At 45.2% G+C, this 72,089-nt stretch overlaps 2 protein-coding genes and 1 pseudogene across 8 annotated transcripts; all 3 read right to left on the bottom strand.

The window, feature by feature from the left end:
* Positions 1–24,456: 24,456 nt before the first annotated feature.
* bpgm (2,3-bisphosphoglycerate mutase) lies at positions 24,457–50,375 on the bottom strand. 7 transcript variants are annotated; one of them, XR_013548794.1, is made up of 4 exons: positions 50,322–50,375; positions 48,391–49,034; positions 36,758–36,980; positions 26,760–26,893 (listed from the first exon to the last, which is right to left on the bottom strand). XR_013548794.1 is itself a non-coding variant. In XM_078419911.1 (3 exons), exons 2-3 carry the CDS (start codon positions 48,986–48,988, stop codon positions 26,706–26,708), a joined length of 786 nt encoding a protein of 261 aa, XP_078276037.1. In that variant the 5' UTR covers positions 48,989–49,034; positions 50,322–50,375; the 3' UTR covers positions 24,457–26,705. The 7 variants fall into 7 exon arrangements, 3 of the variants coding, with proteins under 3 accessions (XP_078276037.1, XP_078276039.1, XP_078276038.1); XR_013548797.1 differs by lacking the exon at positions 36,758–36,980 and adding an exon at positions 26,999–27,140 and having other exon boundaries at positions 26,763–26,893; XR_013548795.1 differs by lacking the exon at positions 26,760–26,893 and adding an exon at positions 27,018–27,140.
* On the bottom strand, positions 40,555–40,959 carry LOC144604971 (large ribosomal subunit protein uL29 pseudogene; annotated as a pseudogene).
* A 2,776-nt stretch (positions 50,376–53,151) lies between the features above and the next one.
* LOC144604969 (troponin I, slow skeletal muscle-like) lies at positions 53,152–65,706 on the bottom strand. The gene is made up of 7 exons (XM_078419909.1): positions 65,693–65,706; positions 65,586–65,595; positions 64,468–64,509; positions 56,334–56,465; positions 54,501–54,590; positions 53,867–54,040; positions 53,152–53,256 (listed from the first exon to the last, which is right to left on the bottom strand). The coding sequence occupies exons 1-7, from the start codon at positions 65,704–65,706 to the stop codon at positions 53,152–53,154; spliced, it is 567 nt and encodes a 188-aa protein (XP_078276035.1).
* Positions 65,707–72,089: the final 6,383 nt, after the last annotated feature.

Below are 72,089 nucleotides of genomic sequence, written 5' to 3'. Positions count from 1 at the left end.
CTTCTCGTCTGGGCTGGAAGGTGCCGTGGTGTTCTCTAAGATCGATTTGGTGCGGGGCTACCACCAGATCCCTGTGCGTCCGGAGGACATACCAAAGACTGCCACGATCACTCTGTTCGGGTTGTCCGAATGGTTGCGCATGCCTTTCGGTTTAAAGAATGCGGCGCAGGCCTTCCAGCGACTCATGGACCGTGTGGGTCGGGGTTTACCTTTTGTGTTCATTTATTTAGATGATATCCTGGTCGCCAGCCCCTCGGAGCAGGAACACCTGGCCCACTTGCGGACTGTATTCCAGCGGCTCCAAGACCACGGGCTCATCATCCAACCCTCCAAGTGTCAATTTGGCCTCCTTTCTCTCGATTTCTTAGGGCACAGAATTACCCCTGCCGGCGCCACCCCTTTGCCCGAGAAAGTGGAGGCTATCAGAGCATTTCCGCCGCCCACTCTGCCGAAAGGTCTGCAAGCGTTCGTGGGCATGGTGAACTTCTACCATAGGTTCGTCCCGGCAGCAGCACGGGTCATGCGCCCGCTCTTCCAGTGCCTCGCGGGTAAACCTGTAGAGTTGGTATGGTCCTCGGCCGCGGAGTCGGCCTTTGCAGCAGCTAAGGCGGCTTTGGCAAACGCCACCATGTTGGTCCACCCGAACGCCTCCGCCCCCACGGCCCTGACGGTTGATGCGTCAGACGTGGCGGTGGGCGGTGTTTTGGAACAGCAGGTCGGTGGCCTTTGGCAGCCCTTGGCGTTTTTCAGCCGGCAACTGAGTTCGGCTGAGCTGAAATATAGCGCCTTTGACCGAGAGCTTCTGGCTCTCTACTTAGCTGTCCGTCACTTTAGGTATTTCCTAGAAGGCCGCCCGTTTGTGGCCTTTACGGACCATAAACCGTTAACTTTTGCTTTTTCCAAATTGTCCGACCCATGGTCGGCCCGTCAGCAGCGGCACCTGCCTGCCATCTCCGAGTTTACCACCGATGTCCACCATGTCGCGGGTAAGCTTAATGCCGTTGCTGACGCCCTGTCTCGGCCTGCTTTTCCCCCATTTCAGCGGTAGACTGCGAGGTGGATCCCCAGGAGCTTGCGGAGGCACAGCTCCTGGCGGACACCTCCTCGGCATACCAGTCCGCCACTTCAGGGTTGAAGTTGGCTCAAGTGGCCTGTGGGCCGGCGGGCACAAAAGTCTGGTGTGATGTTTCCCTTCCCTGTCCCAGGCCAGTGGTGCCGCCCTCCCTTCAGCGCCGGGTGTTTGATGCCATTCACGGGCTGGCGCACCCGTCCATCTGCTCCACCCTGCCTTAGTAGCCGCTCGGTTTGTGTGGCATGGCCTGCGAAAGCAGGTAGCCGCTTAAGTTCAACGCCATGTCCAGCTACGGTACAAGAGTTTGCGGTCCCAGCGGTCCGTTTTTTCCATATTCATGTGGATTTAGTCGGACCTTTACCTTCCTCCCGGGGCTACACCCATCTGCTCACGGTGGTGGATCGGTTCACCTGGTGGCCAGAGGCTTTCCCATTGTCAGATACCTCCGCTGCCTCTTGTGCCAGGGCCCTGGCCCTCCATTGGGTGGCCCGTTTCGGGGTTCCGTCCGTTATTACCACCGACAGGGGGCCACAGTTCACCTCTACCCTCTGGGCCACGCTAGCAGAGCTGTAAGGCTCCTGGTTGCAACACACCACGCCGTACCACCCTCAGGCTAATGGGCTCGTGGAGAGGTTCCACCGACAACTCAAGGCAGCCCTCAGTGCGAGGCTGGAGGGCCGGACTGGGTAGACCAACTTCCCTGGGTCCTTTTGGGCATCCGGACCGCTCCTAAGCAGGATCTCGGTGCTTCGTCCGCGGAGCTAGTATATGGCTCGCCACTTCGAGTACCCGGAGATTTGCAGCCGGAGTCCTCTGGTCAGCTGCCTTCAGTTCCGTCGGTTTTAGCATCACTCCGGGCACGCGTGGGTTCCCTGGCTCCGGTTCCGACTTTGCGTCATGGGTGTCTCATGGTGCATGAACCGCCTGCCTTGAAGGACTGTGAGTTTGTATTACTGCGTAGGGATGCCCATCGTTCCCCGTTGCAGAGGGTCTATGAAGGGCCGTTCCGGGTTTTGCGTAAAGGGACGGTCACCTTCACCTTAGACGTGGGCGGCAGGAGTGAGCTCGTCTCGGTGTCCAGGCTTAAACCTGCGCACTTGGATCCGGACAACCCTGTCCTGATCGGCCAACCGCCTCGGCGAGGCCGTCCTCCTGCAGTTCCACCCGGTCCAGGACCCCCGCTCCTGTGGTTCCGGCTGCCCCTCTCCCTACTCGTTCTTGTCGCGAAATCCGGCTTCCTGCTAGGTTCCGCACCTCGGGTTCTGGGGGGGGTCATGTAGCGACCATAGAGAGTGGTCCTGGGTGTCGAACCCTCAGATTGGCCAGCAGGGTCACGTGTGGGTGCGACCGTAGGGATTGGTCCAGGGAGTGAGACTGCTGATTGGACAGCGTTGTCCACAACACGTGCGGTTTCTTCGAAGTGAACAGTTAGTATTAATGGTTGTCTGTAATCTCGTTAAGTAAACTTTGTGATCGAATATTGCTGTCGCAATAAACTTCTTCAACAAAGAACGAGCCTCCAGACTCGCCATAGTATAAATACCTGAGATAATCAGCAATTGGGTGCTGACTAATTAGTTCTGCACTTTGTCAGTTCGATAGCAGTTCTGAGTGCTGTCGGTTCCAGGTCTATATCTTTCAGTTCCAGGTCTATATCTTTCTGTTCCATTTGCATCTGGATTTTGGGTTTTCTTTGGTACTTCTTGGTGAGCCTGCATTTGAGTCCTTTCCTTTTTGGGGCCTTCAGGCAGAAACGACACCTATTTTTCTCCAGAGATGTTGCTTGACCCTGCAGAATTAATCCAGGATTTTGTGTCTGACTTCTTCCCAACAATTGTCAGGCTCTTGAACACTACACTACGCTAGCCTCTGAACAAAAAAAAAAGACACAAAGTGCTGGAGTAACTCAGTGGGTCAGGCAGCATCCCCAGAAAACATTGATATATGAGGTTTTGGTTTGGTTTGGGACTCTTCTGAAAGATTCTGATCTGAAGTGTCACTTATCCATGTTCTCTAGAGATGCTGCCTGACTCATTGAGTTACTCCAGCACTTTGTATCTTTTTTTGTGAACCAACATCTGCAGTTCCTTGTGTCCTTATACTAAGGACTGTAATACTAAGGACTTTGTGCTTTTTTGTTGGTATTGGAGTTATTAATTTATAGAATATTGACTATTATCTATGTCATGCCTTTTAAGCTGCTGCATGTAAGAATTTCATAATTTTATTGCTGATACATATGATAATTAAGCACTCTTGACACCTGGGGATTTAGCAGTGAAAGTCCATGTGCTTGATTCAAGGACGTTAAGACCTGGGACCTCCACTTGTATCTCCTCATGAATGTCATTATGTACAATATGCTACAAACTGGAGAATCAAGTCTCCACGTTTACCTGTAAACTGAGCCAGGTTAATTATAAACAAAATTCTTCCAGGCCTATACTTAGATCATCCTTGTTTTGTGTGTGGGATAAATTCTACGAGTTTGTTTAACAATCCAACACACCTACCCAGAAGCCACACTTTGTCAGAAGATAGGCTATCGTCGGTATAAACCAACATATGCGGTTCCTACCTACACTTACAATTACCTACACTGCCTACCTATGCATTTGTCTGCCTGCATTCCTGTCATAAGCGATGGGAGTAGAATTAGGCCATTCGGCCCATTAAGTCTACTCTGCCATACAATCGTGACTAATCTATCTCACCTGGACTGTGAAGTGCATTGGGATGTTTTTCTGCTATCTAGATTCAAGTTGATCTTGGTAAATGTGGGTCAGGGCACAAAACTTTGAGTCATCGTCTTTAGACTTTAGACTTTAACATAGAAACATAGAAAATTGGTGCAGGAGGATGCCATTCGAGCCAGCACCGCCATTCATTGTGATCATGGCTGATCACCCACAATCAGTAACCCGTGCCAGCCTTCTCTCCACACCCCTTGATTCTGCTAGCCCCAAGAGCTCTATCCAACCCTTTTAAATTCATCCAATGAATTAGCCTCCATTGCCTTCTGTGGGAGAGAATTCCATGAATTCACAACCCTCTGGGTGAATTTTTCTATTCTCATCTCAGTTTTAAATGGCCTCCCCTTCATTCTTAGACTGTAGCCCCTGGTTCTGGACTCTCCCAACATTGCGAACATTTTTCCTGCATCTAGCTTGCCCAGTCCTTTTATAATTTTATATGTTTATATAAGATCCCCTCTCATCCTTCTAAATTCCAGTAAATACAAGCCCAATCTTTCCAATCTTTCCTCATATGACAGTCACGCCATCCTGGGGATTAACTTCGTGAACCTACACTGCACTCCCTCAATAGCAAGGATGTCCTTCCTCAAATTAGGAGACCAAAACTGCACACAATACTCCAGATGTGGTCTCACCAGGGCCCTAAACAACTGCAGAAGGACCTCTTTACTCCTATACTCAAATCCTCTCATTATGAAAGCCAACATGCCATTAGCTTTCTTCACTGCCTGCTGTACCTGCATGTTTACTTTCAGTGACTGGTGTACAAGGACACCCAGGTCTTGTTGCACTTCCCTACTTCCTAATCTGACACCATTGAGATAATAATATGCCTCCTTGTCCTTGCTGCCAAAGTGGATAACCTCACATTTATCTACATTATACTGCATCTGCCATGCATCTGCCCACTCACTCAATCTGTCCAAGTCATCCTGCAACCTCCTAGCATCCTCTTCGCAGTTCACACTGCCACCCAGCTTTATCTCAAACTGCAAATGTACTAGTGTTACTTTTAATTCTATCATGTAAACATATATTAAATATTAATGATTTATTAAAAGTAATCCGAGGCCGCAGCACCGAGCCTTGTGGCACTCCACTCGCCACTGCCTGCCATTCTGACAGGGACCCGTTTATTCCTACTCTTTGTTTCCTGCCTGCCAACCAATTATCTATCCATGTCAATATCCTACCCCCCAATACCATGTGCTCTAATTTTGCCCACTAATCTCCTGTGTGGGACCTTATCAAAGCTTTCTGAAAGTCTAGATACACTACATCCACTGGCTCTTCATCCATTTTACTTGTCACATCCTCAGAAAATTCCAGAAGATTAATCAAGCAGTATTTCCCCTTCCTCTTCATAAATCCATGCTGACTTGGACCAATCCTTTTACTGCTATCCAAATGCGCCATTATTACTTCTGTAATAATTGACTCCAGCATCTTCACCACCACTGATGTTAGGCTAACTAGTCTATAATTCCCCATTTTCTCTCTCGTTGCTTTCTTGAAAAGTGGGATAACATTAGCTACCCTCCAATCCACAGGAAGTGATCCCGAATCTATAGAACATTGGAAAATTATCACCAATGCTTCCATGATTTCTAGAGCCAACTCCTTGAGTACCCTGGGATGCAGACCATCAGGTCCTGGGGATTTATCAGCCTTCAGTCCCAGCAGTCCACCCAATACTAATTCTCGCCTAATGCAAATTTCTTTCAGTTCCTCTGTCTCCCTAGATCCTCTGTCCTTTAGTACACCTGGAAGATTGTTTGTGTCTTCCTTAGTGAAGACAGAACCAAAGTACCTGTTCAACTCTTCTGCCATTTCCTTGTTCCCCATAATAATTTCACCTGTTTCTGCCTTCAAGGGACCCACATTTGCCTTTACTAATCTTTTTCTCTTAACATACCTAAAGACGCTTTCACTATCCTTTATATTCTTGGTGAGCGTACCTTCGCACTTCATCTTTTCATTCAGTATTGCCCTTTTTGTTACCTTCTGATGTCCTTTGAAAGTTTCCCAATCCTCTGACTTCCCGCTACTCTTTGCTATGTTATACACCTTCTCTTTTAGTTTTATACCGTCCCTAATTTCCCTTGTCAGCCACGTTGCCTCTTGCTCCCCTTAGAATGTAGAGATATAGGGTGGCGATGGGCCCTTCAGCACACCAAACCCGCGCCAAACAGCAATCACCCCGTACACTCACACTATCCTAGACACTGGGGACAACTTACAATTTACAGCAGCCGGTTAAGCTACAAACCTGTACATCTTTGGAGTACGGGAGGAAACCGGGGCACCTGGAAAAACCCACACAGGTCACAGGGAGAACGTACAAACTCCGTACAGACAGCGCCCATGGTCAGGATCGAACCCAGGTTGATGGCACTGTAAGGCAGCAGCTCTACCACTGCGCCACCTTGCTGCAGCAGAATATCCTTGATTGGACTTTGCTGGCTTTACCATGCACTAAATGCTATATGCTGTAAATGGCTCGATTGCAATCATGTACTGTCTTTCCGCTGACTGGATAGCACGCAACAAAAGCTTTTCATTGTACCTCGGTACACGCTGCAATAAACTAAATAGGGTTGGGAAGCGAGTGAGGCAGGATCGCTGGAGAACATGGAACATGGATGGGGGGTGTTTTGGGAGGAGACCTTTCTTCAGACCGATCGCAGGAACGTTCATGCGTTGATAAGTTCAGAAGTGATCGGAGCAGCATTCGGCCCATCAAGTCTATTCCGCCATTCAATCATGGCTGATCTAACACCGGCGACTGCAGGGTTGGCAAAGTGGAGAGTTACTCCACTGGTTTCTTGCTGAAGTCCCACTGAGACTAATGCCAAAAGCCTGGGCTATTCCTACGGCCGCCCAGCCAGCTGCAGAGAAATAGACTGGCGTGGCCCAACGCACATCCTGCTGGGTGACATCCACCGAGCAAGCCTGTCCAATGTTTTCATTCAAACCATGGAAACGTTTCCACTGGTGATCGGAGTGCACACATTGTTGGCAGTCAGTTCACTGGCTGACTTCCTGGATCACCGTGTTATCCTGGAACAATTCATACATCTCCCAACTATTTCCCTGTAAATCAAAAATAAAACAGACGTCGCTGAAAATCTGAAATAAAAAGAAATTGTCAGAAACACTCAGCAGGTCAGGCTGCTACTGAAAACCAATTTCCTTTCTCCCTTTCCCAGTTTTGATGTCGGGTCTCGGACATTAAAACCGTTAACTGTTGATGCAAGTGACTGCAGATGCTGGAATCTTGAGCAAAACACAATGACCCTTGGACTATTTTTGATCGGGCTTTGCTGGCTTCACCATGCATTAAAGGTTTTGCACCGTAAGTGGCTTGATTGTAATCATGTATTGTCTTTCCGCTGACAAAAGCTTTTCACTGTACCTCGGTACACGCCACAATAAACTAAACTAACTTAACTAAAGTGCAGGAGGAACTCAGCGGGTCAGGGAGCCTCTGTGGAGGAAATGGACAGACGATGCTCCAGGTCGGGAACCTCCTTCGTTAACTTTCTCTTTCCATAGATGCTGCCTGACCCGTTGGGTTTTTCCAGCATTTTTCCGTTCCCCTTAAGTTGTCTGGTTGCTCTTTGTGGGATCATGCTTTGCTTAAATTGGCTGCCAGGCCTCTCAGAATTCCACAGCAACTGCAAAGAACTGCTTCCAGTCCAATGGTATGAATGTCGAATTCTCCAATTTTGTAGCCTTTCACTAGGGCGGCACGGTGGCGCAGCGGTAGAGTTGCTGCCTTACAGCGAATGCAACGCCGGAGACTCAGGTTCGATCCTGACTACGGGCGCCGTCTGTACGGAGTTTGTACGTTCTCCCCGTGACTTGCGTGGGTTTTCTCCGAGATCTTCGGTTTCCTCCCACACTCCAAAGACGTACAGGTATGTAGGTTAATTGACTGGGTAAATGTAAAAATTGTCGCTAGGATAGTGTTAATGTGCGGGGATCGCTGGGTGGCATGGACTCGGTGGGCCGAAGGGCCTGTTTCTGTGCTGTATCTCTAAATCTAAAAAATCTAAATCTAAATCCTCCCGCCCCTTTTCTCCCGTATAACCCTCCTCCCTTCCTCACCCCTTCCCAGCCTTGTGCCTCACCTATTTCTCCATTCCACTCACTCCCTTCTCCCCCCCCCCCCCCCCCCCCCGTCCCACTCTCCTCCCACTGGCCCCACTTCCCTCCCTCTAGATTTACAATCAGCAACTCTTTAAACCCTGTTTTGCGCGCTCTTTACTTTCTTATCACTGGCCTTTGATCCAACATAACAACACCCTCCCCCACCCCTGCCCCCCCCCCCCCACATCCCTCATTGCCCACGTCCACCTATAACCTGCTATGCTTTGTCCTGCCTCTCTCCTTTGCAAGCATTCTTCTCCCCCTAACAATCAGTCCATAGCAGGGTCTCGACCCAAAACGTCACCAATTCCTTCTATCCAGACAGGCTGCCTGTCCCGCTGAGTTACTCCAGCACTTTGTGGCCGGTCCTCAATAGTTTATCGCTTGTTTCCTGGCCGGGCCCAAGAGCAGTGGATCATTCCTGGCGTATTCCTCCTTAATTAGGAAATGAAAGATAGTCTCCACTTTTCAAAAATTGCAATCATAAACAAGACATTGTGGAAATGCCATACAACCCTCTTATCAGGTTGTCATGATCCAACTGGCCTTTGCCTTGCAGATAATGTTCCTGACTTGTGCATTCTTTGATAGTGATTGAAGCAGACTGTGCATTGTTGAGCTATTAATGTTGTCTTTACTGCTGTGGACGTCCGTGTTCGTAGCACTGCTGAGGGCATAGTGGAACCATACATGTCACTTCAGGGATAGATGCAAAATGCTGGAATAGCAGCATCTCTGGAAAGAAGAAATGGGTGATGATTCGGGTCGAGACTGAAGGTCTGAAGAAGGGTCTCGACCTGAAATGTCACCCATTCCTCTCCAGAGATGCTGCCAGTCCCGCTGAGTTACTCCAGCATTTTGTGTCTATTCTCTGCCTCAGAAGGCAATGGAGCCCAATTCTCTGGTTGCTTTCAAGAGAGAGCTAGATAGAGCTCTTAAAGATAGCGGAGTCAGGGGGTATGGGGAGAAGGCAGGAACGGGGTACTGATTGTGAATGATCAGTCATGATCACATTGAATGGCGGTGCTGGCTCGAAGGGCCGAATGGCCTCCTCCTGCACCTATTGTCTATTGTCTATTGTCTATTTTCGGTTTAATCCAGCATCTGCAGTTTCTTCCTATATATGTCTCTTCAGGGTATATGTGGAAATATTTCCTCTTTTAGGAGATTCGGTGAGTTGCTGCCTTACAGCACCAGAGGCCCAGGATCGATCCTGACTACAGGTGCTGTCTGTACAGAGTTTGCACATTCTCCCTGTCACTGCGTGGGTTTTCTCCAGGTGCTCCGGTTTCCTCCCACACTCCAAAGACGTACGGGTTTGTAGTTTAATTGGCTTTGTTAAAGATTGCAATGGTCCCTGGCGTGTAGGATAGTGCTAGTGAACAGGGATCGTTGGTCGCCGTGGACATGGTTGTCCGAAGGGCCTGTGATCACCCGTGCACTAGTTCTATCCTCCACACTCGGGACAATTTGCAGGAGACAATTAACCTACAAACCTGCACGTCTTTGGGGAGTGGGAGGAAACCGGATCACCCGGAGAAAATCCACGCAGCCACTGGGAGGACATACAAACCTCACGTAAAAAACCTGTCGTCAGGATCATACGAGGGTGTCTGGAACTGTAGGGCAGCAACTCTACCGCTGCGCCACCGTGCCATCCCTAATGGCAATGCAGAGTTAAGGTTACAGTCAGACGAACAACAATCTTATGGAATCGTGGAGCAGTTTATTGGGGCAAGGTGCCCAATATCTGCACCTACCTTGTATGTAGGTCTGTTGATATGTCTGTATGTCACGTTTCCAGTGAAGAAGAGACAAATGAACCAGCGCTATCAGCATGTTTTGCTGCTGAATTCTTGTATTAAACTAATTACAAAAATACCTTCAATAATTAGATGCCCTTGTTGTTTAAAGTTTTAAGAGGAAAGATGTGGGGAAAAAAGTGATCGGAGAAGCTCTTCACGCGTGATAATATTCTTCGAGCTTTTGTTGTGGAGGTCATGTTGTTTGCTCCAGGGCATAGCTTCAGTGGTGAGAGGGGCAAAGTTTTAAGGAGATGTGCGGCTTTTGTTTAGAGAAGGTGGCGGGTGCTGGAACACTCTGCCGGGGGTGGTGGTGGAAGCAGATGATAGCGACATTTATGAGGCTCTTAGATAGGCACAAGGATATGGGTCACATGCAATTAAAATAAATGAGTTTAACCTAGCATCATGTTTTCTGCAGGTATTGTGGGCTGAAGGGCCTGTTGCTGTGCTGTACTATTCTATGTTTTATGCATGTTTCTTCAGGTAGATTTGCTAAAATTGCCAAAGATACTCAGGCCTGCACAGGTCATGCGCATTTCAAGTCCAAATTACAATTCATGCTTCTGAGGTTTTGCCCTAGTTTAAAATGTCATGCTATAAACCAACCATTAATGTGACCGCACCTCAAGACTGTGTTCATTATGAAGGCATGTGTGGCTAATTGTGCCTGTTTTGCCAGCCTTGGTGGTGATGATGGGGTGGGATGGTTGGTGGGGAAGGTGTCTTATAATTAAGTGTGTAAGAAGGAACTGCAGATGCTGGTTTAAACTGAAGATAGGCACAAAAAGCCGGAGTAACTCAGCGGGACAGGCAGCATCTCTGGAGAGAAGGAATGGGTGACATTGGGAAGGGTCTCGACCCGAAACGTCACCCATTCCTTCTCTCCGGAGATGCTGCCTGTCCCGCTGAGTTACTCCAGCTTTTTGTGTCTTACAATTAAGTTTATTTTAAGGCGTACAGAAAGTCATGAGCTTGCAAGCCTCAAATTTAAAATGAAATCAAGAACCAGTTTAGTTTAGTTTGGTTTAGTATAGTTTAGTTTACTTTAATTTACTTTGGTTTAGTTTAGCATGGAAACATGCCCTTTGGCTCACTGAGTCCATGCCAACCATCGATCACCCGTTCACACTAATTCTATGTTCTCCCACTTTCTCATCCACTCCCTACACACTATTGGTAATTTACAGAGGCTGCATGTCTTTGGGATGTGGGAGGAGTCCTGAGCACCCAGAGGAAATGCACACAGTGACAGGGAGACCGTGCCAACTTCACACAAACCGGGTCCCGATCCAAAACGTTGCCTATCCATGTTCTCCAGAGATGTTGCCTGACCTGCTGTGTTACTCCAGCGCTTTGTGTCATTTTGAAGGCAAGATGAGTTCCTGTTGCCACAACATATAAAATGGGTGACCAGGCGAAAATCAGCCATTTTACACAACTGCTTATTTAAATTAAACCCCACAAGGAAAACTTCTGACCGTTTTACAAGGGCCCTTTACAGACGTGCAATTAAATTGTGCCTTGTGGCTTTGTGAGGTGTGTCTGCTGGTTCCAGGCATTTGACAGTGACAAGGCTCTGGCCAGTCAGAGTTTGTTACAGCCTGCACAGTAATCATCCTGTTCCCTCCTCCTGGCCCTGTGAACGGCTCCTGGCAGCCACACAGCTAACAATACAAACGATAATGCAGCATTTCCAGTGAACATTTATATGATTATTATGTACAATGTACAGCACTTACTGCTCCCGTGCCGTTTGCTTCCCTCATGCTATCTGCCAAGTTTCTCTGCAATGCTTCTAGGCTCCAATAAACCCCCAGAGCAGCTTAATTACTGTTACGAGGATTCAAAACATCATTCTAATGTTACCGCGAGTTCTTCATTAAAATTTAATACTGTGGCAGTGAGCTTATTTGAATGGTTGTCTTTAACCAGAAGAGGTCCAACATTCTGGTGCATTGCCTCTCCTCTCCCGGCTTTGCTAAATGATCAGAATTTCTAAGAGAAATTCATCATTGGTTGAAAATACATTCTGTTGTGTTTTTCTTTAGAAAAGAGAGCACTGGGAGAAATGTAGAGGAAGGAACTGCAGATGCTGGTTTACACCGAAGATAGTCACAAAATGCTGGAGTAACACAAAATACTGGAGCGGGACAGGCAGCATCTCTGGAGAGGTATGGGGTGTCGTTTCGGGTCGAGACTCTTTTTCAGAACTGAGAGTCGGGGGAGAGGGAGTCTCGAAAAATGGTGTAACAGTAAAGTGTGAAAACGACAGGTCAAAGCAGACGATGGTCAGGGAATGTAGAATGGTACATTGTTAGCTGAGGGGAAGGTGACAAGGGGGCATACAATCAGTAAAATAAATCAGAAGGACAATGAAACTACTCAGAGAACTAGGGTGGGGGAGGGATGGAGAGAGGGGGAAGGCAAGGATTACGAAGTTAGAGAACTCCATATACATACCACTATGGCGAGTCGTAGGCGATGTGCGTTGAGGTAGACGTTTATTGTAAGACAACCAACGCACTAAACGACAGACAACCATAAATCTTACTGTCTCTCTCGGAGTTCTAAACCAGACTGCCCGGTACCTTTACCTGCGCACCACCTCACCTCTTCTACCAATCAGAGGGTTCGATAGTCTGGACCAATCCCTGTGCCCCTACACCACCTCAAGCAAAATATACAAGCTTCCTCAAGCAAAATATGAGGTGCTGTTCCAATTTGCATTGGGCATTACAGATAGTGGAGGAGGCCCAGGACAGAAAGGTCAGTATGGGAATGGGAGGGGGAAGGGGAGTTAAAGTGTTTAGCAACCTGGAGATCGCGTGGGCCTAGGCAGACTGAGCGTAGGTGTTCAGCGAAATGATCGCTGAGCCAGCGCCGCTTGACCTCGCCAATATATAGGAGTCCACACCTGGAACAGCGGATACAGTAGATGAGAATGGAGGAGGTGCAAGTGAACCTATCCATATATCTGCCCAAATGTCCTTTAAAAGGCATAAGTGTATCCACAAGTTGTATCATATTTGAGTCCGTACTGATCCTTCAGCACAGATACACACCAGTGGTGAAACTGGAAGTGCAGCTACCTTACAGCGCCAGAGACCCGGGTTCAAAACTGACTACGGGTGCTGTCTGTATGGAGTTTGGACCGTCCTCCCTTAGACTGTGTTATTTTCCTCTGGGTGCTCCGGTTTCCTCCCACATCCCAAAGACATGCAAACTTGTAGGTTAATTGGCCCTCAGTAAATTGTCCCTTGTGTGTAGGGAGTGGATGTGGGGAATAACATCAAAGTAGCGTGAATGGCATGGATTCTTTGGGCCGGAGAGCCCTTTTCCGCTGTATGAATGTTGCACAATGAATGATGCCTGTCTTGCCCTTCTGGTGACCTTCCTGCAGCCGACACGGATCTATGTACCAAAGATACTAGAGGAGCAAGATGAACCACTCTGTCGAAATCGCCTATACTGAAGCGTAGTATGCAAAGGAGCGTAACGTCCACCATTTTAGTAAGCAAAACCCGCCGTTCGCTCTGCCTCTCGCAGTGTAATCAGTGTTGTGGGGGAACAGTATGTGTGATGACACCATAAAAATGCAGAATATATCTCATCTATCAATTCACAGATTTTTGTTGTTTTTCTTTTTAAATGTTTCTGCAAGTTTCTGCCTACTAAAATGGTGCCGTGACATACTACGGTTTTTAGGGTCGAGTGGTCTATCTTGCTCTGCTCTATTATCATTGCTATGTACCATGTCCTGTGTGCTACAAAATACTGTTTTCCTGTTAGGTTTTCAAATAAATCCAGGGCTGCACAAAAAAATACCTGCATTGCCTGAGTGGATTTCTACATGTGCTCCTTTCTTTTCGTAATACATATGGATGTTAAGGTCACATTCTCTTGAGTACTAACTCCAAATGTCCACTGGGCACAGTGGGGGTGCTGCAGTTTATGCTAACCATAAATATACATGTCCGGTTGAGTATAGAAGTTGGGAGGTCATGTTGCAGTTGTATAAGACGTTGGTGAGACTGCATTTAGAGTATTGTGTTCAGTTCTGGGCACCCTGTTATAGGAAAGATATTGTCAAGCTTGAAAGGGTTCAGAAAAGATTTACGAGGATGTTGCCAGGACTAGAGGGTGTGAGCTTTTGGGAGAGGTTAAGTAGGCTGGGTCTCTATTCCATGGAGCGCAGGCGGATGAGGGGTGAACTTATTAGAGGTGTACAAAATCATGAGAGGAATAGAGCGGGTAGATGCACAGTCTCTTGCCCAGAGTAGGGGAATCGAGGACCAGAGGACATAGGTTCAAGGTGAAGGGAAAAAGATTTCATAGGAATCCGAAGGGGTAACTTTTTCACACAAAGGGTGGTGAGTGTATGGAACAAGATGTCAGAGGAGTTAGGTGAGGCTGGGACTATCCCATTGTTTAAGAAATAGTTAGACATGAGTAGGACAGGTTTGGAGGAATATGGACCAAGTGCAGGCAAGTGGGACTAATGTAGCTGGGACATTGTTGTCCGGTGTGGGCAAGTTGGGCCAAAGAGCCTGTTTCCACACTGTATCACTCTTTGACTCTATACATCTGAATCAATTGACCATGCACAAGCCAATGGTTACATGAAGGATACGTGTGCCTAAATGTGTTTGAAAGGCAGATACTTGGCACAGAATTGGCCCTTTAAATTGCGACTTGAAACTACTTCAAGTTTCCCTGCTCCAAAGAACATGGCTTCAATCACTTCACAAAATATTGCAGCCAAAAATAGTTTGAAAGAGTAGATTTGTGCTTAGAAATTGGACCCAGTTGAGCACATACAGTAGTTTAACTGTGAATTATGCGCGAAGGGACTGTTTCTGTGCTTAATGTCTCCACAATTCTAGCTTGGATGGGGTATCTTGGTCGGCATGGGTGAGTTAAGCTGAAGGGCCTGCTCCCATGCGGTATGACTCTATGACAATATTTCTATGGGCAGTCACTAGGAAACCAGCCCAAATTATTTCCAGATACCACTCGCTCCAATGCAGCTGATGGATGCAGCTTTATGGGACTTTGGTTCAGTCGCATTTGTATATTTCATGCGGTTCTGGTTGCCCTGTTACAGAGAGCACATGGAGGCATTAGAAAGGGTGCAGAGGAGGTTTACCCGAAAGTTGCCAGGATTAGAGGGTATTAGCTACAGAGAGAGGTTGGATAAACTTGGATTGTTTTCTCTGGAACATTGGAGATTACGGGGAGACCTGATAGAAATATATAAAATTATGAGAGGCATTGATAGACAGTCAGAACCTATTTTTACAGAATGGAAAATTTAAATATTAGGAGGCATAGCTTAGAGGTTAAAGGGTCTAAGTTTAAAGGAGATGTGTGAGGCAAGGAATGAGTTGCCAGAGGAGGTGGGCGAATGGAATGAGTTGCCAGAGGAGGTGGGCGAATGGAATGAGTTGCCAGAGGAGGTAGTTAAGTTCTGTAACAGCATTTAAAAGTCACTTGGACAGGGACATGGATAGAAAAGGTTCAGAGGGATATGGACCAAACGTGGCCAGGTGGGACTAGTGAAGATGTTGGTTGGCATGGACGATGGCATGGACGATGGCATGGACGATGGCATGGACGATGGCACTGAAAGGCCTGTTTCCGTGCTGTATGACTATAACCCTCTGTTTTACACAAGATTTTTTATTATCTTGTAAAACGATATTTTAACAACACATTGAGCTGATAAAGTCAAATGAGATCATTCTCACAATCAAATATTGGGCCTATTGTTGGTACTGAGAAACCCAGCAGCCCATGATGAAGTTATTGCTGCCTCACTATTCATTGTACCCCCATGATGTACCTCATGTTGTTTGGTGGCAACAAACTGAGAGGCTTGTTATACTTTACAACTGCTTCAAGGTCTCCAGGTTGCAGCCTTTTCCTGTTCGTGCTTTCCTATTTGATTTGTGCTCTCTTCCTTTCTCTGTAAAATGATACTGTTCAGTAAAACTCTTGCACCTGGCGGTATTTTTTAAACTTTTCATTCATTTGCAAGTCGGCCAAAGTATGGTCATCAGATTGATACTTGCTTTCCCTGCACTCTGGGTTCTTATACTTCAGCAGCGGATGAAACGATCCAGTACCAGGAGGTTGCTAGGTGTGGTCACAGATGATGCTGTTTATCACTATACTCTACCATCACTCCAGCCTGCTCTAGCCACAGTGTGAGACTGTGCTGCCTATCCTGGCACCTCAAGGCTTTACATCATACCATCCTGCACCACACAAACTGGTCCTTTTAACCCATCTTTTCTATACCAATTACAATGCCTATCTATGCTAATCCAATTTGCCTGGAGTAGACCTTTGCACCTTTCCTGTCCAACAACCTCTCCAAGTGTTGGAATTGTACCCACCTCCTTCCAGATAATCACCACCCTCTATATGGGGGAAAAACTTACCCCTGAGATCACCCTCTGAGAATCCCCGGCAGGTAGAGTGGGAAAAGCGGCAAGAGCGGCACAGTGGCGCAGCGGTAGAGTTGCTGCCTTACAGCGAATGCAGCGCCGGAGACTCAGGTTCGATCCTGACTACGGGCGCCGTCTGTATGGAGTTTGTACGTTCGCCCCGTGACCTACGTGGGTTTTCTCCGAGATCTTCGGTTTCCTCCCACACTCCAAAGACGTACAGGTATGTAGGTTAATTGACTGGGTAAATGTAAAAATTGTCCCTAGTGTGTGTAGGATAGTGTTAATGTACGGGGACCGCTGGGCGGCACGGACCGAAGGGCCTGTTTCCGCGCTGCATCTCTAAATCTAAAAATCTAAATCTAAAAATCTAAAAGCATGTTAATAGATCAGGATGGAATTGCAAGGAACTGCAGATGGTGGAATCTTGAGTGAAACACAAAGTGTTGCAACTGTGGAAAGAATGGATGGGTGACATTTTGGGTCAGAAACCATAAGTTTGGAAGTCAAGAGGGCCATATTAGACACCCAAGCTACCAGACACAGATCACACAAGACCTTCCGCACCTTCATGAGCACTGACCCAGCCTCTGATCGTAAAGAAGTGACATCAATGATTTGCTGTATCTCGTTAACAGCGAATCATTGATACCACTTTTTTGGCTTATTATTTTGGGTGTGGAGAATGTTTCATCTTTCCAGTCCCAAAACTATTACATTCCACCTATTGCCTTCTCTCACCGTCTGGGCAATAGAAGCAACCAGGAGTGGGAACCAAGGAAATTCTCCCTACCACCAATACCTCCAACGCCCAACACCTCTTCACCACTTGGGCTCTGAATCCAAGTGCAGCAAGGTGCATTCTTTATCAAACTTCAACTAATTTAGCATAGACCGGGAATAAAACCACATTTTCCAGTATGCACAGTTCAAAAAAGCGGTGTCTTCCCCATCTTTTGCTTGCATGATATTTTTAAGTACAAATTCTGACTATATTCCATCATTATATGTGGAATTTAGACTTCAGAGATACTGTGTGGAAACAGGCCCTTGTCGCCAGCAATCACCTGGATAAAAACCTACTCACGCCAGGGACAATTTTATATAACTTACCAAAGCCAATTAACCTACAAACCTCTACGTCTTTGGAGTGTGGGAGGAAACCAGAGTACCTGGACAAAACACACGCGATCACGGGGAGAACGTGCAAACTCTATAAAGACAGATGATCATTTATATGTTTAAAGCTTTCTGAGTTTTTCCAGGTTTGGCCTAATGGACGTGGAATGTCAATGATACAATAATAAAATTTCACTGAGGATGCGCTGGGCACTGCTGATGCTTGCCATGGTGTAGTATCACGCGATTTTCCTTCACATTTTGTTAGTACGAGTCCAAATATATTACAATACAATACAATAGAATATATCTTTATTGTCATTGTACAGGGGTACAACGAGATTGGGAATGCGCCTCCCATACGATGCTACTTCAAAAGAATAGCGCAACTGAATATTTCAGAGTTTGGGCATCTGCAGATTCTTTTGCAAGTGTATCCAGAGGATAGAAAATAATAGGAAAAAAACTGCAGATGCTGGTTTAAATCGAAGGTAGACACAAAATGCTGGAGTAACTCAGCGGGTCAAGAAGCATCTCAGGAGAGAAGGAATGGGTGACGTTTCGGGGGTTGAGACCTTTTTTCAGAAAGATAATAATGCTATTGAGGGCGTGCAGCGTAGGTTCACCAGGTTAATTCCCGGAATGGCGGGACTGTCATATGTTGAAAGACTGGAGCGACTAGGCTTGTATACACTGGAATTTAGAAGGATGAGAGGAGATCTTATCGAAACGTATAAGATTATTAAGGGGATGGACACGTTAGAGGCAGGAAACATGTTCCCAATGTTTGGGGAGTCCAGAACAAGGGGCCACAGTTTAAGAATAAGGGGTAGGCCATTTAGAACTGAGATGACGAAAAACTTTTTCAGTCAGAGAGTTGTGAATCTGTGGAATTCTCTGCCTCAGAAGGCAGTGGAGGCCAATTCTCTGAATGCATTCAAGAGAGAGCTAGATACTCTTAAGGATAGCGGAATCAGGGGGTATGGGGAGAAGGCAGGAACGGGGTACTGATTGAGAATGATCAGCCATGATCACATTGAATGGCTCGAAGGGCCGAATGGCCTCCTCCTGCACCTATTGTTTATTGTCTAATGCTGATTTTAAAAAAAATCTTATTGGAATAACTCAGTGCTACACAGTAGTTATCATTACTCAAGTCACGATTGTATTTATGCAGCGTCTCAGGACACTCTCCAAGACATCTCACATTTACTGAATCGTTATTAAGATATATTCAATGTTTAGTCAGGACATATATCGGGCAATTTCTGTACTGAAAGATCCTAGACTGCAAATAAACAGTTGGCTCTTCCAGGGTTTTGGAATAATGACAAAGAATGCATGACAAAGTCTGCACTCTTCATTACTTCTTTAATTAATACAAGTGATCTATTGGAAACTTGGAACTTAGGCAACTGATCTGTCCTCGGAGACCAGTAATCAGGCTTGCTCATCTGACTGCAAGGCCAACGATCACATACAAATAAGGAACTCTCACAGACTGATCCTGTAGAGAAGATTTTAACATGCCAAATCTTCCCTTCATTCAATCAGATAGTGACACACCAGCTGTGCATTTCTGGAATTTTCTCTTGTTTTTATTTTGCTTTGCACAGAATGTGCATCTTGTGTGAAGTTAATAGAGTGGTACTGGCATTGGCCTGTGCAATGACAAAGCCATGTCAAGACCTGCTCAATAGTTTTCATGCCTATCCTATCTCTTTTCATCAGCGTCTAAAGAATGCTCTTGAGTAATACTGCTGATTTTTATCCAGCTATGCAATCTTCAGCCGGAATAGCCAAATAGGGAGGAACTGCAGATGCTGGTTTAAACCGAAGATAGATACAAAAAGCTGGAGTAACTCAGCGGGTCAGACTGCATCTCTGGAGAAAAGGAATAGGTGACGTTTCGGGTCAAAACCCTTCTTCGGTCCGAAGAAGCGTCTCGTCCCGAAACGTCACCTATTCGTTTTCTCCAGAGATGATGCCTGTCTGACTGGCTGAGTTACTCAAGCTTTTTGTGCCTATCTCTAGTCAAATACAGATTGGTTGATTAGCTGTACCTTAAAGTTATAGTGTTTTCTAGAATACTGCAAGGCACATACATGCATTGTATCACTAAGAATGTCCTTTAGAGTGTCATCTTTAGACACAATCAACATATAATATTCTTGGCAGGAAAAATTCAGAGGTTAAAAGTTGATGGTTGGCCCAAATATTGTGGTCCATTCCCATTCTGCACGTCCAGAAAAACAGCAACCTCTTAAAGCTGTAAATGGTAGTACAGGGCGTGCAGCGTAGGTTTACTAGGTTATTTCCCGGAATGGCGGGACTGTCGTATGTTGAAAGATTGGATCGACTAAGCTTGTATACACTGGAATTTAGAAGGATGAGAGGAGATCTTATCGAAACGTATAAGATTATTAAGGAGTTGGACACGTTAGAGGCAGGAAACATGTTCCCAATGTTGGGGGAGTCCAGAACAAGGGGCCACAGTTTAAGAATAAGGGGTAGGTCCTTAAGAATAAGGATGAGGAAAAACATTTTCAGTCAGAGAGTTGTAAACCTGTGGAATTCTTTGCCTCAGAAGGCAGTGGAGGCCAATTCTCTGAATGCATTCAAGAGAGAGCTAGATAGAGCTCTTAAGGATAGCGGAGTCAGGGGGTATGGGGAGAAGGCAGGAACGGGGTACTGATTGAGAATGATCAGCCATAATCACATTGAATGGCGGAGCTGGCTCGAAGGGCCGAATGGCCTCTTCCTGCACCTATTGTCTATTGTCTATTGTAACCCCACCCAAAATATTGCCTGTCCATTCCCTCCGGAGATGCTGCCTGACCTACTGAGTTCATCCAGCATTTTGTGTTTTGCACTGGAGTCCAATTCTAGAAAAGATCAGAAATAACTTATGTAGCAACTGGATTAGACCATGGAGACACTAGGAACTGCAGGTACTGGAATCATGAGCAAAGAAAAAAAACCCAGAATGCTGGAGGGAATGGACAGGTGAGATTTCTTCAATGTGAAAAAGGGTTCCATCAGGGCGGCACGGTGGCGCAGCGGTAGAGTTGCTGCCTTAGTGTTTGCAGCGCCGGAGACCCGGGTTCAATCCCGACTACAGGTGCTGTCTGTCCGCAGTTTGTACGTTCTCCCCGTGACCGCGTGGGTTTTCTCCGAAATCTTCAGTTTCCACCCACACTCCAATGATGTACAGGTATGTAGGTAAATTGGCTTGGTATAGTTGTAAATTGTCCCAAGTGTGTGCAGGATAGTGTTCATGTGTGGAGATCGCTGGTCGGTACCAAAGGGCCTGCTTCCATGCTGTATCTCGAAACTAAACTAAAAGACTGAAATGTCACCTCAGCAGGTGGGCCAAAGGGCCTGTTTCCCTGCTGCATCTCTAAACTAAACTGAAAGACTGAAATGTCACCTCTCCACTCTCTCCACGGATGCAGCTTGACTCGCTGAGATCCTTGAGCACATTGGTTTCGACCATACTTGGGAGCACTGAGTACAGCTCTTGTTTCCATATTAGGGAAAGAATGTCGAGACGTGAGAGATGCACAAGAAAATACTGACAATTGTAACAGGACTGAACAGTGGCCTGAACTAATCTGTGAACTAATCTGGAAAGATCAAACAGGTTGGAAAAGTTAAAAGGTGTGTCTGAAGATGCGCCCTGTCCAGAAGCTTTGGTTATCCATGTTCTCCAGAGGTGCTGCCTGACCCATTGAGTTACTCCAGCACTTTGTGTCATTTTTGTGAAAGTTAAACTCTCATCTATACCCAGAATTATAACGTTAAAGAAACAATCTCAAACCACATGGCCAGATAATTATTTAAATTTACCACCAATGAACTGAAAGGACTTGAGATACCGTTTTTGGTATAGACAACCTCAAAGCATTTGGAGAACTGGACTTGTTAATCAGCTGAATTATAGGCATTCAGGATGAGCGGTGTGAATGAGACTTCGACTGAGTTGATGCATGGTATTCGATGATGACATTCCCAAGATATCAGTGCTCAGGAATTCACTGCTATCAAGAAACATATCTGAGAACTGCTATCTGGAATAGAAACAAACTGACCCCTGGCTTCTGCTTGACTTTTTCCAAAAAGTTAAAATACTATATCAGCTTTGATGCTATTCGCTTTGAAGATTCCAAAGGGAGCCTGGGGAAAGTGTACAGGGCTGCTAATAACCAGATATGAGACTATCAGACTACATTCCAGTCGCACTGATCAGAATCGGTGTTCTGTTATTGGGCATCCTTTTCCCTCTGATCTACAGAACCGTGTTTTCCTTATTCTTACATTCTTTTCTATATATTGAATTTTCTAACAGGGATTCTTCATAGAGAGACACAAAGTGCTGAAGTAACTCAGCGGGTCAGGCAGCATCTCTGGGGAAAATGGATAGGTGACGTTTTGGGTCCTTTCTCAAACCATTCTCCACCTTGCAACTTCCTCACTGAAATAATTAGATCCAGATCCATTATTTTAATATTATACAAGACTTGGTTGAGGTATTCACTGACCATAATCACAACTTTTATTGTGTTTTGTGGGCACCAATTTTACCATAATCCAATTTTCAATTGACCCACGTCAGAAATGGAGAGGGAGGCACTGATTCAAGAGGCCACCTGCCCATTCTGCCAATATCACCCGTCTGAAAGAACTACCCAACAAGTTCCACTCATTTGGCACAGTCTTGCAAATGTTTACATATCACGTTTGTACCCATTCCCTTTCAAATCCAATTTGTGATTCAAAAATCTCAAATGGATTAGGGAACATTTTCAACCAAAGTAATTTTGATAGCTCCTATCCTAATGTCATTAGAAACAAATCTGCTTTATCAAAACCTTTCAAGTCTTTAGATTTTTCAGCACCGAGGAGAATATTTCCAGTTACTACACAAACCTTAAATCCTCCATTTCTGATACCAGTATATTTAGTAACATATTCACATCAAAGCAAATCTCCCCTTTACATTCCAACGTCCTTGTGCTTTCCATTTCGAGTGTTCTTTTATACTCACACATTACTTCAACTGAGACCGAACAAGTCTTTTTTTTCCACAGCAAATTTTAGCATAATTTAACATGTTTTGTGCTAGATCATACAGTAGATGACCAGTTTAAAAAAAAATGAAAAACAAGTAAAAAATTATGTTAAAAATTGAGATGTCTTCCAACAAAGACTTAGCAAAAAATTAAAGATGAACAAAATGTATTCCTATTTTTTCCGCAATAATTTAAATTAAGTTTCATTGAAAAACATTGACTAGTCATCTCAGCGATCGAGCCTAGTACCAATTATAGACATTTCCAATATTCAATTCAAGAGTTTAATTATGATATAATTTTTTGGGAAAAATACCGAGTAAATTTTCTGAGTCGGAAGAAGGGTCCCAACCCGAAATGTTGCCCATCCATGTTCTCCTGAGATGCTGCCTGACCTGAGTTACGTTTTGTCTTATTTTGAAAGCCAGCATCTTTAATTCCTCCTTTTGGTTTAGATTAGGTTTGCTTATTGTCACGTGTACTGAGGTACGGTGAAAAGCGTTCTTTTGTTGCATGCTATGCAGCCAGTGGAAAGACTACTCGTGTTTCTACTCTGAGTCTTCCCTCTTCAAGACAGTGACAATTCAGATTATTTTACTTTTAATTAGACTGATGTTAACATCTAATAAAGACCTTTTTTTTAAACTGCAATTGTTGCACAGCCCCATTGCTTTCATTCTGATGTTACTGTAGTGAACTTGAGAGGTAACGTTCTCAAATCTAAAATAGTGCACATCAATCCTGGTGTACTGGGAGCATTAAAGGTCTCAGTATTAAAATTCTACTTCAATTACTGGTTTTAATTACGACATTCATTAATGCAATGAGATGATTTAGAAGCAGGCAGGCATTCAATAAAATCACTTGTGATGTCAGCGTGCCGGGATTTTTAAATTGGAGCTAAATATCTTGAGGGTTGAGGGGCGAACTGATGGAAGTATATGAAATTCTAAGAGGCATATATAAAGTAAACAGTAAGAACATTCTTGCCCGGGTGGAAATGTTAAAGACCAGAGGGCACAGCTTTAAGGTAAGAGGGACAAAGTTTAAAGGAGAAGTGCGGGCGAAATGTTGTTTACACAGAGAGTGATAGGTGATTTCCATGCTGCATGACATTATTGGAACGAGCAAACTCCACATAGAGACAACACCCGAGCTTAGGATTGAACCTGGGTCTCTGGTGCTGTGAGGCAGCAGCTCTACCAGCTGCCAGAGTTGGTGGTGGAGGCAGATACAAGAGTGGTGTTTCAGAGGCTTTTGGATAGGCACATGGATATGCAGGGAATGGAGGGATATGAATGATATGCAGGCAAAGATTAGTTTAACATGGCATCATGTTCAGCACAGACATTGTGGACTGAAGGGTCTGTTCCTGTGCTGTGCTATTCTATTTCTATCACACTAACACAACATACTGCAAACACAAATAAAGGAGAGTTGAACAACTGAATAATTTTGCTTTGAATGCTCACCAAATGGGAAGGAGGAATCTAAATATTTGAATTTAAATATCTGAAGAAGGGTCTCGACCTGAAATGTCACCCATTCCTTCTCTCCTGAGATGCTGCCTGACCCGCTGAGTTACTCCAGCATTTTGTGACACCAAATGGGAAGGCTCAATTACTGCCAAGAATTGCCACTTTTACTCTTTTAGTAAAGTGACATTTCTATGCATTGGCAGATTATGGACAAGTGGGGAAGGTTGACATTTGTCTCTCTCCAGTCAACAAACAATAGTTGTGCCAGGCCTTCAGTGGTGGAGGTGCCTGTTCGTGTTACCAGTAGGGTAATACAACAGTGGCCTTTTGGACACTTCAGAAGTCAAGGACAGGTGGGTCAGACCAAAAGGCATTCCTATCTGCCCAGTAAACAATAGGACAAGCAGTTGAAGCTTTAGCAGCAACCCATCAACTCTTCAATGGTCACTGCTGATACCAGCATATATTTCCTTAAACCACGTTCCAAATTCAGAAAAATGGCATGGTTATTCATGGCTTTTAGTTCAGTCACATCACACAAGTCAATTGTTCAAAGATTTTATTTTATTTAACAGACATGACATGGATACTTCATGCAGAAGAACATGTTAAATAGCAATGTTTAGAGATTGCACATCGAGTCCACGCCGACCATCGATCACACGTTCACACTATGTTAGCCCATTTTTTCATCCACTCCCTACACATTAGGGGCAATTTACGGAGGCCATTTAACCTACAAACCCGCACGTCTTTGGGATGTGGGAGGAAACCAGAGCACCCGGAGGAAACCCATGCGGTTACAGGGAGGTGACACTAAAGTGAGTGGTACTGTAGACAGCGAAAATGGTTATCACTAATTACAGCAGAATCTTATTCAGTTGGGCAACTGGGCTGAGAAATGGTTAATGGATTTTAATGCAAATAATTGCATGTTGCATCCAGGGCAGGACCTTCACAGTGAATGACAGGGCCCTGGGATGTGTTGTAAAGCAGAGGAATCTAGGAGTGAACCTGCATGGTTCATTGAAAGTGGTATCACAGGTAGATAGGATGGTCAAGAAGGCTTCCGGAACATTGACCATCAGATTTTGTGTTATATTTGTACAAGATATTGGTGAGGCCATATTGTTTAGTTTTTTTTTTCAGTTTTGGTCACCCTGCTTATTGGAAAGATTTTTAGCTGGAAAGAGCGCAGAGAAGGTTTATGAGGATGTTGCCAGGACTTGAGGGCCTTGGCGAGATGAAGAGGTTGGGCAGGCTAAGACTTTGGAGTACAGGAGGAAGAAGGGTGATCATATAGAGGTGTATAAGATCATGAGGGGAATAGATGGGATAGATGCACAGAGTAGAGGAATCAAGAACTAGAGAACATACCTTTAAGATAGGGGAAAGATGTAATGGGAACCTGAGGGGCAACTTTCTCACACAGAGGGTGGTGGGCATATGTAACAAGCTGCCAGAGGGGGTAGTGGAGGCAGTTCCTATAACAACATTTAAAGGACAGATTTGTGGATAGGAAAGGTTTAGAGGGATATGGGGCAAACACTGGCAGGTTGGACCAGTGTATAATGGGGCCTCTTGGTCTGCATAGGCAAGTTGAGTCGAAGGGCCTTTATCCATGTTGTATGACTATGAGAATGTGCAAACTCCACATTGACAACACCTAAGGTCTGGATCGAACCCGGGTCTCTAGTGCTATGAGGCAGCAGCTCTACCAGCTGTGCCACTCTGCTACCAATGAATAGGGCAGAACCTTCACAGTGAATGGCAGGACTCTGGGATGCATTGTAAAGCAGAGGAATCTAGGAGACTCATTGAAGCAATGAACCTACTGTCAAATGCAGGATTCCAGCTACCAAGAAACCGTAAAGTACAATAAATCAACAATCACGCCTCCTTCACGTTAGCCATGGAACCCTCTCCATCGTCGAAGACATAGACTCTGTATTTATCCCAACAAGCCAAAAAGCATCAACCATGGACTACATACAGCTCAACACGCAAGTCATCCTGCATTACCTCAACCAAGAGCTCGCTGACCTTGCATCATCTCACAGGAGTGTCCACACCACTGCAATTATACGCAGTCAACATCATCTGGACCAGCGAGCAGATGAAAGGAAGGGGAAGGAAATGTCCAGTGAAATTTCCTCTGTTTGGGCAGGTTTCTGCCAAGGGGGCACCTGGGTCTAATAACACATTACACTAATTTGTCACCAATTGTCCATCTCATTCAAAGAAGTGCCAAATAAAACCCATACTAATACTGGTTATCGACATTTGGGATGCACTGTTGAAACAAGCTGGAGGGATCTACCTTGCAAACTAGCTGTATTATTTGAGTGCCAGAAAACAACAGATGCCTGCATTGTACCATTTCCTCAACACTAACAACCTTCAGCTCAATAATATATATTTATATATATATATATAGCTCGCCAGACATTCACTATAACTTCAGTCATTGGCACTTCCTTACTTTTGCCCTGTAATTAGAAAGCTTTCAACACAATACTACAACTGTAAGAGATTACTTTTAGCTAAATAAATAAGAGGACAAATAAAACCAACTTAATTCATCAGTGCTAGGATATTCTCACAGTGCAGCAAAAAAGCACCAACATAACGTTGTTACCACAAGCAATGCTCTAGTGTTGTGAGAAACACTGACACCTGTCAAGTGAAGCTAGTTCCGATCTTGAGAGAAAGGATAATACCCATGGTGTATCCAAAATCACAATCTAAGGGGGCGCTGTATTGAGGTTGCATTGGGTTTAAATTCCATCTCTCCTCCAAGGGTTAATTGGCAGCGGCAGGTGTACCCTTAGCTTTGCCCTGATCCTCCACCTTTTTGATAGCTGCCTGAATGGTTTGTGGATCACCCAGGAGTTCGTGGTGTTTCACTGGACGTAGGCATTCATCCAGCTCCAAGAGGACTGGGACTCCAGTGGGAAGAGTCAAGTTAATTATTTCATCATCTGGGATCCCTGAAAGAAAGTACAGGAAAAAAATATGATTAGCGCATGGAAACTTGAAGACAGATGAACTTGAAGGATTCCCTCAGACAAGAGGCGAGGTTGAGAATACTGTACCAGTAAATCTGTACAAAGGTCCACTGAATGTCAAGCCAGTGTAGCACCAAAAAAGGCTGTCAAGTGGAATCTGACTGCCATTATTTTTAGCTGAATCTCAAACTTGGCATTGAAAATCCGTTGGTCTTTGCGTGATTCACATCTGCAATTAAGGTCAATTGCTTGTATAAAAATTAGCTGTTTTCATAAACCAAGTCCAACATAAAAAGAAAAGTCTTAAATGCAGAAATGTTAGTATTGGCGAGGGGAGGGGGGGAAGAGTTCCTGGAATACAGTGGGGGGGGGGGGGGGGGGAAGAGTTCCTGGAATACAGTCCGTCTCACGGTTTTGCAGTTATGCAAAGCCGCGTCATCTGAGCATGCAACACGCAGTGCCAGTTAATAAAATGAAAGTGTTTAGTTTAGAGATACAGCATGGAAACAGGGCTTTCGGCCAGCCGAGTCCGTGCCCATCATCGACCACCCATGCACATTAGTTCTATGTTATCCCACTTTCACATCCACTCCCTAGGGACAATTTACGGAGGCCAATTAACCTACAAAGCTGCACATCTTTGGGATGTGGGACATAACCGAAGCACCGGAGGAAGCCCACACAGTCACAAGGAGAACATGCAAACTCCACACACAGACAGCACCCAAGGTCAAGATCGAACCCGGGTCTTTGGTGCTGTGAGGCAGCAGCTCCACCAGCTATGCCACTCCGCCACCCTGTTTACAACAGTTCATGTTTCCGATTTGCAGCAACTGCAGCTTTTTTGCTTTTGATCTGACATCCGTAGACTCTAAAGACTGTGCATTCACCCCATCTATTTCCCCCCATATAAATACACTTCCATAATTTTATAATACACCTCCATAGTTTAGTTTAGAGATTCGGTGTAGAAGCAGGCCCTTCAGCTCACAGGGTCCGCACTGACCAATAATCACCAGTACACTAGTTCTATCTTACACACTATGGACAATTCATAGAAGCCAATGAACCTACAAACCTGCATGTCTTTCGAGCATTGGAGGTAACCAAAGCTCGAGGAGAAAACTCACACAGTCACAGAGAGAATGTACAAACTCTGTACAAGCAGCACCTGTAGTCAGGATCAAACCCAGGTCTCTGGCGCTGTAAGGCAGCAACCCCACCACTTCACCACTGTGCCACACCTCTTTACACCTCTATATATGCTTGAAACATTAAGGTCTTTCACTCTCTCGCCATATAAAAATTATTCCTCAACATTATTACACAAGAAGTATTTTTTTACTCAACGAGGTCATTACTAGAGAAATGTAGAGCTATCTGCAGTTAGTGCAGCTGGAGGCAGACAGAGGAGAGGTGTTGGTGCAAGTGAGTGGGCTGTGGGCTCACCTCCTGCACCATCGGAAAGGCTCTGGGGTTTCGTGGTCGGCTGCAGGAGGTGCCCTGGGGCAGGGAGGCTGAGGGGTGGTAGTGGGTCGACGTGCCCGATCGAGGCGTTGGTGGAGTGGGCCGCTGGAGGTCCTGAAGCAGCCTGGGTTCGATTGAAATGAGCACCGCTCCAAGGGGCCGAGCATTGGATGTGACCTGCAGCGGTACGGGACTGCGGTCGAGGACATTGACAGTATCACCTGGCCAGACCGAACCCTGCAGCTCCGACCCTGTGTCACCGTCAGAACAACGGGCCTTTATGGAAGGATACAAGATGGTGCCAGAAACATGGTTACTGTTGTGTACTGCCTCAGTGTAACCTACTATTCTTGCACTCCTGTACTCTAAGTGTGATTGTGCCTATGTGCAGTATAATTTTTACTCAATTGTATGCAAAAAAGGAATTTCACTGTATCTCGGTACATGTGAGATTAAAGTACCATTGACCATTGAAGGAGGACAATGGCAGGGCAAGATTTAAAAACGGGGATAAGAATCTTAAAATGCAAGGATTTCCAGGATTTTCAATGTAGGCCGGGAAGTATAGAGGCAGAAGGCAAATCAAATGATGCAGGTTCGGATAGAGCGTTTTGTGAGACCTCAAGTTGATGAAGTGTAGGTCAAGGAACAAAGGCCAAGATAATGTATGAAGGAACTGCAGATGCTGATTTAAACCAAAGATAGACACTAAAAAATGCTGGAGTAACTCAGCAGGAGAGGCAGCATCTCTGGAGAGAAGGAATGGGTGACGTTTCGGGTCGAGACCCTTCTCAACTTCATCTCAAAGGCCAAGATAGCATTGCCACAGCCAAGACTAAATATAACTGTGACCAAATCGCAAAGTGCTGGAGGAACTCAGCAAGTCAGGCAATGTCTCAGTTGACATTTCAGATTTGTCCCTTCCCTCAGCAGGTGCTGCCTGACCCGCTGAGTTCCTCCAGCACTTTGTCTTTTGCTCAAGATTCCAGCATCAGCAGTGCCTAGCACTTCTACAATGTAACTATTCTATGGAACAAGGTTTTAGCACCAGAGCAGATTCAGGCTAAGTTACAAAACTGTAAGTAGGCAATCTTCGCAATGCTACAGATGTGTAACTCAAATATGTCACAAAAGCTCCATCGAATCCGACTCAATCTTGTAGCTGTCAGGTGGAGACAAAGAATGTGTGTTGGTGGAAAGGCATTGGCTTCAATTTAAAAACTGCATTTTGTTCCAAATTTGGAAAAGTCTTTTTAAAAAGTAGTGAACTTCCAAAAAGTGCAATCTGAAAGTAGAAACTTTAGCCGATACCTGGTATTTTTAAATATTGTGTTTCTCGAAGCTCTTAAGTTGTAGACTATGCAATGTGAAAGGAAAATATTCTAAATGCATTTGGGAATATATTCGTGAGTTGACATAGAATTTATCCCGGATTGAGATCACTTTTTTAAACAGAACAAGCCAGCAAAATAAAAAAGCTTGGTTGCACTTTCTCTGAGGTGATTGCCTGCTCAATAATTTGCACTGCTGACTAAAGTAGGAACTCTCTTTGCAGACTAGGCTGGGCATAAACCATCTCATGTCCCCATTTCAAAAAATATAGCCAGGGAATTATCCCTTAACGTTTTGTCTTTTGCTCAAGTTTCCAGCATCTGCCTCGTGCCTCTATACGTAACAATGTTGTGGATAAAGGCAGAGTCAGGCAAAGTTACAAAACTGTAAGTAGCCAATCTTCGCAATGGTACAGATGTATAACTCAAATCGGTCACAAAAGTTCTATTGATCTGACTCAATCTTGTAGCTGCTAATTTGACGTTTCAAATTATTTGCCAATCTGAACTACTACACCATTAGCACGTTCTCCCAGTAACTTTGAGTGCTGTCCGTGTGGAGTTTGCACGTTCTCCTAGAGACCGAATGGGTTTCCTCCCCCATCTCAAAAATGTGTGGATCTGTAGACTAATTATCTTCTGTAAATTGTCCCTAGAGTGTAGAACTAGTGTAGGGGGGTGATCGTTGGTCAGCACGGACGGACTGACGGGGGGGGGGGTGGGGGGGGGGGAGGGCGAAGGGCCTGTATCCACGCTGTATCTCAAACTGAACAAAACGCACTGCAATTATTTGTGGTCTTGGGCAGAGCTGTTCCCCAAACCGAGTTCTGATACAACCCGACAGTATGCTTTCTATGGTACATCTACATTGGAACGTTTCTTCAATGCCTCCACATGGGAATGGACGTCTTCACTATCGAGGAGTTGCCAATGTAATTGAACATTTGACAAGCAGCTGAAAACATCTCCGCTTGTGATGTTATGTTGGAAGATTGGTGGGAGATAAAGCAGCTGAAGATGACCGAGTCTTAGACAATGCCCTATGGAACTCATGCAGCAGGGCGGAGAAACCCCCGACACCAAGCATCTTTCTCTGTGTGATGTACCTTGATGCCCTTAACTCCATGTATTATCAGTTCTCCACCCTTAATTAAATGCTGACTGGATATCAGATACCTTTACCATTTGAACGCAGCTCTTTGGGCATGTAGTTTAGAATTACAGCTTGGAAACAGGCCCTTCGGCACACCAAGTCCACGCCGATCATTAGTCACCATTCAGACTAGTTCTATGTTATCCCAATTTCTCATCTACATCTTAAACATATTGGAGGTAAAAAAAAGAATTGCACTGGCTAATTAATTTACAAACCTGCACATCTTTGGGATGTGGGAGGAAACTAGAACACCCGGAGGAAATCCACGTGGATATAGGGAGAATGTACAAATCCCACACAGTAGGACCCTATGTTGGGATCAAACCCGGGTCTCTAGCGTTGTGAGGCAGAAGCTGTACCAGCTGCACTACTGAGCCGCCCTAATCTTGTGACCGCCATGAAGTTGAACAAATTCAGGTGACTAAAACTTCTTACTATTGCTGCAAAGATTTAAGAGATAACCATCCCATTAAAATGTTGTTGGCTTGGCAAGTTTTAGAATATGAGATAAACCTGCTTTTCCTCAAAAAAATTAAATACCAGATAATTTTGTTCTCATATCTGAAGAAAACACTGAAATTTAAAGAAGAAATGTTTTGGTCTCTTTATTATTGAAGAACTATATCTGTATTACCTGCGAATTATATTCTCTAGTCTATATTGTGCACTCTGCATCTTCCTATGTGCTCTCTCATTTGTACTCAGGTTTGAGTTGATTGTATTTATGTATAGTGTTATCTGATCTGTTTGGATAGCATGCAAATCAAAGCTTTTCACTGTACCTCAGTGCACTTGACAATAAACCTAAACCAAAAATTAAACCTATTAATTTCTAAATTTTAATGTTATGTTAACCTTAATTTTAAATGTTAAAATGTTAAGTGACTGATTCAAAGAAACAAAAAACTATTTAGCCTTCTTATTTACATGAACTAGAAAAATTATATTGGGAATTTCAGAGGAGCAGATCCCTGCCAGGGGTACAGTGTTGCCGGAACTCACCGGAGCGCCGCTCCGACACCTCTGTAAAACAACGCCAAAATAAACAGCGGGCAATTTTAACTAGCGGGGAATTTAACAGCGGACCTTTCGCCGTCCGGCGCGGCCTGGACCGTGGCAACTCCAACAGCCTGACCGCGGGAGAAGACGGCAGGGGAAGAGAAAAGACATTCTGGCCTTCCATCACAGTGAGGAGGTGACTGGAGGAGACTCACTGTGATGGGTGTTTCTTTTTGTTTGATTGTGTGTGTCATTGCTTATTTTTATTGCTCTTGTTGTTGGACTGTGGGTAATCTTTCATTTCACTGCACATTTATGTGTATGTGACAAATAAACTTGACTTGACTTGACTTGGCTCTGGCACCAGTGACAGCACTGGCACCTAAAACATTAGAACTGCAACACTGGTCCCTGCCGTTCTTAATACTGACGTTGCCAAAACTTAAACTGTCTTTCGTGGCCAAGCTTAGCGGGGCAGGCCAACTGCAGCAAAACCACATACTGAAGGTCAAACAAAGAAACATAATCTAAACAAAGCAGCTAACTACAAAACGCAGTTCTACATAAGGCCTATCTAAACTCCAGAACTTGATGTCGCATCACACCATATACTGTATGGTGCAGCCTTACATTTTCCAAGATTATTGAAACCTCCAATGTTCAAGTCAATTTTATTTGTATAGCACATTTAAAAACAACCCACGTTGACCAAAGTGCTGTACATCTGATTAGGTACTAAGGAAAAAATGAAACATACAGTAGCACACAAACATAACAGCACATACAAAACAGTTCACAGCGCCTCCTCAATGGGCCTCAAACGCTAGGGAGTAGAAATAGGTTTTGAGCTTGGACTTAAAGGAGTCGATGGAGGGGGCAGTTCTGATGGGGAGAGGGATGCTGTTCCACAGTCTAGGAGCTGCAACCGCAAAAGCGCGGTCACCCCTGAGCTTAAGCCTAGACCGCGGGATAGTGAGTAGCCCCAAGTCGGCCGACCTGAGGGACCTGGAGTTAGAGAGGTGGGTTAGAAGATTTTTGATGTAGGGGGGGAATGTCCATTTAGGGCTTTATATGTGAATAGGAGCTTGAAGTTGATTCTGTGCCGTACAGGGAGCCAGTGGAGAGAGGCCAGAATCGGCGTTAGGATGAATGCCAACATTAAGTTTAAACTGCAAACAATAATCAACATTGCCTGTTCCGATTACTTTCTTCAGACACTTTCACTGATGGAAAACAGAAAATAAAAAGGAGTTTGCACTTTCTCCCTGGAACCGTGTGGGTTTCAACCGGGTGCTCCGGTTTCCTCCCACATCCCAAAGATGTACAGGTTTATAAGTTAATTGGCCCTCTGTAAATTGTCCCTAGTGTGTAGGATTGAACTAGTGTACACAGTTGATCATTGGTCGGCGTGGACTCGGTGGGCCGAAGGGCCTGTTTCCACGCTGTGACTCTGAAAACCAAAACTAAAATAAAACAATTTGTATGCATGTTAAAAGATCACCAGCATTGTTGATAAAGGTGAAAGCGGACTGGAAAGCAAGAACTAGAGGGCATACGTTTGAGGTGAGAGGGGAAAGATTTAATAGGAACCCGGGGGACAACGTTTTTCCCACACAGTGGGTGCTGGGTAAATGGAACGAACAGCCGTAGGACGTAGATGAGGCAGATACAATAACATTTAAGAGGCATTTGGGAAAGTACATAGATAGGAAAGGTTGAGAGGGAAATGGGCCAACAATGGCCAAATGGGATGAGTTTACATGGGGCATCTTGGTTGGCATGGACGACTTGGGTTGAAGGGACTGTTTCCATGTTGCATGATTCTATAACGCTTACAGCAAATAGGAGGCAGAAGAATATAACTAAAACAATTAGAAAGCCGCGTTCGTCGCAAAAAAGAGTAAATTCTCAATTTGAAATCCTCTTGACCTACAATGGAAACTAATGAGGAGGTGACAATATAAATGAATGATTTTGGCCTGGATTTGCTGGAAGTTTGCTTTAAGTCCTGGCAAATTCAAGACATCCTCATGCATGTGGAATCCCAAAATTTAAATTTAGATGAGACCTGGCACAGAACCCACAAGCCCATTCATTTGAGTGGAGATTTTATGGGCATGAGGAAGTATGGACATCAATAAGCAAGATGGGTTTCAATAAACAACGAACAACAGGTTCACTCAAAATAACCTTCCAATTTAATATTTCAAATGTAATTATTGGACCTGTCTGAAGAAGGGTCTCGACCCGAAACGTCACCCATTCCTTTTCTCCAGAGATGCTGCCTACCCCGCTGAGTTACTCCAGGTTTTTGCGTCTACCTTGTATTTAAATAGTTGGTTGAAGGGGAGAGTGGCAACAGTTCGATTGACAGGAGGGGAGGGGTTAAAGAAAGTGGAAGTGCTCAAATAAGGGCGGCGCGGTGGCACAGCGGTAGAGCAGCTGCCTCACAGTGCCAGATACCCGGGTTCCATCCCAAATATGGGCGTTGCCTGTGTGGAGTTTGTACGTTCTCCCTGTGACCGCGTGAGTTTTCTCTGGGAGCTCCGGTTTCCTCACAGATCCCAAAGACATGCAGGTTTGGAAGTTAATTGGCCCTTGTATATTGCTCCTAGTGTGTAGGGACTGGATGGGAAAGTGGAATAACATAGAATTAGTGTGCAGAGGCAGGGGTGCAGTGCTGTTGGAGCTCACCGGAGCACTGCTCCGGCACCTGTGTAAAAAACAAAACAAAATAAACAGCGGGGACTTTTAACTAGCGGGGAATTTAACAGCAGCCGCTCCGGCACCAGTGACAGCTCCGGCACCGAAACAATTAGCACTGCAACACTGTACAGAGGTGATCAATGATCGGCGTGGACTTATCCACACAGCATTTCTAAACTAAACCAGAAAGCACAAAATTCTGGAGTAACTCAGCGATTCAGGCAGCATCTCTGGAGAAAATCAATAGGCGACATTTCGGGTCGGGACCTTTCTTCAGTTTGAAGAAGGATCCCGCCCTGAAAAGTTACCTATCCATTTTCTCCAGAGATGCTGCCAGGCCCGCTGAGTTACTCCAGCATTTTGTGCCGATCTTTAGTATAAACCAGCGCCTTAAATTCCTCTTTTTGTTAAATAAGAAAGACATTCAGTATCCAGCAAATGCAAGTTCAAAGATGTGATATTAGTCCAAAATATTACTTAGCCTCCTCTCCCATCATCTGCTTGAACCTGCTCCAAAACAGAATAAGGCTGGGATTACAATTGCAGAAAAGATACCAATTCAGATCACCGATGTTTAGGTACAATCCGCTGTAATCCACTCACATGTCTTAGGCGACTGGGGTAAGGATTCACAGAAGCATTTTGTTTTCAATGAAAGTTTTCAATGAAAGCGCTTACAACAGGCGCAAAAAAATTCTTTCATCTAATGGCTGTGTTCAATTGAAATAGCCAGTCTTACACACTATCTGTAACTAACACTTAATAAACTTGCATTCACAAGTGTAGAATTAGTCACAGGAAGAATTATTCCAGTTTTGCTGCAACTGAGCACTAAATATACTTAAAGACTTCCTGTGGAACACACTGTACAATATTTCTAGAACACTCGATCTATCCTAAACATCAGATGAAGGACATATTACTTCCATAAAAGGCCACAATCACTTTCTCGCCTTGAAAGCCAGTTGGCTGGTACACCAAACCTCGCAATCAAGGTTAACCCTTGGACTGACGACGTGATTCGTCCCAACCAATTTCATTTCCTGTCACACTGCAGTTTTCCCTACTAGATCACAGGGAAAAGTTGCTTGAAGTTTAAGAGCTTTACTTGCGTCACCCTAATTCAAAGTCCAAAACGCTGGCTATCAGAAAGAAGTACAGGAGTCCGAAAACTATAATGTCCAGGATCAGGAGCAGCATCTTCCCTCCAACCACCAAACTATTAAACACTACAACTTCCAAATATATTATATATAAATGTTGTTTATTATTGTGTTTGCAGAGTACTATGTTTACATATCTGTTGTGCTGCTGCAAGTAAGAATTTCATTATTCCATCATTTTGGGACATCTATATACTAAAACTCTCGTTTGTTTGTTTGTTTGTTTGTTCCTGAACTACAGCCAAAACGGTACACGATAGCATGACAATTTTAGGCCCACCTTACTCACTGTCGTCTCTTAGATGCTAATGGAAGACGTTTCATTGAAATCGGTGTTATATTTTTAGTTATTCGCATTTTAAAGTTTAAATCTATCTCCTAGGGAGGGAGGGGGGAGGGAGGGAGGATAAGTGGGGTTGAGGGGGTTGGAGTGGGGGGAAGGGGAAGGGGGAGGGAGAGGGGAAGGGGGATGGGGGGAGGAGGGGAGGGAGGAGGGCAAGGGGGGAGGAGAGGGTGCTGCACCAATGCAGGAGAGGTTTGGGTCCACTTGGTCTAGTATGATAATAAAAAGCTCTTAACTCTTGAACTGCGAGCTGCTTGCTCAAGAAACAAGTGAGCAATCATTTTATAGCAGGAACAAATGGTTCATTCAGCCAGCCTACCAGCGTTCACCAAGGTCATTCTTCTTGTGACTAATTCTCCATTTATGAATGGAAGTTTATGAAGTGTTGGTTTCAGATAGTGTGGAAGACTGGGGATTTCAACTGCACACGGTACCTTCAGAGCTTTCTGCATCTGTGGAGAGAAGGAAGTGGACTGAAGTTCAGTCTGAAGAAGGGTCTCGACCCAAAACGTCACCCATTCCTTCTCTCCCGAGATGCTGCCTGACCTGCTGAGTTACTCCAGTATTTTGTGAATAAATACCTTCGATTTGTACCAGCATCTGCTGTTATCTTCTTATACTTTCTGCATCTGTTGTAAGCATTTCCACTGGGGAAAAATAAGTGCTTCTGTGAATACTCACCCCGGTCATCTGAGCCATGTTGGTGGATTTCATTCTGCAGGTAGGGAGGTGCTTTGACTGGCAGAGTTGTTCACTCATTGCACCGGCACATTCACCTGTCCATGTTCTTCCGCAAGGCTGCCTGACCCGCTGAGTTACTCCAGCACTTTGTGTCCTTTTGTGTATTAAGCAGCATCTGTAGTTCTTAGCTGTCTCACTGGCTCTCCACTCTGCTCAGAACCATCTGGATAACAGGAACATGTATGTCAGGCTGCTTGCTGTTCACTGATTGCAGCTCAATGCTCAAAACATTTACTCCCTCCAATCTCATCACCAAGCTTCAGGACCTAGGTCTCTGTACCCACCTTTGCGACTGGATCCACAACCTGTTCAGTGCCATCTCCGAGTAGTCCCGGGTCATGGCCAATAGTGAAAAGAACCTGGCAGTGAAAAGGTGAACATCCTCATCAGCACACTTCAGTGGATTCACTTCAGCCAGTGTGGATCGGTAACATCTCCTCCTCACTGGCCATCAACACGGGCACCTCAAGGCTGCATACTTAGCCCCCTGCTCTACTCTCCTTACACCCATGACCATATGGCCAAGCACAGCTCCGATGCCATCTCTAAATTCGCCAACAACACCACGCTTGTTGGCTGAATCATGGGTGGTGATGAATCAGCAAACAGGAGAGAGATAGAACTGGGGGAGTGGTGCCACAACAACAATCTCAATAATTCCAGGATACTTTATTGTCACATGTGGCTCGGTATAGTAAAATGCTTTGTTTTGCATACAACCAGTAAAATCTGGTTGTATACAGATCTCACCTAGGCAGTACACGAGAGTCACCACGTTTCTGGCACTGACAAAGTCACAAAGAGTTCACTGAACAGTTTCATCTTCTGCTCGCAGAGCGAAACAGGCCGGCCTTGCCCCCACTTAATTTCCCGCGGCCCCCGGTCAGGTAGCTCTTGGCGGAGCGGGTCCCCTATGCTCTCGACGGTCCACCTCCCGAGTATCTCCCTCGTTCTCAACGGCACGGGTACTTTTGACGCCGGTGGGACGGGGCCGAATCCGGAGTCCGCAGTGGGCGAGCCGGGCCTACTGGCGTATCCTCCATTGTCGGTTCATGGCGAGCGAGCCCTCGATCCACTCAAACCAGAAAATGACTAATTGCAGAAAGGGGAAGTCAGGAGCCAATACGCCAGTTTTCTTTAGTGGGTGGATGGTGGAGAGAGTTAGCAGTTTCAACTTCCAGGGCATTCATGTCTTGGATGACCTGTCCTGGGCCCAGCAAATAGATATAATCAAGAAGAAGACAAACAAGTGCTTCTATTTTCTTAGGATTTAAAGAGATTCAACATTATTCCAACACATTTCTACAGATGCACTGTAGAATATATCCTGACTGGTTGTATGGTAATTCTAATGCACAGGAACGCAAGAGGTTGCAGAGAGTTGCGGACCCAGCCTGGTCCATCACGGGCACAGCCCTCCCCACCATCAAACGGATCTACACCAGGCGCTGCCTCAAGGTGGCGGCATCCACCATCATGGATCCCCACCATCCGGGCCGGGCCCTCATCTCGCTGCTACCATCGGGCAGGAGGTACAGCAGCCTGAAGTCCCACACTTCGGGAGTCCCAAGTTTCAGGTCCCGAAACGTCACCCATTCCTTCTCTCCCGAGATGTTGCCTGACCTGCTGAGTTACTCCAGCATTTTGTGAATAAATACCTTCGATTTGTACCAGCATCTGCAGTTATCTTCTTATACTACCATGGACTTCTTGTTTTATGTATAATTCATGCATAAATAATGCTTTCTCGTGCTGTCTGAATCTATGTGACTATAGTGCTGCATCAAGCAGTATTTTCATTGTATCTGTACCTCACCGACCTTATGCAGATGACAATAAACTCTACCTAGCGACTGGGATTCTGCTCCTACCGACGCCAGTACACTCTCACCCTCTGCTGGCAGTCTCCAGATAGTGCTTTATTAACAACACCGAAGCCTGGAGCCTCAATTCACCTGCATTCGCATCGAGCTTCCCAGTTTGAGTCGATTAGATTCTCATCCCCTGGATTTATACTCAATTCAAATACTCATTAACAGAAAGCAAACATTTAATACATTAAACAGGCAAATAAAAGACAAGTATAATGCAGCAATCCTTTCAAACAGCTGACACACCCACGCTTCCTTCCTTCAACTGTACAAAAGACGAATTTGGGAAATGTGCGTGTTAGACTAAATAATTTTCATGGTGGACTCTATTATAAACCAAGCTGATATTTTTTTCCGTTTAATTTAGAAATAAAGCATGGAAACAGGACTTTTGTCCCACGGAGTCCTCGTCAACCATCGGTCACCCGTTCACACTAATTCTGTATTATCCAACTTTTGCATCCACTCCCTACACATTAGGGGCAATTTACAGACGGCTAATTAACCTACAAATCTGCACCTCTTCGGAATATGGGAGGAAACCGGAGGATCTAGAGAAAACCCATGCGGTCACAGGTTGAACGTAAAAATTCCACACAGACAAAAACTCCTCCCATGGCAGGATCGAACCCGAGTGTCTGGCGCTAAGAGGCAGCAGCTCTGCCGCTGCGCCACTGTGCCACCTCTCTCAGTTGGTCTCCACTGTTAATAACATACCAACACTGATACAATACAATACAATACAATACATCTTTATTGTCATTGTACAGGGGTACAACGAGATTGGGAATGCGCCTCCCATACGATGCAATAATTTAATTAGCTAGTCAGTATTCATTTAAACAACCCAATGAAACAAATTGTAACAGTTTTAAAACAGAATAAAGTGCAAGTAGATCTGTGCCGGATCACTGTGCGATGTGACCATCCGGCTCAGCAGGACCGGTTCATAGCAGCTATGGCCCTGGGGATGAAGCTGTTCCTGAGTCTGGAGGTGCGGGCGTAGAAGGCCTTGTATCGTCTGCCCGATGGTAGAAGTTCGAACAGACTGTTGCAGGGGTGTGAAGAGTCTTTGTGGATGCTGGTGGCTTTTCTGAGGCATCGTGTGTTGTAGATGCCTTCCAAGGCTGGTAGCTGTGTTCCGATGGTCCTCTGAGCTCTATGGACTACCCGCTGAAGAGCTTTCCTCTCTGCCTCCGTGCAGCTGAGGTACCACACAGGGATGCCATGTGTTAGGATGCTCTCTATGATGCAGCGGTAGAAGGTCGTCAGCAGCTGTTGGTGTAGCCCAGACTTCTTCAGTGTTCTTAGGTAGAACAGTTGTTGCTGTGCCTTCTTGACCAGCGCAGCGGTGTTATTGGACCATGTTAGGCCCTCCGAAATGTGAGTGCCCAGAAACTTGAAGCTGGACACTCTCTCCATACTGTATTCCCCATTGTATGACCTACGGAAGTTGATGATCAGCTCCTTGGTCTTGGTGGTATTTAGGGACAGGGTGTTATCAGAGCACCAGTCCCCCAGGTTCTGCACCTCCGCTCTGTATTTTGTTTCATCACCGTTGGTGATCAGCCCGATCACCGTTGTGTCGTCTGCAAACTTGACAATGGTGTTGATGTCGAATGCAGGAACACAGTCGTGTGTGAAGAGGGAGTAGAGCATGGGGCTCAGAACACAGCCCTGTGGTGTGTCGGTACTCAGGGTGATAGTGGAGGACAGGTACGGGCCCATTCTCACTGCCTGCGGTCGCTCCAGCAGGAAGTCCAGGATCCAGTCGCATAATGACGAGCTGAGGCCTAGCTGGTGGAGTTTGGTGATGAGCTTTTTTTTTTCATTTTTTTTTTTTTCATTTTCTTAAATTTAATGAGATCTGTGGGTGAACATTTAAGCTTTCACAGCATATTTGCGCATGGAGTACAGACGCTCTTTCCTCTGCAGTTTCTTCGTCTTCAAACTCTCCTCGTGCTTGTTTAGTCGCCGGTGCATGGCTCGGGTCTTCTTTGGTCGCAGATCCAAAGGATTGTACTTCTTGCCTTTGTTGAATTTTCTCAAGTTCTCCTTCTGTGTCTGATTGATGACGGTAAGGACTCTGGCGATGGACTTGCGCACGACACGGATCTTGGAAAGCTTTGATGCAGCTCCTCCTGTTACCTTGGCAACGCGGAGCTGGGACAGTTCCACCTTGAGATCATCCAGCTGCTTGAGGAGTTCCTCCTTCTTTTTGCCGCGCAGATCTCGTGCCTTGATCTTTGCCATGGTCCCAGGCCGAGCGGTGAAGAGCTTGGTAGGGATGACCGTGTTGAAGGCGGAGCTATATTCAACCCATTCTGCTGTTTATAATATAATTATCCTCTTCTTTGAAATTAATAATAGCAATTGCCCTTTACTCCCTCCCTTTCTTTCTCACACCGATATTCTAACCATCAAAAAAACACAGAGAAGTTTGAGATTAGAATTCACTCCAAAGAAGTTTGTAGTATGCTCAAAAATAGAGGATTGGCTACAGTCCATGGATAAAGAGACAAACATAACTTGTATAGCACATTCATCGCATTAAAAGTCACAATAAACTGTGACTGTAGGCAAGTGTGGCACTCTCAAGGAGGAGTTCATTAGATATCATTTGTTTTACGATAGTAAAACAAATTCGATTTTTTTCAAGGAAAATATATGATTAGTTACATAGCATAAAACAAATGACATAGGCATTTAATTCTACCTTTCATGCAGTAATGTGTCATTTATATACTGTTCATATTTGAGATCTGTACCTTAAGATGGTAATTAAGGAAAAACGAACAAAGCTTTGGGTGATCTCAACCTCTCAGGTTGTGATACACAGTCTGAAGGAGGGTCCCGGCCCAAAACTTCACATATCCAAGTTCTCCAGACATGCTGCCTGACCTGCTGAGTAATGCCAGCACTTTGTCATATTTTAGCCCACAATATGTAACAAACAGTCAGCTTAGGGCTTCTAAAGTCACAGTGGATTATTTCTTGCAGCAGTCTGGAGCTGAAGTCTTGCTTTCCCAACAGAGCACATGCAGTTCCCAGCCTGATCTAATCTTAGATTTATTGGTATTTTCTCACACCACCACTTCACTGCACTCAGCCTCTGCTCCCACAGTGATCTATTAATAACGATTCAGTAAGAGTGGTTTCGGATGCACTGCCCACTCTAAACGTCAAAGGTCACTTCACTCTAATGTCAACTGGACCGCATATCCAAATGTCAACATATACACTTTCAACGATCCGAGATTTACACGCCAGGTTAAAATGCAGAGTTAGAGGAAATTACTCAGATTTTATGAACCATAAAAGGAATTGGATAATGCAAGCGTCTGCACCAGAAATATTTTATTTAATTCTGGTCTCCATTAATTTAGCTGACTTGCATTTTAGTACAAATGGCATTCGTGTGTCTGATGCAATAGGGAGAAAACTTCTAACTGATCACTAACTTTGGTTGAAAAGTGTGAATGTTGGGGTTAACTGCAAATTAAGACTTCAAATTGCTAACCGCAAAAGGTTGTAGTCATTAGGAACTACAGATACTCGAATCATGCATGGAACTCATAGTGCTGGAGTAACTCAGCGGGTCAAGCAGCATCTTATGGTATGTTGGCATTCATAGCGAGGGGATTTGAGTATAAGAGCAGGGAGGTTCTGCTGCAGTTGTACAGGGCATTGGTGAGACCACACCTGGAGTATTGCATACAGTTTTGGTCTCCTAATCTGAGGAAAGACATTCTTGCCATAGAGGGAGTACAGAGAAGGTTCACCAGATTGAGTCCTGGGATGGCAGGACGTTCATATGAAGAAAGACTGGATAGACTCGGCTTGTACTCGCTGGAATTTAGAAGATTGAGGGGGGGATCTTATAGAAACTTACAAAATTCTTAAGGGGTTGGACAGGCTAGATGCAGGAAGATTGTTCCCGATGTTGGGGAAGTCCAGAACAAGGGGTCACAGTTTAAGGATAAGGGAGTCTTTTAGGACCGAGATGAGAAAGGTTTTTTTTCACACAGAGAGTGGTGAATCTGTTTAAGGATAAGGAAGTCTTTTAGGACCGAGATGAGAAAGGTTTTTTTTCACACAGAGAGTGGTGAATCTGTGGAATTCTCTGCCACAGAAGGTAGTTGAGGCCAGTTCATTGGCTATATTTAAGAGGGAGTTAGATGTGGCCCTTGTGGCTAAAGGGATCAGGGGGTATGGAGAGAAGGCAGGTACGGGATACTGAGTTGGATGATCAGCCATGATCATATTGAATGGCGGTGCAAGCTCGAAGGGCCGAATGGCCTACTCCTGCACCTATTTTGTATATTTCTATGTTTCTATCTCAGGAGAACATGGTCTGAAGAAAGGCCCTGACCCGAAGCTGCCCTTATCCATGTCTTTCAGAGATGCTGTCTGACCCTTGACATTACTCCAGCATTTTGTGTTAAACTGCAGAAGATTTAACTATTTAAACTCAAATCCACAATTGCCTGTATTTTGTAAAGCAATAGCCATCAACAAACTAGTCCAAGCAATGACATAAAATAGCAATCTTACTATCCATTACTGCACCACAGCCATCTCCTTTGCACGGTGCTTTTAACATAATCATCAATCCTATTTATATTTACATTATTATTTACATTATTTAGCATTGTCCATATAACAAATAACAAGAACGGACTTTTCAGAGACTTGGAATTTGCAAGATGGCGCCAGAATATGGAGACACTGATTGCTTTTCCACAAGTGTGATTTAATGGAAGGCATACAGAATAAGCTACGGACGGAATCTCTGTAAATATGACAATAAATAAACCAAACACATACAGTGCCCTCCATAATGTTTGGGCCAAAGACGCATTATTTATTTATTTGCCTCTGTACTCCACAATTTGAGATTTGTAATAGAAAAAAAATCACTTGTGGTTAAAGTGCACATCGTCAGATTTTATTAAAGGGTATTTTTATACATTTTGGTTTCACCATGTAGAAATTACAGCTGTGATTATACATAGTCCCCCCATTTCAGGGCACCATAATGTTTGGGACACATGGCTTCACAGGTGTTTGCAATTGTTCAGGTGTGTTTAAATGCTGCCTTAACGCAGGTATAAGAGAGCTCTCAGTACATACTCTTTCCTCCAGTCTTTCCATCACCTTTGGAGACTTTTATTGCTGTTTATCAACATGAGGACCAAAGTTGTGCCAATGAAAGTCAAAGAAGCCATTATGAGACTGAGAAACAAGAATAAAACTGTTAGAGACATCAGCCAAACCTTAGGCTTACCAAAATCAACTGTTTGGAACATCATTAAGAAGAAAGAGAGCACTGGTGAGCTTACTAATCACAAAGGGACTGGCTGGCCAAGGAAGACCTCCACAGCTGATGACAGAAGAATTCTCTCTACAATAAAGAAATATCCCCAAACACCTATCTGATAGATCAGAAACACTCTTCAGGAGTCGGGTGTGGATTTGTCAATGACCACTGTCCGCAGAAGACTTCATGAAGAGCAATACAGAGGCTACACTGCAAGATGCAAACTACTGGTTAGCCGCAAAAATAGGATTGGCAGGTTACAGTTTGCCAAGAAGTACTTTAAAAAGCAACCACAGTTCTGGAAAAGGTCTTGTGGGCAGATGAGACAGAAAAATAACTTATATCAGAGTGATGACAAGAGCAAAGTATGGAGAGAAGGAACTGCCCAAGATCCAAAGCATACCACCTCATCTGTGAAACACAATGGTGGGGAGAGTGATGGCCTAGGCATGTATGGCTGCTGAAGGTACTGGCTCACTTATCTTCATTGATGATACAACTGCTGATGGTAGTAGCATAATGAATTCTGAAGTGTATAGACACATCCTATCTGCTCAAGTTCAAACAAATACCTCAAAACTCATTGGCCGGCTGTTCATTCTACAGCAAGACAATGGTCCTGCTAAAGCATACTGCTAAAGCAACAAAGGAGTTTTTCAAAGCTAAAAAATGGTCAATTCTTGAGTGACCAAGTCAATCACCCGATCTGAACCCAATTGAGCATGCCTTTTATATGCTGAAGAGAAAACTGAAGGGGACTAGCCCCCAAAATAAGCATAAGCTAAAGATAGCTGCAATACAGGCCTGGCAGAGCATCACCAGAGAAGACACCTAGCAACTGGTGATGTCCATGAATCGTAGATTTCAAGTAGTCATTGCATGCAAATGATAGGCATACTAAACATAACTACTTTCATTTACATGACATTGCTGTGTCCCAAACATTATGGTGCCTTGAAATGGGGGGGGACTATGTATAAACCCTGCTGTAATTTCTACATGGTGAAACCAAAATGTTTAAAAATACCCTTTATTAAAATCTGACAATGTGCACTTTAACCACATGTGATTTTTTTCTATTACAAATCCTCTAGATGGACACAAAATGCAGGAGTAACTCAGCAGGACAGGCAGCATCTCTGCATGTCCTATAGATGTTGATTCCTCTTCCCAAGGAAAAAGACTGTGAATTCACCCTATCTATTCCCTCCATGATTTTATGATACATCAGCCATATCAAAGCAAGGCCCAGATGCCAATGTAAACATCCCTGGTTAGTTGGAGATACAAGGAACTGCAGATGCTGGTTTATTAAAACAAACACAAAGTACTTGAGTAACTCGGCGGGTCAAGCAGCATCTCTCGAGATCGTACATAGGTGATGTTTCGTGTCTGGACCCTTTGATAGATGACGTTTCTGGTCTTAAGAAAGGTGGCGATCGGAAACATCCCTTATCCATGTTCTCCAGAGTTGCTACCTGGCCCGCTGAGATACTCTAGCACTCTGTGTCTATCCATGGATAATTTATGAACATGTAACAAAATCTTTTTGAATCATGCATTCGGTATTTTAGGCTTGATGGCACTCTTTGTTTGAGAATATTACATATGTCACAGGTCACAATTTCATTCCTGTCATTAGTAAAGCTGAGTCATTTGCCTTCATGACATTACCACACGCAGGAAACAGACAAGTAAAATGTGTGCTAGAATTAACTGCGACAGGAAGCAGCTAATCTGAACGCTCTGTGGGTTGATCTTCCACTGGAAACGGTTGTACAAGCTGCAAAATGGGAAAATTTTGTCTTGGTTTTAATGCCTGGTCCATGCATCTTCCAGGATCAATGCTGCTGGACTGCAACTTCCATAATTCATTGGTCTGAGTAACCATCCTTGAACCCGACACAGGTCTGAATATGTCGGATGGATCTGCAGATGCTGGTTTACTCCGAAGGAAGACACAATAATTTGGAGTAACTCAGCGGGTCAGGCAGCATCTCTGGAAAAAAGGAATAGGTGGCATTGCGGGTCGAGACCCTTCTTCAGACTGAGAGTCATGGGAGAGGGAAACAAGAGATATAGAAGGTACATAGAACAAATGAATGAAAGATATATAGAAGGTGCATATTGGAGCTATCTTTCCATGTTCAAGAACAGAGAGCGGCACTGTGGCACATCTGCTGCCTCACAGCGCCAAAGACCCAGGTCGATCCTGACCTCGGCTGCTATCTGTGTGGAGTTTGCATGTTTTCTGTGGAACCATGTGGGTTACCTCCAGGTGCTTCAGTTCCCTCCCACATCCCAATGACGTGCAAGTTTGTAGGTTAATTGGCCTTCTGCAAATTGCCCCTAGTGAGTGGATGTGACAGTGGGACAATGTACAACTAGTGTGAATGGGCAATCAATGGTCAGTGTGCACCCAGCGAGCTGAAGGGCCTGTTTCTCAACTGAAGAGCTCCTTCCCAACAACCATCAGGCTCTATGAACGACAAACGTCTTGGTTGCATTGAGGACTTTGGGCTTTTTTTGCACTTATATTGGGGTTTTTACTATATTGATTTTGTTGTTGTTTATTATGTTATCTAGGAGTACTGTGCTTACAGACGTGTTTTGCTGCTGCAAGCAATAATTTTTTATTCCATTTTTGGTACATATGGCAATTGAACACTCTTGACTTGACTCTTGCCCAGACTCACCATAATTTGAGCCAGGTCATGAGTGCATTTTGATGGACATTATTGAAAGGCCAGTTGAACATCCAAGACAATAATCTCCTGCATTATTCTCATCTAAATCTTAAAAAATTCAGTATGGTTGTTTTCCAGATGTTGAATTGAATTGAAAGATACAGCATGGAAACAGGCCCTTCATCTCATTGGTCGTCAGCATGGTCTCAATCTCCTGTTCACACTAGTTCTATGTTATCCCACTTTCACATCCACTCCCAATACATTCAGGGCAATTTATAGAGATCAATCTACTGACAAACCTGCATGATTTGGGGATGTGAGAAGAAGCCAGAGTACCCGGAGTCACAGTCACCACGCGGTGACAGGGAGAACATGCAAACTCCACACAGACAGCACCTGAGGTTAGGAACGAACCCAGGATTGAGGTTGCAGCTCCACTAGCTGCACCACTGTGCCGCCCATGTTGTTTCTATGATATCTGTGAAATATTCAATTTGTAACACTACTACTTGTTGTGATATTGCTGGGACTACTTTGTGTATCCCAAGGACTACTTTGTTTGCATGTGCAGGAATGCGTATATAAGAGGTTGGTGTGATTGGGTGGTCACTCTGGATCCAGATGACCACGGAATAAACAGCCTGGAGTTGAGCTCCAGCATTGTAACCTTTTATACACGTGTACTTGTGGTCCGTCCAGAGTCACTAAAGGTACAACAGGTACCGGACCACGAAGTACAACACTACTAGCTAAGATACAGTACAGTTAGGAAATATACTTTCCTGCCATTTCATACATCTGAAATGTTTCACCTGACATTTCCATCCTCCTGGTTTGAACAGTGAGTTCATAAAATGAGCATTAATAAATGAATCGGCTAACACTAATGCCAAGTAGATAAAGTTCAAATATAACCATTCCTCAATAGTTGATGCAAAGACAACCAATAACAGAAAATAGACACAAAATGCTGGAGTAACTCAGCAGGTCAGGCAGCATCTCTGGAGAGAAGGCATGGGTGACGTTTCGGGTCAAGACCCTTCTTCAGACTGATGTCAGGGGAGAGGGAGATACATAGATAAGGAAGTGTAAGGTGTGAAAATAGGACAAAGGGAATGCTGATCAAGGAGAATGTAGAATAACTCTGAGAACTTCTTCAAAGTAGGCATTCCTTGAGGAGATTTTTGCAGTGGAGCAGACAAAATGTGCAGGAAAATGTTAGGCCTATCCAATAATCATGCCAAGATGTGGTTTTAGTAATTTGTTTTTGTTTAAGTACTTAGCCAAAACTATCTTCATGATAACTCGGGGTTCTTTTGAGCAACCACAATGTCCCCACTAAGGACTCACACCACATTAACATGCTTAATAATACGATATTACCTCCAACTACATTTCACTACCGCTCATTGTTTTGAAACCAAATTACTGTATAATCTATTGATGAGATAGAGGTTAAACACCGCCAAATCACCCAATCTTGCTAATTTCTGTCTTGGATGCCTGTGGTCCTCTTGAAGGTGGGAACTAATGGAGAGAGTGCCACGGCCTATTCTTCTCAAAGTAGGTAGGGTGCTGCTCTCCTTGCCAGCCACAGGTGCAAGGATGCCATCAATCAGCCGGCATCACCTCAACATAGCATGCCAATGTACAAACACTATCCGTCAATCGCCATGCAAGAACTGGTATTACCTTCCAGGTGCTTGAGCAGAGCCCGGGCGCTGTTTCCGTGAGCAGATATCAGAATGGTTTTCCCCTTCTTCACCTCTGGAGCAACAACCTCGTTCCAATAAGGCAGCAGTCTATCAAGAACCTCCTTCAGACTCTCGGTTTTGGGTAGCTTGTCCATCGGAACATCGCAGGAGTTGTACCTGCGGTCGGTGTAAATCTCCTGGTAGTTTGCGTGCGACTCGTCTATGGGAGGAGGGGTGACGTCGTAGCTTCTCCTCCAAACTTTGACTTTTTCTTCTCCGTGAAGCACGGCTAACTCTGCCCGGTTGAGACCGATCAACGCGCCATAATGGCGCTCGTTAAGTCGCCACGAACTTTCGATCGGCACCCATTCTTGCCCCATCTCATGCAACACCAACCACGCGGTTTGGATCGATCGACTCAAAATGGACGTGAGCACAAGGTCGAATTCAAACCCAGCCGCTTTCAGAACGTTTCCGCAGGTCTGGGCTTCTTTTATACCGTTCTCCGTCAGCTTCTGGTCGACCCAACTGCAGAACCGGTTTTCCTTATTCCAAGCGCTCTCCCCATGCCTCAGCAACACAAGCTTGAACGTCATGTTGATGCAAATGTCATTCAGTTCAACCCACAGCTTGAAAGGACCTCTGCAAAACAGACAAAATTAACAGGTTATTGGGGATCCCATCGAACTGTGATTGCTACAGAATGAATGCACAAACACTTGATGTATTAAAAGCCCAGCGATCTCAAGACACGTGGAGGAACTTCCTTATGGGGAGTACGAGACAGCTAGTCTTGCATCAGCAAATACCGTGCTCACTGCACTCGATTTAAATAGTTTGCTATTTTAGATCTGGTTAAAGAACACGATCGAAGCTCACCTTCTTCATTCCCCTAACTCACTCACCCCCCCCCCCACCCCAGCCCCTATATCCCTCATCAACCCCCTCTTCTGTACCCCTCCCCTATTCTCCATTACAATCACCTATACCCCCTCCCCTGTCCTCCACCCTTCCCCTATACTCCCCTCCCCTGTAGCCCATTCCCATCACCTATGCCCCCCTCCCCTATACCCCACCCTTCCCCTACACCCCCCTTCCCTGTAGCTCATTCCCATCACCTATGCCCCCATCCCTTGCAACCCATTCCCATCACAAACCCCCCTCCCCTATACCCCACCCTTCCCCGATATACCCCTCCCCTATACCCCATCCTTCCCCTATATACCCCTCCCCTATACCCCCTCCCCTGTACCTCATTCCCATCACCTATGCCCCCCTCCCCTGTACACCATTACAATCACCTATAGCCCCCTCCCCTGTACCCCATTACAATCATCTGTACCCCTCTCCCCTATACCACATTACAATCACCTATACCACATCCCCTTTACTCCACCCTTCCCCTGTACCCCATTATAATCACCTCCACCCACATCCCGTTCCCCTGTACCCCACTCCTATTGCCTGTCTCCCCTCCACTGCATCCCCATCATTAATGACCCATTCCTATCCCCGTACTAATTGTCCCCTGCCCCATCCCACTCTCCCTCCCTCCCCATCCCTTTCACCTCCTCCCCCATCCCTCTCTCCTTCCCCATCCCTCTCTCCCCATCCCTCTCTCCTTCCCCATCACTCTCTCCCCTCTCCCTGTCCATCTCTCTCTCTTCTCTCCCCATCCCACAATTTCATCTCCCCTCCCTTTCCTCTCACCATCCCCTCCCTAGCCATCTCTGTCCCCTACCCCTCACCACCCATCTCTTCCTCCCTCCCTCTCCATTCCTCTCGTCCACTCTTCCTCTGCATCCCCATCCCTCTCCCCCTCCCTATCCCTCTTTCCCTTTCCCATCTGTCCCCATTCCTCCCTCCCCCTCCCTATCCTTCCTCCCCCCACTCTCTCCCTCTCCCCCCACCATCTCCTCTCTCCCTCACAATTTTCTCTCTCTCTCCCGTTGACAGTCGCACTGCGCGCGCGCGGCGCCGGCAGTCCCGTCTCCCAGCAACCAGCGCCGCCAATCAGCGGCCGCCGCTCAGCGTGGTCGGGCGCGGCCAATCACAGCGCGCGTAACGCCGGGCGCGGCGGCGGCGGCGGTGACGGTGACGGTGACGGCAGATGGTGCAAAACCCAAGGTATAAGCCGGGGAGGGAACCTCCGCACCAACCCCCCCCCCCCACCCACCCCCACCCCCCCCCACCCCCCCCCACCCCCCCCACCCCCCCCACCCCCCCCCCCCCACCCCCCCCCCCCACCCCCCCCAACCCCAACCCCAACCACCCCCAACCCCCCAAACCCCCCCAACCACCCCAACCCCCCAACCCCCACCCCCCAACCCCCTCCCCCAACCCCCAACCCCAGCCACCAACCACCCCCCCCCAACCCAACGCCCCCCCAACCCCCTCTCCCCAACGTCCCCCCAACCCCCACCCCAAGTAGTAGTCTTAATGGGCTGAATGGCCTAATTCTGCTCCTATCACTTATGAACATGAGAGAGAGATCCTTCATCTGTGGAGAGGGGAACACATCACCTGGTGGAGAGAGAGATCCTTCACCCGTGGAGAATCCTAACCTTGGGCCCTGTCTCTGTGGAGTGCTCCGGCTTCTTCCCACATCCCAAAGACGTGTGGGTTTGTAGGTTAATTGACTCTATGTAAGTTGTCCCCAGTGTGTAAGGAGTGGATGAGAAAGTGGTATAACATAGAACTAGTATGATCAGGTGATCGATGACCAGTGGGCTGAAGGGCCTGTTGCCATGCCTTATCTTAAAATCAATACACGGATGGTCTCAGACTGTTTAAGCACTTCCTTTTGCCTCCCTTATATCCTCACTAACACTGTAGCCTGTGGCACATGGTAATTGTGCACTGGTGTCCTTAACAACGATTAACAAATACTTGCATTCTACAAAAAGAACGAGGACAGAATACGTTTAGATAAACATTTTCTTTTTAAAAAAACTATAAAGATATCTAATGTTCATACACCTTTATTGAAAGCGAACAATTGTACACTTTTAAAATAAATAGTAGAATCTTGTTTTTGCTGAAACAATCTAACTACAACAATCACTGTTTACACATTTTTCTGAATCATTCTGCTGAAAAAGTGTGGATTGTAAACTAAAAGCAAACTGCTTCCATTGCAATATTTCACAAAGCCTTAACTTTCTTTCAAGAGACCGAAGCAAATGTTGATTTCACCACAACCTTTGCATTCTGTAACATAGTCCATCATGAACAATCCAAATAATACCAACCATTCTTCAACCATTTTTAAAGGCTGTAAGATAAATAATACTCTTTAATTCGGGATATTTCTCTATTAGGACATTTCCCGATGCAAAACCTCTTGAGTTAACTTCTAAAAGGCAATGTGTTCTTATGTTTGAAGTTGGAAAGGTCTTTGTGCTGTGAGAGTTAATACTGCTATTTGTAGTCTTTCATTGTCATTATTTTCAGAAATTCAAATATGAAGTATCATTCAGTGACTCTTCTTGTTGAACATGTCACCAGCCTTGTGTACATCGTTCCTTCTCAATTGGACTATTGCCTCATCAGATTTGCTTCTTAAAATGTCCACCTTCCAAACGTATCTTGAATGAAAGAGAACACCACATTTTAGATTGTTTGGAATACATTTTTAGCGAATGATTTTCAAGCTATTGTTTCCTGATCAGTGGAATAATATTTGGGTTTATTATTTTACCATTGGTGCAGTGAAAAGCTTTGAATAAATGATGTCAATCCAATTTGCAACAAAAGTTGGCACAATTACAGGTCCAAGACCCAGCCCATTTTTCATTCTGCAATTGACGTCGACACAGTCGCACTGAATATCAACTTGTATCTCTCTCTTGCCCAGTTCTGATGAGGGCCCACAGATCTAAAACATTGACTGGTTCTCTTTCCACAGATGCTCCCAGATCTGTATAATTTTACCAACATTTACTGTTAAGTTTAGATATTGTTAAAAGTGTGTGCTGGACCTAATGAAAATTCAGTTATTTTTATTGTTAGTCTGGTGTGATATGAATTGTTGTGCATGAGGACGTTTCTGGTAGAATTTACCCATTTTGTCTTCTACCCATTTATTTTAGACTTTAGAGATATAGTGTGGAAACAGGCCCATCAGCCTACCGAGTCAGCGCCAACCAGCAATCATGCCATACACTAGCACTAACCCACACACTAGGACAATTTACAATTTGCAGAAGCCAATTAGCCTACAACCCTGTACGTCTTTGGAGTGTGGGAGGAAACCGGAGAAAACCCACACAGTCACTGCAGGAATGCCATTGTGAAGTGTTTCCGACATTGTATAGACTCATCGTCATCATTTCCCTTTCATATTAAAAGAAGATAATTTCTCTCTTTCCCTCACTCATTTCCCACATCAACTGTATTTTCCTTTCCTTCCTGGTTTACATTTTCCTCGCCATCATTGCCCTGCTCTGTTGTGTTTGATCTGTGGGAACGGCATAGCCAACCCAAGAATGCGAAAGGTGTGAAGGCCACCAGCTATTTTGCAGCTGCAGATGCGGTTCAGCATCTGCCATGTGTGCAACCTCACCAACTATCACCTCAACTCCCCTGAGTCTCAGTGGTCTGTTCTTTATGCTACAACACAGCGTTGTAAACCCCTGCTGTGTATTCCCATGTTCTCTCGGCCCAAACTGAGAGCATGTATTTTCACCCAGTGGAGAAAATCTACTTTGCTCTCTCTTGTACATACATGTACATACTTGTACATACATGTCCATACCTGTTACTGAGGTGGAGCACCAGTGTCAAATTTCTTCTTCCTTCCTTCCATGCCAGACATAGCTTCTACGTTCTTCCGCCAATCATGGACTTCAACCTGTTTGTGTTCCTTCAGATAATATAGAGTAAAATGGAGCATTACATAAGCAATATAGCCACAGAGTCATGCAGAATAGAAACAAGTTCTTCGGCCCAACTTGCCCATACCGACCAAGATGACCCAACTACGCTAGACACACCTGCCTACGTTTGCCCCCTATCCCTCTAAACCGATCCTAATCATGTACCTGTCCAAGTGTTTTTTAAATGCTGTTATAGTATCTTCCTCAATTAGCTCCTCTGGCAGTACATTCCACATACCCATCACCCTGAGTGAAAATGGTGCCCCTCAGGTTCCTATCAAATCTTTCCCCTTAAACCTATGTTCTCTGGTTCCCGATTCCCTTACCATGAGTAAAATTACCTGCTGAGTTGCTTCAGCACTTTGTGTCTTTTCCTGGGTAAAAGACTGTGCGTTCACTCTGTCTATTTCGTTACCATCAACTACACTTATTCATTAATGGGATATGTGCGTTCACCCTATCTATTCCCCTCATGATTTACTTTCCTAGAAGGGCAATTATGGAGATGGCAATTTAGCAGCAGAAAATTAAACAAAATGAAATAAGATTAATGAACCAGAAAGATTGATCGTTAACGTGCTTGCAACAGTATCGTACCTTCTCGTCCTCTTTTTTCACTGATTTTAGATTTGACCTCAAATCCAACGAGGTTTTGTAGGTGGTCTCTGCCAGAGCGCCCAGCATTTCATCCGCAGATACCCTGACCCGACGCAGGGTGGGACGTTTGAACTTGCCTTTCAGATCTAAAACTTTCTGAGTTAAACTCTCGATCTGAATAAAACAGAGCATTTCATGAACCAATCCCTCGATAATTTACTGGTCCGGTTTTCTGCCGTTTTTTTTTTACAAATACTTTATTCCAAAACAAAAACAAACTTACAAAGTAGTAACGCGATCAAATCAAAAGCTGCCTGTATTGGCAGTTTACAAACAAAACGATTATCAAATTAAAATTCCGCCAACTTTGTCAATAATACATTTGACCCGCCGCGGTGACCAGCGTTCACGTAAGGCCTCCAGCGTTCCCTTGGACACCGTGTGTTCCCTCTCCAGGGACACTCGAGCAAGGACGTAAGCCAGGGGTAGGCAGCCAACCCCTGTGCGGCCATCCAATACCCGCTGCCTGGACCCGCAAATGGCCATCTCGGCCAGGAGCAGACCGACAGAGAGACCCCATCCTCCCTCCCGACCCTCCCCCTCTGTGCAGTGGGGTGGGAACTGGCTGATTTACCTCTTTGCTGTTTTTGAACACTTTAACTTCAATGTCATAGCGCTCTGCGTCAACACCGTCGATCGTCTGGTGGAATTGTTTGCACATGTTCTGCAGTGTCCCAAAACAAGATGAACAGGAAGGTCAGAAGCCTCATTCAAAATCCACACTTATCTTCTCTTTTTATTGTTTTGGAAGAATAATTTTCCTGTTTCCTATGCAATTTCAACTGCAACTTCATGTTCATAAGTTCTAGGAACAGAATTAGACCATTCGGCTCATCAAGTCTACTACGCAATTCAATCATGGCTGATCTATCCTTCCCTCTCAACCCCATTCTCCTGTCTTCTCCCCATAAGCCCTAATAATCTGTTCTACAAAACCAATGTTAGAATGGCTCCTACATGACCCCACCACAAGTCGCGTCTTCCCATCTCCCCCCCTCTTTCCACCTTCAGTTTGTCATGAAGAGTCATTGCCTCAGCAGGGGTCAGAAATGCATGAAGATTTTTGGTCTCTCTTAAAAGTGGGCCTTTAATGCATTGCTACGTAGAGACTTACTTTGCACATAATAGAAAGGACACAGAATGCTGTAGTAACTCAACGGGATCAGCAACATCTCTGGAGAACATGGGCAGACGACGTTTCGGGTCAAGACCCTTTTACATACTGAATGTAGTAGGGAAGAGAAGCGTGGAAAAAAAAGTGGGGGTTGTACAAAGCCTGGCAAGTGATAGTTGGATACATGTGAGAGGAGTTTTGAGTGGCAGATCAGTGTTTTGTTTACAGATACAGCTTGGAAACAGGCCCTTTGGCCCACCAAGTCCGCGCTGGCTCCATCCTGTACAATAGGCACATTTTTTAAAATGGAAACCAATTAACCAAAAACCGCATGTCTTTGGAATGTGGGAGGAAAATTGGAGCACCTAGAGAAAACTCACGCGGTCATAGGGAGAACGTGCAAACTCCGTACAGACAGCACCCGTACCTGTCTGAAGTTTGTAGGTTAATTGGCCTCTGTAAATTGCCCCAAGTGTTTAGGGAGAAGATGAGAAAGAGAGATAACATAGAACTACTGTGAACGTGTGATCGATGATCAACGTGGACTCGGTGGGCTGAAGGGCCTGTTTCCATTCTGTGTCTGTAAAGTAAACTTTTAGAGCTGTGATATATTTATCCGTGATTCTTTGCAGTTATTTTCAGTCAGTCCTTAGTTTGCAGTGACCCCCTCAGCCTCTGCTGTACACCGGTGAGATTACAACTGTGCCAGTAGAGAGGTGACGATGGGCAATGGGACATTGGAAGTCATCTTCTGGCGTTCTCTCATTATACGCCCCTTGGACAAAAATAATGTCAACCTGAACTAGACAGAACTGCAGGAAATTAGGCAACTTAAAGTGAGTCAGAGAGTTGTGAATCTGTGGAATCAGTCAGAGAGTTGTGAATCTGTGGAATTCTCTGCCTCAGAAGGCAGTGGAGGCCAATTCTCTGAATGCATTCAAGAGAGAGCTAGATAGAGCTCTTAAGGATAGCGGAGTCAGGGGGTATGGGGAGAAGGCAGGAACGGGGTACTGATTGAGAATGATCAGCCATGATCACATTGAATGGCGGTGCTGGCTCAAAGGGCCGAATGGCCTCTTCCTGCACCTATTGTCTATTGTCTATTATGTGTGTTGGAAAATGTAAAACCACATTTTCTAAATTCAGGAATTTCCAAATGCCACATTATCTGAGCACAGATTATTCTTGGATGGTTGCAGAGTGACTGACCAGCTCCCAAACCGTCCCACCCATTCATCTCCTCACAAACTCATATTGGTTGCAGTTTTCACTGAATAATAATCCTGCATTTACTTGCAGTTCCTCAACCGAAAGGCTCGACGTGTTGAGTTGTGGCACAGTTTCCTTAAGCAATCGATTCTTCTCGGTATCTCTTTCACTCTTTTCTTTTTCCAGTTTCTTCACTGCATTTGCAAGCATCAAACTCTGACATAAAAACACACAGAAACGTTAACGCTTAAAATGTTTAAACTTTTGGTACTAGTTCATATTACAAACCTTTTGATAAAAAACAAAGGATTCTTACCAATTTTAGAGAAATGATTCTTTCATCTGATACACCACTGGGAAGTCAGCTGTAGAAAATCTACATTGCTTACTTGGGAACCTTTAACACTGGTTTCCAAAGTTGATTGAAGGGTTAAAGTAGCCATTAATGTATATAAAAAAATGATGCACTAAAATCAAGAGATTTAGGAGAACAGTGCCAGGTCCATAACAGGTGCTGACCTCCCCACCATTGAAGGGATCTAAGAAGATGCTGCCTCAAAAAGGCAGCCAGCATCATCAAGGACCACTGTGGCCATGCTCTCATTTCACTCCTGCCATCCGGACAAGGTACAGGAGTCTGAATACAGTGACCACCAGGTTTAGTCTCTTCCCAACAACCATCAGGCTCTTGAACACTGACTAAACTTCGAACGACGAACTTCCTTGGTTGCTCTAGGGACTTGGGGCTTTGTTTGTTTTGCACTATATATAGATTTTTTATTCATTGAACTTTTTCTGTTTACCGAGTAATCTATTGAGTGCTGTGTTTACAGACCTGTTATACACCTGAAATAATTTCATTGTTCCATTTCGGTACATATGACAATTTAACACTCTTGACATCAACAATGCCAATAATTAACGGGCATATTTAATTATAGAACATGGAACAGTACAGCACAGAAACGGGCCCTTCAGCCCACCTTGTTTGTGCCGAACATGATGCCAAGTTATACTGTTCACATCTCCTGTATGTGCTCCATATCCTTCCATACGCTGCATATCCATGTGCCTATCGAAAATCCTCTTAAATGCCACTATTGTATCTGCGTCCATCACCACTCCAGCAATGCGTTCCAGGCCCCCCATCACCCTCTGTGTAAACAAATTGCCCTGCACATCCCCATTAAACTTTCCCCCCTCTCCCCTTTATCGCAATATTCTCTTGTATTTGACATTTCTACCCTGGGAGAAAGCTTCTGACTGTCTACCCTATCAATGCCTCTCATCATTTTATATACTTCAATCATCTCCCCTCAACCTCTGACAACAATCCAAGTCTCTCATTGTAGCTGAAACCCTCTCATCCAAGCAACATTCTGGTAAACCTCCTCTGAACCCTCTCCAAAGTCTCCACATCTTTCCTGTAATGAGGCGACCAGAACTGCACGCAATACTCCAAATGCAGCCCAACCAAAACTCAAGAGCTGCATCATAACTTCATGACTCTTATGCTCAATTCCCCTGGCATTGAGGGCAACCATACCATACACCTTCTTTACCACCCTATCTCCTTGTGCTGCCACCTTCAATGAGCTATGAACTTGGACTCCAAGATCCCTCTGCATATGAATGTCGTTAAGGGTATTGCCATTAACTGCATGCTTTCCCCTTACATTCAACCTCACAAAGTGCAGCATCTCATGATTATGTAGAGTATTTACTCAGAATGCTTATTAAATGTCACTTTTTAGATCCCACTACAAGCATCATAATAAGCTTAAGATAATTAATCCAGTTTTTAAAAAATATTCATTTTCTTGGTGGGATTGGGATATCCCGACCAGATTTACATTTCACAACTGTAACAAAATGGTGTCCCACAGCTGAAAATGGATTTAAGCTTATGGAGCAATATTGCGCAAAAAAAATAAAATACTGGATGAACTCAGAGGGTCAGGCAGCATCTGTGGAGGGAATGGATAGATGACATTTTGGATTGGGACCCTTCTTCATACTCCTTGGATTCCAGAGCAAGATTGCAACCGTTTCAAGGAGTCTTAACACGTTTCACGAAGTTGAACTCCTGAATGTGCGTTAGGACTCTTTTCCAGTGTAAAACCACAGCAGATAACTTTGATGGGTCTGCAATGTCCAAAATAAGCCGCACACATCATTTTCAACCTCACTGGTTGAGGAATGACAGTTCTTGTTGACCCAGGCGACCAGCTTTTTATTGACTTCCTTTTCCGGAAGTCATGCTATTTAAAGAACTAACACTAAAACTGCATTCTCTGCCCTTGTGAGATGATTGGAAAAGAGTCCTAATGAGTCCGAATGCCCCGGTGACTTCCCGTGACCTCAAATACGACAGGGCCAGTCTCCCTCAGAGCCCGAGGATCAAAGTCTGTCCCCAGCTCTCCCGCGATCCTCTCAGATATCTGCCATTGATTGATGCTGAGAGGCATGGATAGCATGCACAGTCAGAACCTTCCCCCCCCCCCCCCCCAGGATGGAAATGTCAAAATAGCATTAAGAGTGAGAGGAACAAAGTTTAAAGCAGATTTATTCACAAAATGCTGGAGTAACTCAGCAGGTCGGGCAGCATCTCGGGAGAGAAGGAATGGGTGACGTTTCGGGTCGAGACCCTTCTTCAGACTGATGTCGGGGGTGGGACAAAGGAAGGATATAGGTGGAGACAGGAAGATAGAGGGAGATCTGGGAAGGAGGAGGGGAAGGGAGGGACAGAGGAGCTATCTGAAGTTGGAGAAGTTTAAAGCAGATGTGTGGGGCAAGGTTTTTACATGGAGGGTGGTGGTGAGAAGGCATTTATTTAGCCAGAGGGTGGTGAATCTGTGGAATTCATTGCCACACATGGCAGTGGTGGCCAAGTCATTGTGTATTTTAAACCAGAGATTGACAGGTTCTTGATTAGTAAGTGCATCAAAGGTTACGGGACGAAGGCAGGAGAATGAGGTTGAGAGGGGAAAATAGACCAGCCATGATAGAATGGTGGAGCAGACTCGATGGATCGAATGGCCTAATGTTGTCCTATGTCTTATGTCCCCATGAAAGCCTGGAATATGTTGCCAGAGGTGGTGGTGGAGGCAGATACCATCGTAGGGGTTGAGAGGCTTCTGGATAGGCACATGGATATGCAGGGAATGGAGGGATATGGATCACATGCAGGCAGAGGAGACTAGTTTATCTTGGCATCATGTTCGGCATGGACATTGTGGGCCCAAGGGCCTGTTCCTGCGCTGGACGGTTCTATATTCTACAATGCTGCACCTTTGTTTGCTTCTCAGTTGCACTGCAGGAGAGTCAAGGGTCAAGAGGGTCTAATTGTCACATGTACCGGCAACAGAACAATGACATTCTTACTGCAGCATAACAGGCCTGTAAATACAATCACACAGATAATGTATAATAATCAACAATACAATAAATTAATAACCATAATACCAGGTAACCATAATAGTGCAAAAACCAAAGCCCATAGTGCAACCAAAGACACAATGCATCGATCAGAGTTGCCGGGGTTAGTGTTGTGCAGTGTTGAAGAGCCTGTTGGTTGTAGGGAAGAAGCTGTTCCTGAACCTGGACGCTTCAGTTTTCAGGCTCCTGTACCTTCTTCCCAATGGCAGGGAAATGAAATGAGAGCATAGCCAGCCAGGGTGGTGTGGGATCTTGGTGATGCTGGCTGCCTTTTTGAGGGAGCACCTCCCGTAGATCCCTACGATGGTGGGGAGGTCGGCAAAGGTGATGGACCGGGCCGTATCCACTACTTTTTGTAATCTTCCTTCCTGCACGTTTCAGTTACTAAGCCTGGCTGTGACATAACCAGTCAACATGCTCTCTACCACACACCTATAGAGCATTCATCGATATACCGAATCTCCTTGAACTTCTAAGTAGCGGCATTGATTTTTTAGATTTAGATTTAGAGATACAGCACAGAAACAGGCCCTTCGGCCCACCGGGTCCGCGCCGCCCAGCGATCCCCGCACACTAACGCTATCCTACACCCACTAGGGACAATTTTTACATTTGCCCAGCCAATTAACCTACATCTTTGGAGTGTGGGAGGAAATCGAAGATCTCGGAGAAAACCTACGCAAAGAGCCTTCTTTGTGGGGACCAGAGGGGCAACCTTTTCAAGTGGAGGGTGGGTGTACACGTGGAACAAGTTGCCAGAGGAAGTGGTGGAGGCGGCAATTTAAAAGACACTGGACAGGTATATGAACGGAAAAGGTTTGGAAGGATTCGGGGGTGGCAGACAGGTGGGACCGGTTCCATTAGGCAACTTGGCCAGTGTCAGCGTGTTGGTCTGTATGGTAGGAGAGCTGGATGACTCTACAACTCCATTGGAATGGGAAAAATGTATTATGGATAGAGGACTCGTTAGGTGATCAGAAAAAAAGTCAAGATAAAGGGATCATTTTCAGGTTGCTAAGCTATAAGTTGTCGGGTTGGCAGGGGGTCAGAGCTGGGGGCTTGCTTATTAATAATCAATATTGTTTAGTTTAGCCGTTCACCAATGAGTTGTGATGAGGGCGGAAGAGTCTACAGAGAAGAAGAATCAAAGTGCTGGAGTAACTCAGCGGGTCAGGCAGCATCTCTGGAGAACATGGATAGGTGACGTTTGGAGTTAGAAACATACATAGAAACATAGAAAATAGGTGCAGGAGGAGGCCATTTGGCCCTTCGAGCCAGCACCGCCATTCATTGTGATCATTGCTGATCATCCACAATCAGTCACCCGTGCCTGCCTTCTCCCCATATCCCTTATTCAGCTAGCCCCGAGAGCCCTATCTAACTCTCTTTATCCAGTGAATTTATCCAGTGAATTGGCCTCTACTGCCTTCTGAGGCAGAGAATTCCACAAATTCACAACTCTTTGGGTGATTTTTTTTTTTCTCATCTCAATTTTAAATGGCCTCCCCTTTATTCTTAGGCTGTGGCCCCTGGTTCTGGACTTTCCCAACATTGGGAACATTTTTCCTGCATCTAGCTTGTCCAGTCCTTTTATAATTTTATATGTTTCTATAAGATCCCCTCTCATCCTTCTAAATTCCAGTGAATACAAGCTCAGTCTTTCCAATCTTTCCTCATATGACAGTCCCGCCATCAGGGGGATTAACCTCGTGAACCTACGCTGCACTGCCTCAATAGCAAGGATGTCCTTCCTCAAATTAGGAGACCAATACTCCAGATGTGATCTCACCTGGGCCCTGTACAACTGCAGAAGGACCTCTTTACTTTGGGGGCCTGTAGATAACTCCCATTAGTGTCTTCTTACCTTTTACAACTCTATCCACAGCGAATCTGCATCATCAGTACCAATGTCACCCCTCGCAAGGAACTGAATTTCATCCCTCACCAACAGAGCTATCCACCTCCTCTGCCCACCTGCCTGTCCTTTCTGTAGGACGTAGAACCCTGAATATTCAGTTCCCCGTCCCAATCCTCCTACAGCCATATCTCTGTAATCCCCACAATGTCATATCTACCAATCTCTAACTGAGCCTCAAGCTCATCCACTTTACTTCTTATACTTTGCGCATTCATATATAATACGTTTAATTCATTACCTCACCTTTCACATCGATTCCTATTTCAGTTGGCCACACTCTCCTAGCCCTTCGTGAGCTTTCTGTTCGGTTAATTCTGGTGTCTTTCTTAACTTTTCCTATACTCTCTTTCTCTTTAACTCCATCCTTGTATTTCCTATTTGTATCCTCCCCCCCCCCCCCATCCCCCACTATTTAGGCTAGCCAGTCAGAAGAAGGACCCCGGCCCAAAACGTTATGTTCTCCAGGGATGCTGCCTGACCCGCTGTTACTCCAACACTTTGTGCCTTCTTTGTAAGTTAGCATCTGCAGTTTCTCATTTCTACAGTCTGCAAAGGAAGTTCGATAAGTTAAACGACTGGTCAAAAAATTGGCCGAAGCAGAAGAATGTTGAGTGATGTGAGGTATGGGTTTAAATGGGGAAGTAGTTCAGAGAGCTGTTACACATGTGAGATCTCAACTAACAAACCCGTGCCAAATTGAAAGCAAGAACCACTCACAGCATAAATGTGTGCATGCAAAGTTAATAATGGATTTTTATTTCATCCAGTTTAGTTTAGCATTGCAGCGTGAAAACAGGCCTATCGGCCCACCGAGTCCACGCTGACCAAAGGTCACCCGTACACTAATTCTATGTTATTCCAGTTTTGCATTCTACACACGTGGGGCAATTTACAGAGGCAACAAACCTGCACGTCTTTGGGATGTGGTAGGAAACCGCAGCATCCGGAAAAAAACCCATGCCGTCACAGGGATAACGTGCAAACTCCATACAGACAGCACCCGTAGTCAGGATTGAAACCGATCTCTGGTGCTGTGAGACAGCAACTCTACTGCTGAGCCACTGTGCCACCCCTTTATTGAGCATTTTCATTTGGTTGTTGTGTCCACTATTGAGTAAGGGCGGCACGGTGGCGCAGCGGTAGAGTTACTACTTTACAGCGCCCAGACCCGGGTTTGATCCTGACTATGGTTGCTTGTCTGTACAGAGTTTGTAAGTTCTCCCCGTGACCTGCGTGGGTTTTCTCCGAGATCTTTGGTTTCCTCCCACACTACAAAGACGCACTAGGTTTGTTAGTTAATTGGCTTGGTATAAATGTATAAATGTTAAATTGTCCCCAGTGTGTGTAGGGTAGTGTTAATGTACGGGGGTCGGTGCGGACTCTGTGATCCGAAGGGCTTGTTTCCACGCTGTATCTCTAAACTAAACCAAATACTGCATTTATAAACCTGTTGTGCAGCTGCAAGTAAGAATTCAATTGTTCTATTTCTGGACACATGTCAAATATTTCAGGACATATGACAATAAAAGGCTCTTGATATTCGAATCAGTTTGCCATCCACAGTGACCAAACTGTACTTGGTAATATCTGCTTCTGTCCATCAATGGACCCCTAGACAGCACACAACTCGACAACTGCACAGTTAGCTGAAATAATGCAGTGAATCTCCATGTACATCAGCTATGATATTGCGTCATGATGAAGTTCTGGAATTAAAAGCTTCTGGATTTCTGTTATGGACAACATTGCCCATTCAGTACCAGCAGACTGATGTAAGGTCTGCCATGCCAGGAGTTCACTTCAATGGTGAGGAATGGCCTATTAGAAACATAGGCCATAGAAAATAGGTGCAGGAGGAGGCCATTCGGCCCTTCGAGCCAGCACCGCCATTCATTGTGATCATGGCTGATCATCTACAATCGGTAACCTGTGCCCAACTTCTCCCCATATCCCTTGATTTCACTAGCCCCTAGAGCTCTATCTAACTCTCTCTTAAATTCATCCAGTGATTTGGCCTCCACTGCCAAGGGCTAGTGGAACTGTGGCAGAGAATTCCACAAATTCACAACTCTCTGGGTCAAAAAGTTCCTTCTCACTTCAGTTTTAAATGGCCTCCCCTTTATTCTAAGACTGTGGCCCCTGGTTCTGGACTCCCCCAACGTTGGGAACATTTTTCCTGCATCTAGCTTGTCCTTTAATAATTTTATATGTTTCTATAAGATCCCCTCTCATCCTTCTAAACTCCAGTGAAATTCAAGCCTAGTCTTTTCAATCTTTCCTCATATGACAGTCCCGCCATCCCAGGGATCAATCTCGTGAACCTACGCTGCACTGCCTCAATGGCAAGGATGTCCTTCCTCAAATTAGGAGACCAAAACTGTACACAATACTCCAGATGTGGTCTTCCCAGGGCCCTATACAATCGCAGAAGAACCTCTTTACCCCTATACTGAAACCCTCTCGTTATGAAGGCAATCCTCTCGCTATTGGGAATGTGATTTGGTTTAGTTTAGTTTAGAGATACAGCGCGGCAATAGGCCCACGGAGTACGCAATGGCCAGTGATTCCCCGCACATTAACACTATGCTACACAGGCTTGGGACAATTTTACACATTAACCTGCAAACCTGTACGTCTTTGGAGTGTGGGAGGAAACCAACGATCTCGGAGAAAACCCACACAGGTCTTGGGGAGAACGTACAAACTCCGTACAGACAAGCACCAGTGATCAGGATCGAACCCTGGGTCTCTGGTGCTGTAAGGCAGTAACTCTACCGCTGCACCACCGTCATTGTTGGACTGAATAAAGGGACATAACAATGGATTCATAGCACAATCACTGCCAATGGATCAAAGCCTTACCTTAAGGTGGATTTTACGTGCAATCGGGACTTTGCCCCTTTTCTGCAATAAATTTAAAACAAAAGGAATACTTATTTACTCAGACCAAAATAAATAAGGAATTGTAAGTAAATAAATCAAAAGTAAATAGGATGGGAAATTGTCAGATCCCTATATTGCAAGTCTATGGAGCTCAACATTTTCTTAAGTATTGCAGTTAATTCATTGGAAGACTCAATGCACATGGGTTTACGAATTACACTATACAGGCGATGTTCTATGTAAATAGCAGATTCTTTGCCAGGCTTCCTCCATCGTTCATGCTGCAGAACCAGGTTTAAAAGTAGAATTGAAAAAACACAAAGTCCTGGAGTAACTCAGATGGTCATGCAGCATCTCTAGAGAACGTGGATATGTGACGTTAGAGGAGGTGGCTGGACAAAGCCTGGCGATGATGGGTGGATACAGGTTAGGGCAGGGGGGGTGTTGGTTGGCAGATGGGTGGACAATGGCCAGAGCTGAAAAGACAAAAGACTGCGAGATAAGAAGAGGCATGAATTGGGAGACTGGAAGAAGGGATGTAGGTGGAAGGGGAGGGGGGAAAGGGGGGGTGGGGAGGATGATTATTGGAAGAAATGGGTATAATCGCATATGTAATTGAAAGATATTATTACAAGTTCACCTTCTTCCATTGCATTTACATTTGGGAGGAAATATTAATGAAGAGGAATGGGTAGAGTGCATTTTGACTTCTGTTCCCAATGTTCCCAATGTTGGGGGAAGTCCAGAATGGGGTGTGATGACATTCTGTGAGCATGTTGGATACATCTTGAGGAGTATCTTTAAAGCTTCTTTTTAGTTCCGTTAGATTTTTAAGCTGGCCTCTATTGTCAGTGATCGTTGATTTTTAGTCAGAGGACTGATGTACACCACTCTCTGACTATCAAACTAAACTCCTCATTCATCCCTCTGGAAAATACATTGTTTGTAACGATGTCCCCTGGCCTAGCATGCTAGATACCAACACATAACTAGACATCCAATTACTTTCAGCTGTAGATTACAATCGCCTGGGCTTATGTGATTTCATGGTTAAAACATTCTTCACAGAGAGAAATTTAAAGAAAACTGAAACTAACCTGTTCATCGCTGTATATTGGGAGGGAAAGAAACAAAATATTTTGCATTAATATCATTTGTAATTTGCACATGGCATTTTTTTTTTTAAATTGAAGCCAATACTTACTTTCCCTCTGACATTTTGACCTGTACAATGATAAAATAGAGGCCGGTTAAACTATTTTCAGATACATCAGCATTATCTCCCATTCATGTTGCTTCAGATCAGTGCTTTGTTGTGTTTGCTGGCCACATGACATGTATGTTTATTAATCGTGCATAAAGGCACCTCTTCATGTACAAAAAAGCACTGGGTATTGGCAATGGTTTATTAATGTTTGCGTGCAATACAGCCAAATCATATAATGCATTAATACAATCAAGCTATACACAAGTATAACAGATTAAGAAAACTTCCAGAGTGCAGGTTATAGTTTTATCGAGTTACAGCATTACAGTTACATAGAAAAAGTGCAAGGTCTGCAATGAGGTCGGTTGGAAGATCAGGAAGATACGGTGTCAGGTGTTATGGGGAGAAGGCAGGAGAATTGGATTAGGAGGGAGAGATAGATCAGCCATGATTGAATGGCAGAGTAGACTTGATGGGCTGAATGGCCTAATTCTGCACCTATCACATGACCTTATGACTACACTCTAGCTGGGCAGTGGGCAAGTCCTAAATGGGACTTGTATGGGAGTTGGACGACCCCGCCCCCACGATGTCTCCACTGTCTTGTGTGCATGCCACATGTACAGTCGGCAAGTCCAGCGGTTTTTGGGCTTGTCTACCCAGCACGTGAAGCCTGGGTTCGGCGGATTGCGCGGAGGAAACCACCAGAAGGTTCAACGGGCAGAAAGACGATCCCAGCAAAGCGTCGTGGAGTGCAAACAGGACAGAGTGAGATACGTGGGACACTTCTGACCATCCACTACATCCCGACCTGTCCCCAGCCGTCCCGACTATGTCTTGCTGCTGGAACCCGATAGGCCAGGACGAGAGAGTGAGGCCGACGATCTGCGCAACTCCCCCTCACTTAAATCCAAGTCAAGCGCAAGTCATGACTTCAACCCCATACCGTGCAACCTCAAGTCCTATGGCGATGGGAGAGTGGCGAAGCAGCAGGTGTGGATACACTGGAAGCTGTAGTTACGAACCTGCACACAGGCGGTCCTGGGCATAGGGTCGCTCTCTACTGGACCGAAGCAGCAGTGGAGTTCGGCAGCCCCCGGGTATCTGAGCAACCCTCTTTAGGATTCGTTGTGCTCACCTCCATGGAGGAAGGGGCTAGAAAAGGTGCCTCAAACTTAGCCTGCTTCACTTCACCTTGGCCAGCATACCGCGGCTGGCGGCGATCCCAATCAGCGGTCGAAATAATAAGAAAAAACAAGTTGAAGGTGCTGAACCTCAGCACGTGGAACGTGCGAACCCTGCTGGATAACATCAAGGCAGATAGACGCACTGCAGAGGCCCAGAGGAAACGCACCGCACGCAAGGCCCGGGCTACCTCCACTTTATGTGTTAAAACTAAAAAGCTGACATTGCAGTGTCCTGACTTTGCACGAGGTGATTTTTCTGTGACAATCCAGTTACTTAAACTACACGTCAAACTTCAAAACGAAACTGCGGCATTTTACGTTGTGGTGTTAGTCGTAATATATGTGTTAAAACTAAAAAGCTGGCTTTGCAAAGGGTGTGAATATTGTTAAATGGAACAAATGGCAATGGCAGCATCCCCTTCACAAGCGCAGATCTTACCTTTCTCTGTGCTGGGAAGACTAATGAAGCATTGTAACACAGTGAGTGATAAAGGCAGCTTGTGCATTTATTGTTGCTGTTCCTACTCTTGACTTTCCATGAGTGGTTGGTTAAAATAGCTGCACATGACTGACATTGCGGTGTCCTGACTTTGCACGAGGTGATTTTTCTCACGTGTCGTCCAAGCCTCTGCAAATACCTGCCACCATTTCTCAGAGCCCTGCCTTTTATAGGCAGTGTTGTCCAACACATAAATGTTACAATCCACCGTGGGGCGATTTTGAAGTTACCAAAATTATTAGAGACTAGTGAGTTTGGGAAGATGGTTGTCCGACGACTTTTTTGAATGACTTATTTGTTTATTTAAAATTGTAGAGACATACAGCATAGAAACAGTCCCTTTGGTTCGATTTGCCCATGCTGACCAAGATGCCCCTCCTAAGCTGGTCCCATGTACCTGCAGCAAATGATCACCAGAAAGATTTCATGTGCAGAAGATGGCTTTCAAGCATAATCTACAGTTTAACTGGGTCCAATTTCTAAGCACAATTTTTTTTTTAACTACCTTTGGCAACAATATCTGGTGAAGTAATTGAAACCATGCTCTTTGGAGCATGGAAACTGGGAGTGGCTTAGTACCAGAACTTGAAGGCTCCTGTGCTCTAAGCAATAAAGTCTGAGTCTGCCCACCATCTTCCTGCACCTCAGGGCCTCGAATCCTGGCAATATCCACGTAAATCTTCTCTGCACTCTTTCCAGCTTAATGGCATCTTTAGTTCCAGTTGTGGAAAGACTGGGAACCACTAGTTCAAACGTCTATCCCTTCCAATGATGCTATATATATGTATATATATATATATATACAAACATACATATATAACATCTCCAATGAATCAAAAACAATGCCACAGAGTGCTTTATCCTGTAAATTTGGTTCAAATTCGCATTGGAATTTGACTGAAAAGCTTCCTAAAGCTGCCACTTTCCATCCCCAAAGGGAGGAAGGTCGGGGGTGAGGGAAAGGGTGAGGGAAGGGGGGAGGGAGGGAGGGGGGAGTGGGTGGAGGAGGAGGGAGGGGGGAGTAGGGGGATGGGGAGGGGGGAGTGGGGGGGGAGAGGGGAGTGCACCAATGCAGGAGAGGTTTGGGCCCAATGGGTCCACTTGGTCTAGTAGCTTCCTAAAGCTGCCACTTTCCATTCCCCAGAGGGGGGGAGGGAGGGAAGGGTGGAGGGAGGGGAGGAAGGGGGGAGGGAGGAGGGAGGGGTAAGGGAGGAGGGAAGGGAGGGGAGGGGAGGGGAGGGAAGGGGAGGGAGGGAGGGAGGGAGGAAGGGAGGGAGCGGGCAGAGGGGAGTGGGGGGGAGAGGGGAGTGCACCAATGCAGGAGAGGTTTGGGCCCAATGGGTCCACTTGGTCTAGTAGCGTCCTAAAGCTGCCACTTTCCATTCCCCAGAAGGAATCTGTTTCTGAAGGAATCCCATTCCATGGACATTACGCTTATTCATGACATTAATCTTTGGGAAGTACAATAGAACAACTCCAAAACAGGCCGAAGAGGGAGCCTGCAGCACGGAGTAGATGGCCACATCCACAATTTCAATATATTCTTTGCTGAGAGATAATGTAAATGGACATAGAACGTACTTATTCCAACATAATGACGGCACCGCGGCACAGCAGTAGAGTTGCCAGAACACCACAGAACTGGGTTTAATTCTGACTACGGGCGCTGTCTGTACAAAGTTTGTACATTCTCCCCATGTCTGTATGGCTTTTCTCCGGGTGCTCCGGTTTCCTCACACACCCCAAAGACATACAGGGTTGTCGGTTAATTGGCTTCGGTCAAAATTGTAAATTGTCCTTAGTGTATAGGATAGTGCTAGTGCACGGGGATCGCTGGTCAGTGGAACTCAGTGGGCTGAAGGGCCTGTTTCTGTGCTGAATCTCTAAACTAAACTAAACATTTACGTGAGATCAAAATAAAGAAATGTTATTAAGTACATGGAGATCCTGTGGTTGTGATTTTAATTTCCTTGTCACAAAAGGTGAATTCAAACATTTGTCTCTGGCAGCCCATGCTAAACAATTATGTTCACCTCCATCCAATCCTAATCCATTCCCTACACAGAAGGGGCAGTTTACAGGGAGCAACTAACCTACAAATCTGCACGTCTTTGGGAAACCGGAGCACCCGGAATAAACCAACATGGTAACAGGGAGTGAATTTCACAAAATGCTGGAGTAACTCAGCAGGTCAGGCAGCATCTCAGGATAGAAGGAATGGGTGACGTTTCGGGTCGAGACCCTTCTTCAGACTGATGTCAGGGGGGCGGGACAAAGGAAGGATATAGGTGGAGACAGGACGATAGAGGGAGAACTGGGAAGGGGGAGGAGAAGAGAGGGACAGAGGAACGATCTAAAGTTGGAGAAGTCAATGTTCGTACCGCTGGGCTGCAAGCTGCCCAAGCGAAATATGGGATGCTGTTCCTCCAATTTCCAGTAGGCCTCACTCTGGCACTGGAGGAGGCCCATGACAGAAAGGTCAGACTGGGAGTGGGAGGGGGAGTTGATGTGCTCAGCCACCGGGAGATCAGGTTGGTTAAGGCGGACTGAGCGAAGGTGTTGAGCTAAGCGATCGCCGAGCCTGCGTTTGGTTTCGCCGATGTAAAGAAGTTGACATCTAGAGCAGCGGATACAATAGATGAGGTTGGAGGAGGTGCAGGTAACCTCCTGGTAACAGGGAGAATGTGCAAACATTCACCTGGTAACAGGGAGAATGTGCAAACTCCTGACAGACCGCACCCGAGCTCAGGATTGACTCCCGGTCTTTGGCAATGTGAGGCAGCAGCTCTACCAGAATCATTCCAATTGTGGTCCAGCCCGATGAATCATTCCATACATTTCCCATCTTGTGCGTAACCGCGTTTATCTTACACGTGAAACTGGATGTAACATTCTGAAAATAAAGTCAAGTATAATAAATTCACATTTGCTGTTGTGTCCTTTTAGCATCAAGTGTGAGATGTGTATGGTGATATATGTGTGTGGTTTAACGAGATTCAAATGGGCCACATTTTGCGGGTGGCCCAGTGTCACAGCTGGTGCAGACTGCTTGACCGCGCCAGAGGCCCAGGTTCCATCCTGACCTCGGGTACTGTTTGTGTGTGTGGAGTTTCAACATTCTACCTGTGCTGTACAGTTCTATGTTCTAGAATATTTTAAGATTTCAGATGAGAACTTGGAAGATTGAACTGGTAAATGGAGATTAGTTTGTGACAACGAAGAAAGAATAAACAAAGGAACTCACACACTAAGTTATTAAATTCATCATAATTAGCAGCTTATTCACAATTACATGCAGACTCCGTTTCGTGACGTTACTCATTCATATTAGTTTAGTTTAGCTTAGTTTACTTTAGTTTAGTAAGAGACACAGCATGGATTAGAGTTAGGGGTAGTGTTAGGGTCACCACATCCATGCCGATCATTGATCACCTGTTCACACGAGTTCTATGTTATCCCACTTTCTCATCTACAGGGAGAACGTGCAAACTCCACACACAGACAGCACCGGAGGTCAGGATCAAATCCGGGTCTCTGGCGCTGTGAGGCAGCAGCTCTACCCGCTGCGCCACAGTGCCACAGCATTATAAATCTTAAGCTTTTTGTCCTTACAGAACAAAATGAAAGTTCAGACAACTATTGATTTTCAACTCAGCGAAATATTTATTTAATGTAATATTATCTCAGTGTCCTCAGTGGTCAGATGCAATAAGTCATTTTGAAACAAGATTCAACTTGCATAAGATCATGAAGATAGGTTTTAAGTCAGCAGTAGAGATTAAATGTATTAGTCAACCGTGAGAGTTTAAATTCCCTTTTAAAGTCAACCACTACTCTGTGGACTTGACCACCACCTAGTGCAGCTGATTGGTATCAGTCCAAGAAACACAAAGTGCTGGAGTAACTCAGTGGCCAGGCAGCATCGCTGAAGAACATGGATAGGTGACGTTTTGGGTCGGAAACGTTCTTGAATCCGAAGATGGATCCTCACCCAAAATGTTGTCTATCTACAGTATGCTCTCCAGAGATGGAGGCACAAGGAACTTCAGATGCTGGTTTACAAAAAAAAGACACAGAGTTCTGGAGTAACTCAGTGGGTCAAGCAGCATCTCTTGACATCATGGACAGGTCTGGACCATGGAGAGTCTGAAGAGGGTTTCTGACCCAAACATCACCGATGCATATCCCCCAGTGATGCGGCGTGACCTGCTTTTTGATCAAGATTCCAGCATCTGCAATTCCTTGTGTCTGGTTTTAGTCTAATTCAGGTTTGATGAGAAAGTGCAAAGAAATGGACCAGAAAATGCATATGTGTTCCTCTGTTCTCCCCCCCCCCCAAAGCTGTGTTCGTGGAAATGACATTTTCACGTGGAAATGATGGTTTCGGCAATTAATGGTCCCACTCTATAATTTTGGAGATGCCGGAATATGAAACAAAGGCAGGAATTAACCTACCAGAAGCTGCCGTGCACTTAGAACATAGAACATGGAACAAAGACATAGAACATATAACATAGAAAATAGAACATGCAAGAGTGTAGCAGAGGAACAGGCCCATCAGTCCACATTTTCAATGCTGAACATGATGCCCACAAGTTAAACTAATGGCTTTTGGCTGCATGTGACCCGCACCCCTCCATTCCCTACATATCCACATGCATATCTCATAGGCAATTAAATGCCACTATTGTATCTGCCTCGACCACCC

This window comes from Rhinoraja longicauda, chromosome 23 (genome assembly GCF_053455715.1).
Source record: "Rhinoraja longicauda isolate Sanriku21f chromosome 23, sRhiLon1.1, whole genome shotgun sequence".
In the NCBI taxonomy this organism is placed as follows: Eukaryota; Metazoa; Chordata; class Chondrichthyes; order Rajiformes; family Arhynchobatidae; genus Rhinoraja; species Rhinoraja longicauda.
The sequence above is the reverse complement of the archived record's forward strand: the minus strand, read 5'-3'. Positions and strand labels throughout refer to the sequence as shown.

Coding starts and splice junctions, on each gene's coding strand:
- LOC144604969 (XM_078419909.1), bottom strand. Junction 56,466..64,467: donor CACGTAAAATCCACCTTAAG/GTAAGGCTTTGA, acceptor TTTTTATGTCAG/AGTTTGATGCTTGCAAATGC. Junction 53,257..53,866: donor TGAAAAAAGAGGACGAGAAG/GTACGATACTGT, acceptor TATTATCTGAAG/GAACACAAACAGGTTGAAGT.
- bpgm (XM_078419911.1), bottom strand. CDS start 48,988: ATGACGTTCAAGCTTGTGTTGCTGAGGCATGGGGAGAGCGCTTGGAAT. Junction 26,894..48,390: donor TCTGCTCAAGCACCTGGAAG/GTAATACCAGTT, acceptor ACTTTCTTTCAG/GGATCCCAGATGATGAAATA.